The sequence below is a fragment of the Rutidosis leptorrhynchoides genome, chromosome 9, assembly GCF_046630445.1.
Source record: "Rutidosis leptorrhynchoides isolate AG116_Rl617_1_P2 chromosome 9, CSIRO_AGI_Rlap_v1, whole genome shotgun sequence".
NCBI lineage: Eukaryota > Viridiplantae > Streptophyta > Magnoliopsida > Asterales > Asteraceae > Rutidosis > Rutidosis leptorrhynchoides.
The window spans coordinates 328,515,889-328,587,977 of record NC_092341.1 but is presented as its reverse complement, the minus strand read 5'-3'; the positions used below and the strand labels follow the sequence as shown (position 1 = coordinate 328,587,977).

The window sequence follows — 72,089 nt, the reverse complement described above, 5'->3', positions numbered from 1 at the left end:
ATGTCAAATAATATCATGAGACTATAAAATAATTGTATATAATATATATAAATATTTTTTTTTGTTTAGTAATATTGTTGTTATTTCAAATGTTATATAATTTTGTTATATACAGTAATATATTTATTTTATATATTAAATTATCTTAGTGGTTATTACTATGGTAAATATTCTTAAAGATATCTTAATAATTAATTTATAATTGTTACATAATTATAATATATGTCATTTATTTTAACACTTTAGTATTAATAAAATATAACTTATATAATAATGTTTAATTTTATTGTACAATGTATTAAATAACTATATTAATATTTTCAATTTATTTCATATCAATGTTTTACCGTATTCTATAATATAACTTAGATAAATATCTATGTGATATATATATATATAAATTTTAATACTATTATGTATAAATATAATATAAACATATTAAACCGTCATAATATGTGATGTTAATATAATTATAATATTATGTGTAATAAATACATTCTTATATCAATAATACTTATTTAATAACTTTAATAATGTGATAATAATAATAATAATAATAATAATAATAATAATTATTATTATAATAATAATTATAATAATAATAATAATATTAAAAATTTTAATAATAATAATAATTTTAATAATAATAATAATGATAATTATACTTTAAAAAAGAAAACAACTACGCGTTTGTTTGATATGTCTCAAATCAGATCTAGGGTTAGTAGAAAATGCAGAGAGAACCCACACCATCATCGTTCCTTCATTCTTAACAGAATTTCATCATCATCGATCAACCAATCGGTAATCATCATTAACAGATCAATCAAGGAACAATCCTTGATGAACAGCAGATCTTCGATTCGTCATCATCCTTGCTCAAGGTCATCCGTCTTCTTCTTCCTCGTTATTCATCATCCTTAATTAATCGATCAGGAGACGGTTTCAATAATTTGTGAAATAGGTAATTGATCACTGATTTCTTTTTCCTAAAATTCCTTTATTCTTCTAAATATATAATCTGTATTTCATTTATTTATTTATTTATTTATTTATTTATTTATTATTATTATTTTTTTCATTCTGAATCGACATGAACATTAACGATAGAAGGGTTTTAAATGATATTGATGTTGAATCGGGGTAATTTAAAAATAGGTGGTGATGGAGATTGATTGAGAGGTTTGATTGAACGAATACTTTAAATAGAAACTGTAAATGTGTAGCAGCAACATGGAATTTGCAGGTCTAATAATGATTGTTTGCAGGTTGTTGATTGAATCACTATGTTTACAAATTCTCCTTCATAAGCAATAGGTATTGTTCTTATTGATTCGTCTAGAAAGATATCCAAGTCATAAACAGTCAACAGGTATAACTATATTTATGTGATAAACCTTGATTTATCATACCGACATAATTTGGATTGGATTACACTTATCTGTTACAGTCTAGATGATTTTAAGGTTCACTAACAGGTTTTACATGCTAAGAGGTTATGATATTAGTTTGCAGCCTATCTTGTATTGATTTGTTTGTGGTTTCATTATAATGAGAGTAGGGAGATTGTGTTGCTAAAGAACAGACATGGGCAGGTTGGCTAGGAGTGGAAACAAGGTAGTTTGGTTTGTCACTGCAACAACCACATGACCCCGGAACGATTTCTTTTATAGGCAACCCTTGGATCATGGATGAAGGTATTACATCATATATTTGTATCAATTTATTTTTATGTAGTTTAAGTGATATCTTATATATTTATTAATCATACTTTTACTCTTTCCTGTTTATATATATATATTTGTATCTTATCATGTATTTTAACAGAATTCAAGGTTTCTTGGGTGGGTTTTGTTAATTATATCTAATTGTAGCTGCAGAATAGAATAATAAAAGTGACGGGCTTCGGTTATTGTCTTACCAGAATTGCAGCCATAGCATTTGAAGGTACTGGTTATTGTAATGGTAATTGAATTGTAGAAATAGTTCGAGCAGATGGGGTTTTTGTTGGGTGCTTTCTGCTGTAACAGATTGTGAGTATTGGCAGTAGGAAGTGTCGAGCAATGATAGGTGTGCAGGTGATTTAATGATGACTGTTTTTGTGATAATTCTAGAGTGGTAGCAGGTGTTCTTAAGGTGAGTATTTAAGCCTTGGTTGCCAGAACCAAAGAAGAGCAAGGAAGGAGGTGATTGTGGCGAGTTAGTAAAGTTTTTGAAGTATGCAGATATATATATGTCTTGTATATATATAATTAAGACAGATGGATATTGATGATTTAGATAGATAGGAGAATATGTAAAGATTGTCAAGGATAGAAAGTCTTTGATAACGATTGATAACAAAAATTTTAGAAAGTGGATGTACATGGTCGATATTTTCAATTGTGGGGTTAGTTTAAAGGTGATACTTGATTCATGAATTCATCTTTTATGTAATTTGTATACTTCTATCAATATAATATAATAAGGATAGTGGGTATGAAATAATTGAGAAAGGTGGTGTTTGATTTGTTGAGTGGGTTTTGTTTTTAGTGAATTGATATGTAATGAATTAAAAGTGGTAAATAGTTAGTAAGATTGGGTTCTAGTTTAAATTAAAATCTCCGAATGGCAATGAATTAGATTGTTGTGGGGTTTATGAGGGTGATTTCAAATATCAATATATATGCATATTATATGTTTGTAAATTGGAAATCAATTAGAAACACAACAGATACAATAGCATAGCGGTAATTAATTGTTTAGGGATTCAACAGAGTATTGAGTGAAGGAGGAACAAACAAAAGAATAAAGTAGATAATAATTTGAAACAAACTCTTATAAGATGATCTGATTTCATAATTTAAATTTAATTAATATTAATAATTAATATTGTTAATATTATTACTTTTAATATTATTATGAATAATAATATTAATGGAAATAATAATTATTAATGATTAAAATATATTAAATAAAACTGATAATTTTTAGTAATAATAATATTAGTATAACCACTAATTCATTTTTATATTTCAAAGATAGATATATATATATATATATATATATATATATATATATATATATATATATATATATATATATATATATATATATATATATATATATATATATATATATATATATATTTAATTATATACTTACCTATTTACAAATACTTGTTTGTGAATCATCGAGGACAGTCGAAGGGTAATTAAATATATTAAAATAGTTCAAGATTTTTGAGACTTAGTTTAACGGACTTTGCTTATCGTGTCGGAATTCTATAAAGATTAAGTTTAAATTTGATCGGAAATTTTCGGGTCGTCACAAAGAACACCAGTGATACACCTAAAACATGATACGAAACAAAAAGTACTATAATCATCTGTGATTTTTTATAAACGCGCAAAAATATAATTTTAAATTTTTTATTATAATTTTTTTACTAGGCGAAGTACGATTCATAATCAATAATGCATGTTTAAGAATGTTAATATATGTAATTTAATATGTTAACTAGTTTAATACCCGCAAAATTGCGGGTTTTGTTACAGAAATTTTTATTAATATACAACTTTATAACAGTATATGAGACAGATATGAGATGGTACTATAAGAGTGGATAAACTGGTAGTTTTCGAAATCTGCTAACGGATTAACTTCGGCTGGAATTGCAAAATATTACACTCAAATCATATAAAAGAATACATATTCTATACAAAAGTGAGCCTCAAAATCACGTATAAAACACCTTAGTAATGCAACAAAAAGCTTCATTATAATGTGCAATCGGAACCAGTATAGTAGTAGGCAACAACACTTGGCAACCATGACTATTGGAAATTTGTGATAAATGTGGATATGCCTTCTGATCTAACTATGCAATGTTTGTTTACCTTTATGAGTTGTGTGAAAATGGGAATCATCCTTTCAGTTTCTTTATCTCTCCAGCAAGCAACTGATATCTAACAAAGTTAACATCCATATAAAAGGACATCTAGATAGATTCTTTAATGTTAATCAACTTAAATCAAATGGGTTTGGGAGATGGTTTTGTGGATGTGTTATTGCTGTTAGAATTTCTTGTTCGAGTAGGAGATACTTGGAAGAGGTCTCACATATCAGGTGAAATAGATATCTGTAGCTAACTTTTTTCCACATTTGTTATAAACAGTCAGTCATAAAATATGTTAACAAAACCTGAAAAGACTAATCCCAACCCTGGCATGTGCTTACAATTTTATGGAGTAACAATTAACATGACCCTTGATTTTATCTAAAAAGAATGATTCTTTTAGTTTAGACAAGTTTTGAAGATATATAAAGCTTCATTCCAGAACTAGGGTAAATCGTACCATCTTTGATGGATGTAGGACCTTCGGCATAAAGAGCAACCAAATCAAGAGTCATGGGAACATCATGCATTTTGTTCATGTTCACATCAACTTCACATAAATGTCCCCGTCCGGATGAAGTCCTTGGTGGGCACTTCACCAGTTCACCGTGACAGAGTTTTCGGTCCATGTTACTTCCACAACCATTAGTCCAAGATCATTATAAAATTTCACATCACCCTATATTGAAAGAAAAAGAACACACTATAATTGTTTTAGAAGTACTAAAAGTTGGTTAGAGAAGATGTATTTGAGCTTTGATGAGGGGTGGAAAAAAAGACAGGTTGGATAACATAACAAAATTAGTTCAGGTCAAATTGGGTATTTTTTATGTTAAAACCTAAAGGTTAGATCATAGATAAAACCATCAGTATAAATATGACATTATCTATAATTTTGGTGTATAATATATAGAAACTTATTATTTTTACAAATATGTATTTGCCTACACGTTTAACTCATTTTATTTGTTGGAAGCTTTATATAGGTTATCTGTTATGACATATTATCAAAGTTAAACACTAAACGCCGAAGTACAAAGCATGTTTTATGCAAAGCTATCTACACTTCATCAAGATCCCTATTTTAGAAAACAATATTAGCATGTAAACAAAAACATCCACATGTAAAAAATAATAAATGGGTCAAGATTTTCACATGTAGCTCCTTATACACTACAAAATAACATTGATCCTGTCACACCATATAACATGTAAGCACAAAATAACAATTATTGAGCAAAACAAAAATTAAGGAGCTGTAGAACTCATTTTCATAGTCTTTAGATTATGAAAGACTTGTTATTTTTGTACAAATCATTCTCAAACACCTGTTATGTTATGAGTTAGTCATCAAAGACCAATTACAAACCACCTATTGGAGGTGTAAAAGTAGTATATTTTTGTGGATTGCATCTTGATGAAGTACCTTTTCATTTATTAACTTGTTAAAATATAATGAATCATGGTAGTTTGATGTGTCACCAATGACACTAAAATCTTTGTAAAGTCTTGCAAAATTCAGTTGAAGACATTAACAATATCATGATACTCTGCTTCACCATTTTAAAGTGGGAGCAAATTTACCTTTTTAACCAAACCCGTCAATCAATATTTTTTGTTTGTAAAATATGTAAGCACGACACTTGAAATGTCCCGTTCTTATTGATTAAAAACGTTTCATATTAATTGATTTCGTTGCGAGGTTTTGACCTCTATATGAGATGTTTTTCAAAGACTGCATTCATTTTAAAACAAACCATAACCTTTATTTCATAAATAAAGGTTTAAAAAGCTTTACGTAGATTATCAAATAATGATAATCTAAAATATCCTGTTTACACACGACCATTACATAATGGTTTACAATACAAATATGTTACATCGAAATCAGTTTCTTGAATGCAGTTTTTACACAATATCATACAAACATGGACTCCAACTCTTATCCTTATTTTAGTATGCAACAGCGGAAGCTCTTAGTATTCACCTGAGAATAAACATGCTTTAAACGTCAACAAAAATGTTGGTGAGTTATAGGTTTAACCTATATATATCAAATCGTAACAATAGACCACAAGATTTCATATTTCAATACACATCCCATACATAGAGATAAAAATCATTCATATGGTGAACACCTGTAACCGACATTAACAAGATGCATATATAAGAATATCTCCATCATTCTGGGATCCTCCATCGGACATGATATAAATTTCGAAGTACTAAAGCATCCGGTACTTTGGATGGGGTTTGTTAGGCCCAATAGATCTATCTTTAGAATTCGCGTCAATTAGGGTGTCTGTTCCCTAATTCTTAGATTACCAGACTTAATAAAAAGGGGCATATTCGATTTTGATAATTCAACCATAGAATGTAGTTTCACGTACTTGTGTCTATTTTGTAAATCATTTATAAAACCTGCATGTATTCTCATCCCAAAAATATTAGATTTTAAAAGTGGGACTATAACTCACTTTCACATATTTTTACTTCGTCGGGAAGTAAGACTTGGCCACTGGTTGATTCACGAACCTATAACAATATATACATATATATCAAAGTATGTTCAAAATATATTTACAACACTTTTAATATATTTTGATGTTTTAAGTTTATTAAGTCAGCTGTCCTCGTTAGTAACCTACAACTAGTTGTCCACAGTTAGATGTACATAAATAAATCGATAAATATTATCTTGAATCAATCCACGACCCAGTGTATACGTATCTCAGTATTGATCATAACTCAAACTATATATATTTTGGAATCAACCTCAACCCTGTATAGCTAACTCCAACATTCACATATAGAGTGTCTATGGTTGTTCCGAAATATATATAGATGTGTCGACATGATAGGTCGAAACATTGTATACGTGTCTATGGTATCTCAAGATTACATAATATATAATACAAGTTGATTAAGTTATGGTTGGAATAGATTTGTTACCAATTTTCACGTAGCTAAAATGAGAAAAATTATCCAGTCTTGTTTTACCCATAACTTCTTCATTTTAAATCCGTTTTGAGTGAATCAAATTGCTATGGTTTCATATTGAACTCTATTTTATGAATCTAAACAGAAAAATTATAGGTTTATAGTCAAAAAAATAAGTTACAAGTCGTTTTTGTAAAGGTAGTCATTTCAGTCGAAAGAACGACGTCTAGATGACCATTTTAGAAAACATAATTCCACTTTGAGTTTAACCATAATTTTTGGATATAGTTTCATGTTCATAATAAAAATCATTTTCCCAGAATAACAACTTTTAAATCAAAGTTTATCATAGTTTTTAATTAACTAACCCAAAACAGCCCGCGGTGTTACTACGTCGGCGTAAATCCGGTTTTACGGTGTTTTTCGTGTTTCCAGGTTTTAAATCATTAAGTTAGCATATCATATAGATATAGAACATGTGTTTAGTTGATTTTAAAAGTCAAGTTAGAAGGATTAACTTTTATTTGCGAACAAGTTTAGAATTAACTAAACTATGTTCTAGTGATTACAAGTTTAAACCTTCGAATAAGATAGCTTTATATGTATGAATCGAATGATGTTATGAACATCATTACTACCTAAAGTTCCTTGGATAAACCTACTGGAAATGAGAAAAATAGATCTAGCTTCAAAGGATCCTTGGATGGCTTGAAAGTTCTTGAAGCAGAATCATGACACGAAAACAATTTCAAGTAAGATTTCCACTCGAAATAAGATTGTTATAGTTATAGAAATTGAATTAAAGTTTGAATATGATTATTACCTTGTATTAGAAAGATAACCTACTGTAAGTAACAAAGGTTTCTTGATCTTGGATGATTACTTGGATTGGATTTAGAAAACTTGGAAGTAAACTTGCAATCTTGGAAGTATTCTTGATTTTATGAAACTAGAACTTTTGGAATTTATGAAGAACACTTAGAACTTGAAGATAGAACTTGAGAGAGATCAATTAGATGAAGAAAATTGAAGAATTAAAGTGTTTGTAGGTGTTTTTGGTCGTTGGTGTATGTATTAGATATAAAGGATATGTAATTTTGTTTTCATGTAAATAAGTCATGAATGATTACTCATATTTTTGAAATTTTATGAGATATTTCATGCTAGTTGCCAAATGATGGTTCCCACATGTGTTAGGTGACTCACATGGGCTGCTAAGAGCTGATCATTGGAGTGTATATACCAATAGTACATACATCTAAAAGTTGTGTATTGTACGAGTACGAATAAGGGTGCATACGAGTAGAATTGTTGATGAAACTGAACGAGGATGTAATTGTAAGCATTTTTGTTAAGTAGAAGTATTTTGATAAGTGTCTTGAAGTCTTTCAAAAGTTTATGAATACATATTAAAACACTACATGTATATACATTTTAACTGAGTCGTTAAGTCATCGTTAGTCGTTACATGTAAATGTTGTTTTGAAACCTTTAGGTTAACGATCTTGTTGAATGTTGTTAACCCATTGTTTATTATAACAAATGAGATGTTAAATTGTTATATTATCATGATATTATGATATATAATATATCTTAGTATGATGTATATACAGTTAAATGTCGTTACAACGATAATCGTTACATATATGTCTCGTTTCGAAATCATTAAGTTAGTAGTCTTATTTTTACATATGTATTTCATTGTTAATACACTTAATAATTTATTTACTTATCATTTAACATAATTAACCAAGTGTATCAATATCTTAATATGATTCATATGTATCTAGTAAGACGTTGTTATAACGATAATCGTTATATATATCGTTTTCGAGTTTCTTAAATTAATAGTCTCATTTTTATGTATATAACTCATTGTTAAAATACCTAATGAGATACATACTTATAATAAAATCATGTTAACTATATATATAACCATATATATGTCATCGTATAGTTTTTACAAGTTTTAACGTTCGTGAATCACCGGTCAACTTGGGTGGTCAATTGTCTATATGAAACCTATTTCAATTAATCAAGTCTTAACAAGTTTGATTACTTAACATGTTGGAAACACTTAATCATGTAAATAACAATTTCATTTAATATATATATAAACATGGAAAAGTTCGGGTCACTACAGTACCTACCCGTTAAATAAATTTCGTCCCAAAATTTTAAGCAGTTGGAGGTGTTGACGTATCTTCTGGAAATAAATGCGGGTATTTCTTCTTCATCTGATCTTCACGCTCCCAGGTGAACTCGGGTCCTCTACGAGCATTCCATCGAACCTTAACAATCGGTATCTTGTTTTGTTTAAGTCTCTTAACCTCACGATCCATTATTTCGACGGGTTCTTCAATGAATTGAAGTTTTTCATTGATTTGGATTTCGTCCAACGGAATAGTGAGATCTTCTTTAGCAAAACATTTCTTCAAATTTGAGACGTGTAAAGTGTTATGTACAGCCGCGAGTTGTTGAGGTAGCTCCAGTTGGTAAGCTACTGGTCCGACACGATCTATAATCTTGAATGGTCCAATGTACCTTGAATTTAGTTTCCCCCGTTTACCAAATCGAACAACGCCTTTCCAAGGTGAAACCTTAAGCATGACCATTTCTCTAATTTCAAACTCTATATCTTTTCTTTTACTGTCCGCGTAGCTCTTTTGTCGACTCTGGGCGGTTTTCAATCTTTGTTGAATTTGGATGATTTTCTCGGTAGTTTCTTGTATTATCTCCGGACCCGTAATCTGTCTATCCCCCACTTCACTCTAACAAATCAGAGACCTGCACTTTCTACCATAAAGTGCTTCAAACGGCGCCATCTCAATGCTTGAATGGTAGCTGTTGTTGTAGGAAAATTCTGCTAACGGTAGATGTCGATCCCAACTGTTTCCGAAATCAATAACACATGCTCGTAGCATGTCTTCAAGCGTTTGTATCGTCCTTTCGCTCTGCCCATCAGTTTGTGGATGATAGGCAGTACTCATGTCTAGACGAGTTCCTAATGTTTGCTGTAATGTCTGCCAGAATCTTGAAATAAATCTGCCATCCCTATCAGAGATAATAGAGATTGGTATTCCATGTCTGGAGACGACTTCCTTCAAATACAGTCGTGCTAACTTCTCGATCTTGTCATCTTCTCTTATTGGCAGGAAGTGTGCTGATTTGGTGAGACGATCAACTATTACCCAAATAGTATCAAAACCACTTGCAGTCCTTGGCAATTTAGTGATGAAATCCATGGTAATGTTTTCCCATTTTCATTCCGGGATTTTGGGTTGTTGAAGTAGACCTGATGGTTTCTGATGCTCAGCTTTTATCTTAGAACACGTCAAACATTCTCCTACATATTTAGCAACATCGGCTTTCATACCCCGCCACCAAAAATGTTTCTTGAGATCCTTGTACATCTTCCCCGTTCCAGGATGTATTGAGTATCTGGTTTTATGAGCTTCTCTAAGTACCATTTCTCTCATATCTCCAAATTTTGGTACCCAAATCCTTTCAGCCCTAAACCGAGTTCCGTCTTCCCGAATATTAAGATGCTTCTCCGATCCTTTGGGTATTTCATCCTTTAAATTTCCCTCTTTTAAAACTCCTTGTTGCGCCTCCTTTATTTGAGTAGTAAGGTTATTGTGAATCATTATATTCATAGATTTTACTCGAATGGGTTCTCTGTCCTTCCTGCTCAAGGCGTCGGCTACCACATTTGCCTTCCCCGGGTGGTAACGAATCTCAAAGTCGTAATCATTCAACAATTCAATCCACCTACGCTGCCTCATATTCAGTTGTTTCTGATTAAATATGTGTTGAAGACTTTTGTGGTCGGTATATATAATACTTTTGACCTCATATAAGTAGTGCCTCCAAGTCTTTAATGCAAAAACAACCGCGCCTAATTCCAAATCATGCGTCGTATAATTTTGCTCGTGAATCTTCAATTGTCTAGACGCATAAGCAATCACCTTCGTTCGTTGCATTAATACATAACTGAGACCTTGCTTTGATGCGTCACAATAAATCACAAAATCATCATTCCCTTCAGGCAATGACAATATAGGTGCCGTAGTTAGCTTTTTCTTCAATAACTGAAACGCTTTCTCTTGTTCATCCTTCCATTCAAATTTTTTCCCTTTATGCGTTAATGCAGTCAAGGGTTTTGCTATTCTGGAAAAGTCTTGGATGAACCTTCTGTAGTAACCAGCTAGTCCTAAAAACTGGCGTATGTGTTTCGGAGTTTTCGGGGTTTCTCACTTTTCAACAGTTTCTATCTTTGCCGGATCCACCTTAATACCTTTTTTGTTCACTATGTGACCGAGGAATTGAACTTCTTCCAACCAAAATGCACACTTTGAAAATTTAGCGTACAATTCTTCCTTCCTCAATACTTCTAACACCTTTCTCAAATGTTCACCGTGTTCTTGGTCATTCTTTGAGTAAATAAGTATGTCATCAATGAAAACAATGACAAACTTGTCAAGGTATGGTCCACACACTCGGTTCATAAGGTCCATGAACACAGCTGGTGCATTAGTTAAACCAAATGGCATGACCATAAACTCGTAATGACCGTAACGTGTTCTGAAAGCAGTCTTTGGAATATCATCTTCTTTCACCCGCATTTGATGATACCCGGAACGTAAGTCAATCTTTGAATAAATAGACGAGCCTTGTAGTTGATCAAATAAGTCGTCAATTCTCGGTAGTGGGTAGCGGTTCTTGATGGTAAGTTTGTTCAACTCTCGGTAGTCGATACACAACCTGAATGTACCATCTTTCTTCTTGACAAACAAAACAGGAGCTCCCCACGGTGATGTGCTTGGTCGAATGAAACCACGTTCTAAAAGTTCTTGTAATTGGCTTTGCAGTTCTTTCATCTCGCTGGGTGCGAGTCTGTAAGGAGCACGAGCTATTGGTGCAGCTCCTGGTACAAGATCTATTTGAAATTCAACGGATCGATGTGGGGGTAATCCCGGTAATTCTTTCGAAAATACATCGGGAAATTCTTTTGCGACGGGAACATCATTGATGCTCTTTTCTTCAGTTTGTACTTTCTCGACGTGTGCTAGAACAGCATAGCAACCTTTTCTTATTAGTTTTTGTGACTTCAAATTACTAATAAGATGTAGCTTCGTGTTGCCCTTTTCTCCGTACACCATTAAGGGTTTTCCTTTTTTTCGTATAATGCGAATTGCATTTTTGTAACAAACGATCTCTGCTTTCACCTTCTTCAGCCAGTCCATGCCAACTATTACATCAAAACTCCCTAACTCTACTGGTATCAAATCAATCTTAAATATTTCGCTACCCAGTTTAATTTCTCGATTCCGGCATATATTATCTGCTGAAATTAATTTACCGTTTGCTAATTCGAGTAAAAATTTACTATCCAACGGCGTCAATGGACAACTTAATTTAGCACAAAAATCTCTACTCATATAGCTTCTATCCGCACCCGAATCAAATAAAACGTAAGCAGATTTATTGTCAATAAGAAACGTACCCGTAACAAGCTCCGGGTCTTCCTGTGCCTCTGCCGCATTAATATTGAAAACTCTTCCGCGGCCTTGTCCATTCGTGTTCTCCTGGTTCGGGCAATTTCTAATAATGTGGCCCGGTTTTCCACATTTATAACAAACTACATTGGCATAACTTGCTCCGACACTACTTGCTCCGCCATTACTCGTTCCAACACCATTTGTTCCTTTCGTTCTGTTAACCCCTGGTCCGTAGACCTCACACTTCGCCGCGCTATGACCATTTCTTTTACACTTGTTGCAAAATTTGGTGCAGAACCCCGAGTGATACTTTTCACACCTTTGGCATAGCTGCTTCTGATTGTTGTTGTTGTTGCGGTTGTTATTGTTGTTGGGATGATTGTTGTAGTTGCTGTTGTTGTTGTTGTTGTTGTTGTTGTTGTTGTTGGGCCGTTTGTTGTAGTTGCGATTGATGTTGCGATTGTTGGGATAATTGTTGCGATTATTATTGTAATTGTTGTTGTTGTTGTATTGGTGATTCTTATCACCGTTTTCCTCCCACTTTCTATTGACTTGCTTCACATTGGCCTCTTCAGCCTTCTGTTCTTTAATTCTTTCCTCAATCTGGTTCACTAGTTTGTGAGCCATTCTACATGCCTATTGTATGGAGGCGGGCTCGTGTGAACTTATATCTTCTTGGATTCTTTCCGGTAATCCTTTCACAAATGCGTCGATCTTCTCTTCCTCATCTTCGAACGCTCCCGGACACAATAGGCACAATTCTATGAATCGTCTTTCGTACGTGGTAATATCAAATCCTTGGGTTCGTAACCCTCTAAGTTATGTCTTGAGCTTATTGACCTCGGTTCTAGGACGGTACTTCTCGTTCATCAAGTGCTTGAATGCTGACCACGGTAGTGCGTACACATCATCTTGTCCCACTTGCTCTAGATAGGTATTCCACCATGTTAACGCAGAACCTGTGAAGGTATGCGTAGCGTACTTCACTTTGTCCTCTTCAGTACACTTACTTATGGCAAACACCGATTCGACTTTCTCGGTCCACCGTTTCAATCCGATCGTGTAGCGACCCGACCAAATTGTCATTGACGGCGCCGTCTACTTAGGTCCCGTTACGTGGTCATAAGTCTTTAAAACAACGTTTGACCAAAAGATATGTCGCATTCATTTCAAATGTAAAGATTGTTCAAGTTTACAAGAATAGTTCCACCACAAGTTACGATACAAAGTTTTAAGTACAAATGAAACTTATGCGACACAATTTAAAAGTATCCAAAAGACGCTCCATGTATGCATATATACTCGACATCCAATGCAAGTATCAAAATAATGAGCGAAAGCATGAATCATGTATCGTTCAAGGACCTGAGAAAAACATAGAAATCTGTCAACGAAAACGTTGGTGAAATCATAGGTTTAAGTAAGTAAGTACAAGTGAACCACAAGATTTGCCTCAATGAAATAATAGTAATACATTCCAAAAGTTTGTTTCACGAGCACCCAATTATCAATGCTTAACATTCCTTCCATTGAACCCCATCACTTAGTGCTAGAACATACACTGTTTCTCGAAAATATATTTCATTCGTAAACGGTAGCGAACCGTTTGAATGAGGGTTTGTCAAACCCATATGGATCCATACAACATAAGTTCTCACTTACACCCGGCAAGTGTAACTAATGATAATCGAATTGAGGATTTTGTTCTAAACTCGTATGTAGAATGTTTGTTTTCCTGTACTTGTGTTCACTTAGTAAAAGAAATGTTTATGTTTTCTCATCCCAAATGTAAGTTCAAAAAGAGTAAAAGTGGGACTATGATCTCACCTTGAGTGCACGTACGAAAAGTACTTCACAAAATAACGTGTGCGAAGGATAGTGCTAGTCTTGACCTAAACAAATAGGTCGCATCAATAACGGTAAGCACGATAAGTCAAAAATGTTCAATTAGTCCTATGGCTCGTTACGACTCGATTATGTAGCATGTGAAATCAAATTGTCAAGTTTCATGCAAGGTACAAGTATATAAACAAGTTAGGAAGGTTGCATAATCATTTGGTTAAGTTTGACAAAAAGTCAAACTTTGGTCTGTCAAAGTCAACGAAAAAGTCAACACGTTCGGGTTGGGTCCCGAACTATTTTTCTGAGGTTTTTAATCATGTATGAGCATGTTAGGACAAGTTACATGTGAATCGGAGGTGCGTAGCATAGCAAACATTATTCGAAAATTGACAAAGTTGGACAGACCAAAATGGCGCGCCGCGCGGGTATATGGCGCGCCGCGCGGGTATATGGCGCGCCGCGCCATTACCTGTGCAGAGAGTTCTGGCAATTTTTAAGTTTTATGCACGAACCTAACTTCAAACAATCACCATTTATGATCCGCAAACAATCAAGACAAGTATCTTATACCGTTGGGAAGGTAATTTGACGAGGAAAACAACTAAACACATTTCATCAATCAATCTACCTATTACAACAACCAAAACCGCATCTAATGCTTAACATTAACCGCATACAAGTTCATAAATGCAATTCAATGATTCGGGCAACCAATTTACATGAATGATATGCCGTTTCGAAGGTAATCAAGCATACAATCCAACTAAACACTTACCAATAATAATCCATGGCATTCAATGCATCAAAAGTCCATTTCAAGTTCATCAAACCCTAACCCAAATTCACCAAAATCAATAATCAAGTTCATGAAGTTTTCTAAGGCAACCTACACATCAAATTGAAGCTAGTGATACTAGGAACACAATTAGAACATGAACTTTTAACATCTAACAACATATGATCATCCAAAATTCAAGAACAACACACCAAAAGTCAAGTTCATGCTAGTTACACTAAAACAACGAGATCGAGCATATAAATTACACACACGACATCACAACGAGCCATAGACACTAACTAACACCATTTCAAGTCAAAAACACGAATTTAGAGAAATCTAGAGTTTTAGAAATGTTACCCAAACGAGATGAAGTTGGTACCAAAATGAAGAGGATGAAGAGAGGATTACGAATATGTAATTTATTTTGTTGTAAGCCTCCTAGATCGAATTTAGATGATGATTGAATGAATTTGGTAATGGTGTGTGTTCTTGCTAGAGAGAAAGAGAGAGAGATGGAGATGAAAATGAATGGGTGAAAGGGGTTTGACCCTTTGACCTAGTCAAGGGTTTGATCCCTTGTCAAGTTTAGTCCCTCAACTTTCGTTCGGGTGCGTGAATTACCTAAACGAGATAATTTAAAACGCGTATCAACGGGAGATGTTATAAACATATAACGGACTTTATATTAGTATAACGGAAAAGTAAATGGAAAAAGGCGGGATGTTACATTACCTACTCCTTAAAAGAAATTTCGTCCCGAAATTTAAGTAGGCGTAGTAGTCGTTGTTTCTTCCTCGAGATCTTGTGTTTTCGAATTCACGAATAGATGAGGATACTTCCTTTGCATTTGATCTTGTCTTTCCCAAGTAAACTCGGGTCCCCTTTTGGCGTTCCAACGGACTTTAACAATCGGGATTCGGCTTTGTTTCAATGTCTTGACAGAGGTGTCCACAATTTCAACCGGTTCCTCCACAAAATGAAGTTTGTCATCAATAGTAAGTTCCTCGAGAGGGATGATGATATCGGGTTCGGCAAGACACTTTTTCAAGTTAGATACATGGAAGGTAGGATGAACGGAGTTCAATTGAGGCGGAAGATCTAAACGATACGCAACGGTTCCAATACGCTCCAAGATTTTGAAAGGACCAATATACCGTGGATTTAGCTTCCCGTGTTTCCCAAAACGGATTACACCCTTCCAAGGTGCGACTTTTAACATGACGCGGTCACCGACTTGAAATTCAAGGTCGTTGCGTCTTTTGTCGGTATAGCACTTTTGACGACTCCGGGCCGTCCGAAGCCTATCTCGGATTTGAATGATCTTCTCGGTGGTTTCGTGGATGAGTTCGGGTCCAGTGATTTGTACGTCGTCTACTTCGGCCCAACAAAGAGGTGAACGACATTTTCGGCCATATAGCGCTTCAAAAGGTGCGACTTTAATACTCGCGTGATAACTATTGTTGTAAGAGAACTCGGCGAGAGGTAAGTGCTTATCCCAAGCTTTTCCGAAATCAACCACGCAAGCTCGTAACATGTCCTCTAAGGTTTGAATTGTACGTTCGCTTTGTCCATCGGTTTGAGGATGATATGCGGTGCAGTCTAAACGCGTTCCCAATGCTTCTTGCAAGGTACGCCAAAATCTAGAAACGAAACGGCCATCTCGGTCGGAGATAATCGATAAAGGTACACCGTGTCGGGCTACGATCTCCTTAATGTAAAGTTGTGCAAGTTTCTCCATTTTGTCCGTTTCTTTCATGGCCAGGAAGTGTGCGGATTTGGTGAGACGGTCAACAATAACCCAAATGGTATCATAACCGCCCGTCGTTTTTGGTAGTTTGGTGATAAAATCCATCGTTATTCTTTCCCACTTCCATTGCGGGATCTCGGGTTGTTGAAGTAGCCCGGACGGTCTTTGGTGTTCGGCTTTGACTTTGGAACATGTCAAACACTTGGAAACATAAGTAGCTACGTCCCTTTTGATGTTCGGCCACCAATATAGCTGTTTAAGGTCGTGGTACATCTTATTGGCACCGGGGTGAATCGAGTATCGTGACTTATGGGCTTCATCTAAAATAAGGCTTCGTAGGTCCCCATAACTAGGCACCCAAATCCTTCCGGCGTAATATCGGAGTCCGGTCTCCCTAATTTCGAATCGAGAGACGAGAATGTTCAAGAGCTCGTGTGAAAGGTTTTCATCCTTGAGAGCCTCATCTTGGGCTACCCGAATTTGGCTATTAAGGTTTGTGTGGATGGTGATGTTTAAGGCTCGGACACGAAGTGGCACCGCTCTTTCTTTTTGACTTAAGGCATCGGCTACTACATTTGCCTTCCCGGGATGGTAATGAAGCTCACAATCGTAATCGTTTAAGGTTTCAATCCACCTTCGTTGTCTCATGTTTAGTTGCTTTTGATCGAAAATGTGTTGGAGACTTTTGTGGTCGGTAAAGATAGTACTCTTGGTTCCATAAAGATAGTGTCTCCACATTTTAAGTGCAAAGACAACGGCTCCGAGTTCGAGATCATGTGTCGTATAGTTTCGTTCATGAATTTTGAGTTGTCGAGAAGCATAAACAATGACTTTCGTTCGTTGCATCAATACACACCCAAAACCATGTTTCGAGGCATCACAATATACAACAAAGTCATCATTGCCTTCGGGAAGTGACAAGATAGGAGCGGTGGTTAGCTTCGTTTTCAAGATTTGGAATGCGGATTCATGTTCGGTCGCCCAAATGAATTTCTTTCCCTTGTGAGTCAATGCGGTTAGAGGACGTGCAACCAAAGAGAAGTTTTCGATGAATCTACGATAGTACCCGGCGAGACCCAAAAATTGACGAATGTGAGTAGGAGTAGTAGGAGTCTCCCATTTGATAATGGCTTCGATTTTCGTTGGATCGACTTTAATACCTTGGTCACTTACAACATGACCAAGAAATTGAACTTCCTTTAACCAAAATTCACACTTGGAGAATTTGGCATAGAGTTGTTCTTGTCTTAAAAGTTCAAGCACAAGTCGGAGATGTTGTTCGTGCTCTTCTTCATTTTTAGAATAGATCAATATGTCATCGATGAACACAATAACGAATTTATCGAGATACGGTTTGCACACGCGGTTCATAAGATCCATGAACACCGCCGGTGCGTTAGTGAGACCAAATGGCATGACAAGGAATTCATAACTACCATAACGAGTTCGGAAAGCGGTTTTGGAGACATCTTCCCCCTTAACCCTCAATTGATGATAACCCGAGCGGAGATCAATTTTCGAATATACACAAGACCCTTGTAGTTGATCAAAGAGGTCATCGATGCGAGGAAGAGGATATCGGTTCTTAACCGTCAATTTATTTAGTTCACGATAATCAATGCACATTCGTAGGGATCCGTCTTTCTTTTTAACAAACAAAATCGGAGCGCCCCAAGGTGAATGGCTAGGTTGGATAAAACCACGATCAAGTAGTTCTTGGATTTGACTTTGCAATTCTTGCATTTCAGATAGAGCGAGTCTATATGGTGCACGTGCTACGGGTGCGGCTCCCGGAATAAGATCGATTTGGAATTCAACCGGTCGATGAGGCAGAAGACCCGGCAATTCGTCGGGAAATACATCGGAATAGTCACTAACAATTGGCACATCATCGATGTGCTTCTCATCGGACTCGACTTTCTTAACGTGAGCAAGGATCGCAAAACAACCCTTACGGAGTAGTTTTCTAACTTTAATACACGAAACGAGGTTGAGTCCGGTGCAACTCTTATCGCCATAGACGATCAAAGGTTCACCATTCTCGATAGGAATTCGGATTGCGTTAAGATCACAAAGAATGTGAGATTTCGTTTTGACTAACCAATTCATACCAATTATTACATCAAAGCTTCCTAGTTCCATGGGTATCAAGTCAATTTCAAATTCCTTACCCAAAATGTTTATCGTACACCCTCGGTAATATGTGTCGGCACTTAATAGTTTCCCGTTAGCCACTTCAATGGTATAAGTGGTATCTAATGGAAGAGGTGGAGTGCTAAAAGAATGAGTCAAAGTCTTGGATACAAAGCATTTATCGACACCCGAATCGAATAAACAAGAGACATAAGAATTGTTGAGAAGAAACGTACCCGTGACTAGTTCAGTGTCATCCCGGGCTTCCTCGGTGTTGATGTTGAAAGCTCGGCCGCGCGTGTTGGGGTTATCTTTCTTCTTTGGGCATGCATTTCTATAATGACCCGTTTGACCACATTCGTAACAAGTGCCCGTCTTTGGTGCATTGGGCCACTTTCGAGCAACGGGAGTGGCACTTTTACAATCGTTGGCCTTATGACCAACTCCTTGGCACCGGTGGCAAATTAACTTGCCACATTCACCAAAGTGATGTTTGTTGCATTTGTTGCAAAGTGGTAGGTTCCCGGCATAACCCTTCTTGCCGTCGGAGGTGTAAGGCTTCTTAGCAAAGTTGTTGTTGCTTGATTGGGAGGGTTCCCACTTTCTTTTGTTGCCGCCCGATTTATCCTCGGCCTTAGGTGCTGGAACTACGATTTCGTCAACCGTTTCTATCAATTTGCGGGCCATGTTCAAAGCTTCTTGATGATTAGTGGGTTTGGATGACATTACTCCGTGTTTGATGCTTTTTGGAAGACCATCCATGTAAAGTTCAACCCTTAAAGCTTCGGGGTTCACAAGATTTGGGCACATCAAGGCTAGTTCGGAAAATCGTTGATTATAAGCCTTGAGATCATTTCCGATCGCCTTTAAAGTTCTTAGCTCTTGTTCGAGCCTTCGGGTTTCTTCACGAGGGAAATATTCGACAATCATCTTTTCCCTCAAGTCGGCACAAGAGAGGGCGTGAGCTTCATCGGTACCCACCGATTGTACATAAGTATTCCACCATGTAAGAGCGACACCGGCGAAGGTGTGAGTGGAGTATTTGACCTTGTCTTGGTCCCGACAACCGCTTATGCTAAAGACGGCTTCCGTTTGCTCAAACCATCGGGTGAGCACTACCGGTCCCCCGGTTCCATCAAAAGTGTGAGGTTTGCACCCCATGAAAGCTTTATAGGAGCATCCCTCGTTTGAGTTTCCGGCTCCATTGTTGTTGTTGTTGTTGTTGTTGTTGTGGTTGTTATTATTAATGTTGTTGGATGAGTGACCGGCCATGGCCGCATCTACGGCGGTGGCTATCATCCGTTCGAGAGCTTGTTCGGGAGTTTCATTGCGGCGTACACGACGAGGAGCCATTGTTCCTTCAAGACACAAGAATATCATTGATTAGTATTCTCAATAATACTAACCGTGATATAGAATAAAGATAAAGAGAAGTTTTTCCTCGACTCGCCTTAAATTCTTTATGTCATAATGTCGGAACGTTCATATGAGTCACCGTAATATAATCCCGGAAATTATATTACCCTGATTCATATGTGCATTCGACATCATTTCATATAGTCAAGGTGGCGCGTCAATCAAATTAAACAACGTGAGATTAAGATGAACTAAGAGTAGATATGAGTAGAAGCGTTCGAGTATAAATGCACAAGTAGTCAAGTAATTCCTACTTCAAGTCTATATGCCGGTTGTAGTCTAGACTCACCAATGTACCCTATGACTCGAGGTTGACACCAATGAACTCTAAATCCCTACAACCAATGCTCTGATACCATCTGTAGCGACCCGACCAAATCGTCATTGACGGCGCCGTCTACTTAGGTCCCGTTACGTGGTCATAAGTCTTTAAAACAACGTTTGACCAAAAGATATGTCGCATTCATTTCAAATGTAAAGATTGTTCAAGTTTACAAGAATAGTTCCACCACAAGTTACGATACAAAGTTTTAAGTACAAATGAAACTTATGCGACACAATTTAAAAGTATCCAAAAGACGCTCCATGTATGCATATATACTCGACATCCAATGCAAGTATCAAAATAATGAGCGGAAGCATGAATCATGTATCGTTCAAGGACCTGAGAAAAACATAGAAATCTGTCAACGAAAACGTTGGTAAAATCATAGGTTTAAGTAAGTAAGTACAAGTGAACCACAAGATTTGCCTCAATGAAATAATAGTAATACATTCCAAAAGTTTGTTTCACGAGCACCCAATTATCAATGCTTAACATTCCTTCCATTGAACCCCATCACTTAGTGCTAGAACATACACTGTTTCTCGAAAATATATTTCATTCGTAAACGGTAGCGAACCGTTTGAATGAGGGTTTGTCAAACCCATATGGATCCATACAACATAAGTTCTCGCTTACACCCGGCAAGTGTAACTAATGATAATCGAATTGAGGATTTTGTTCTAAACTCGTATGTAGAATGTTTGTTTTCCTGTACTTGTGTTCACTTAGTAAAAGAAATGTTTATGTTTTCTCATCCCAAATGTAAGTTCAAAAAGAGTAAAAGTGGGACTATGATCTCACCTTGAGTGCACGTACGAAAAGTACTTCACAAAATAACGTGTGCGAAGGATAGTGCTAGTCTTGACCTAAACAAATAGGTCGCATCAATAACGGTAAGCACGATAAGTCAAAAATGTTCAATTAGTCCTATGGCTCGTTACGACTCGATTATGTAGCATGTGAAATCAAATTGTCAAGTTTCATGCAAGGTACAAGTATATAAACAAGTTAGGAAGGTTGCATAATCATTTGGTTAAGTTTGACAAAAAGTCAAACTTTGGTCTGTCAAAGTCAACGAAAAAGTCAACACGTTCGGGTTGGGTCCCGAACTATTTTTCTGAGGTTTTTAATCATGTATGAGCATGTTAGGACAAGTTACATATGAATCGGAGGTGCGTAGCATAGCAAACATTATTCGAAAATTGACAAAGTTGGACAGACCAAAATGGCGCGCCGCGCGGGTATATGGCGCGCCGCGCCATTACCTGTGCAGAGAGTTCTGGCAATTTTTAAGTTTTATGCACGAACCTAACTTCAAACAATCACCATTTATGATCCGCAAACAATCAAGACAAGTATCTTATACCGTTGGGAAGGTAATTTGACGAGGAAAACAACTAAACACATTTCATCAATCAATCTACCTATTACAACAACCAAAACCGCATCTAATGCTTAACATTAACCGCATACAAGTTCATAAATGCAATTCAATGATTCGGGAAACCAATTTATATGAATGATATGCCGTTTCGAAGGTAATCAAGCATACAATCCAACTAAACACTTACCAATAATAATCCATGGCATTCAATGCATCAAAAGTCCATTTCAAGTTCATCAAACCCTAACCCAAATTCACCAAAATCAATAATCAAGTTCATGAAGTTTTCTAAGGCAACCTACACGTCAAATTGAAGCTAGTGATACTAGGAACATAATTAGAACATGAACTTTTAACATCTAACAACATATGATCATCCAAAATTCAAGAACAACACACCAAAAGTCAAGTTCATGCTAGTTACACTAAAACAACGAGATCGAGCATATAAATTACACACACGACATCACAATGAGCCATAGACACTAACTAACACCATTTCAAGTCAAAAACACGAATTTAGAGAAATCTAGAGTTTTAGAAATGTTACCCAAACGAGATGAAGTTGGTACCAAAATGAAGAGGATGAAGAGAGGATTACGAATATGTAATTTATTTTGTTGTAAGCCTCCTAGATCGGATTTAGATGATGATTGAATGAATTTGGTAATGGTGTGTGTTCTTGCTAGAGAGAAAGAGAGAGAGATGGAGATGAAAATGAATGGGTGAAAGGGGTTTGACCCTTTGACCTAGTCAAGGGTTTGATCCCTTGTCAAGTTTAGTCCCTCAACTTTCGTTCGGGTGCGTGAATTACCTAAACGAGATAATTTAAAACGCGTATCAACGGGAGATGTTATAAACATATAACGGACTTTATATTAGTATAACGGAAAAGTAAATGGAAAAAGGCGGGATGTTACAGATCGGTCCTTCGGTTCCATCAAATTCCAAAGGTTTGCAGGCAGTGAATTCTTTGTAGGTGCATCCTACACGATTTCCTGTACTGCTAGATCCAAGGTTATTGTTGGTATGTAGCGCAGCCTGTACTGCGGCTATGTTTGAAGCTAGAAAAGTACGGAATTCCTCTTCATTCATATTCACGGTGTGTCGAGTAGTCGGTGCCATTTCCTTCAAAATAGTCAAATGGAACAAGTTAATCATACAGAATATTAAGAGTAGTTAATAGTATTTCGTAGCATAATATGAACTCATTTATAAAAGCTTTTTCTTCATATTAGCGTTTTATAAGTTTAAATTCGGGTAGTACCTACCCGTTAAGTTCATACTTAGTAGCTAATATACAATTCAACTACTACAATTCTATATGAAAAACTGATTATAATAATATTTCGTGTTCAAACTTTTATACAATATTTTACAAACTTACAATACCGCTTATTTTACATAAAGCATGAAATATAGCACACAATAACTTTGATACAAGATAGTTGTGAAGATAATTCTAGCTAGTACACAAGTCGTTCAGCAAAGGCAATAAAGACACGTAATTCATACGTCCAGAAACAAGTCATGCATTCTGGTTTTACTAGGACTACTTCCCATCCTTGGTCTTGTGGAACATAACCGTTATGGCCGTTGATAAGACAGCGTGTTGTAACGTCATCAAAGGGACGAGGGTTACGTAATGACCAACAGTCTCGTAATAACCTAAAAACCTCATTTCTAACCCCAATTACCGACTCCGTCACTTGTGGGAACGTTTTGTTTAATAGTTGTAGCCCGCTGTTCTTTTTCTCACTTTGGTGAGAAGCGAACATTACTAACCCGTAAGCATAGCATGCTTCTTTATGTTGCATGTTAGCCGCTTTTTCTAAATCATGAAGTCCTATATTCGGATACATTGAGTCAAAATAATTTCTTAACCCGTTGCGTAAAATAGCATTTGGGTTCCCCGCAATATATGCGTCAAAGTAAACACATCGTAACTTATGGGTTTCCCAATGTGATATCCCCCATCTTTCAAACAAATGTCTCTTATAAACCAAGACATTCTTGGAACGTTCTTCGAATGTCTTACAAACTGATTTCGTCGTAAATAGTTGTGCCGAAGAATTCTGACCGACTCTAGACAAGATTTCATCAATCATGTCTCCGGGTAGGTCTTTTAAAATATTGGGTTGTCTATCCATTTTGTGTTTTTATACTGTAAAATAGACAAGAGTTAGATTCATAAAAAATACTTATTAATACAAGCAATTTTTACATATATCATAAAGCATAAGCACACTATATTACATATATTACACCACACGAATACAACTATCTTATTCCGACTCGCTCGTTTCTTCTTCTTCGGTTTTGGTTCGTTTTGCCAAGTTTCTAGGGATATATGATGTTCCCCTAATACTAGCTGTCGTTTTCCATAACGGTTTAGAAAAACCTGGTGGTTTAGAGGTTCCCGGGTCATTGTTACAACTTAAGGGCTTCGGGGGTTGACGATACATATAAAGTTCATCGGGGTTGGAATTAGATTTCTCTATTTTTATGCCCTTTCCCTTATTATTTTCTTTTGCCTTTTTAAATTCAGTTGGGGTAATTTCTATAACATCATCGGAATTCTCGTCGGAATCCAATTCATCGGAGAATTGGTAATCCTCCCAATATTTTGCTTCCTTGGCGGAAACACCATTGACCATAATTAACCTTGGTCGGTTGGTTGAGGATTTTCTTTTATTTAACCGTTTTATTATTTCCCCCACCAGTTCTATTTCCTCCTCCGGTTCCTCCTCTTCCGGTTCTGATTCTTCTTCCGGTTTTGATTCTTCTTCCGGTTCTTCTTCGGGAACTTGTGAATCAGTCCAATATATATTCGACTCTTCGTTATTATTAGGTGAGTCAATGGGATTTGTGCTAGAGGTAGACATCTATCACACAATATCAAACATGTTAAGAGATTAATATATCACATAATATATACATGTTAATAATATATAGTTTCCAACAAAAATGTTAAGCAATCATTTTTAAAGAAAACACGGTCGAAGTCCAGACTCACTAATGCATCCTAACAAACTCGATAAGACACACTAATACAAATTTCTGGTTCTCTAAGACCAACGCTCGGATACCAACTGAAATGTCCCGTTCTTATTGATTAAAAACGTTCCATATTAATTGATTTCGTTGTGAGGTTTTGACCTCTATATGAGACGTTTTTCAAAGACTGCATTCATTTTAAAACAAACCTTAACCTTTATTTCATAAATAAAGGTTTAAAAAGCTTTACGTAGATTATCAAATAATGATAATCTAAAATATCCTGTTTACACACGACCATTACATAATGGTTTACAATACAAATATGTTACATCGAAATCAGTTTCTTGAATGCATTTTTTACACAATATCATACAAACATGGACTCCAACTCTTGTCCTTATTTTAGTATGCAACAGTGGAAGCTCTTAGTATTCACCTGAGAATAAACATGCTTTAAACGTCAACAAAAATGTTGGTGAGTTATAGGTTTAACCTATATATATCAAATCGTAACAATAGACCACGAGATTTCATATTTCAATACACATCTCATACATAGAGATAAAAATCATTCATATGGTGAACACCTGTAACCGACATTAACAAGATGCATATATAAGAATATCCCCATCATTCCGGGATCCTCCATCGGACATGATATAAATTTCGAAGTACTAAAGCATCCGGTACTTTGGATGGGGTTTGTTAGGCCCAATAGATCTATCTTTAGAATTCGCGTCAATTAGGGTGTCTGTTCCCTAATTCTTAGATTACCAGACTTAATAAAAAGGGGCATATTCGATTTCGATAATTCAACCATAGAATGTAGTTTCACGTACTTGTGTCTATTTTGTAAATCATTTATAAAACCTGCATGTATTCTCATCCCAAAAATATTAGATTTTAAAAGTGGGACTATAACTCACTTTCACAGATTTTTACTTCGTCGGGAAGAAAGACTTGGCCACTGGTTGATTCACGAACCTATAACAATATATACATATATATCAAAGTATGTTCAAAATATATTTACAACACTTTTAATATATTTTGATGTTTTAAGTTTATTAAGTCAGCTGTCCTCGTTAGTAACCTACAACTAGTTGTCCACAGTTAGATGTACAGAAATAAATCGATAAATATTATCTTGAATCAATCCACGACCCAGTGTATACGTATCTCAGTATTGATCACAACTCAAACTATATATATTTTGGAATCAACCTCAACCCTGTATAGCTAACTCCAACATTCACATATAGAGTGTCTATGGTTGTTCCGAAATATATATAGATGTGTCGACATGATAGGTCGAAACATTGTATACGTGTCTATGGTATCTCAAGATTACATAATATACAATACAAGTTGATTAAGTTATGGTTGGAATAGATTTGTTACCAATTTTCACGTAGCTAAAATGAGAAAAATTATCCAATCTTGTTTTACCCATAACTTCTTCATTTTAAATCCGTTTTGAGTGAATCAAATTGCTATGGTTTCATATTGAACTCTATTTTATGAATCTAAACAGAAAAATTATAGGTTTATAGTCAAAAAAATAAGTTACAAGTCGTTTTTGTAAAGGTAGTCATTTCAGTCGAAAGAACGACGTCTAGATGACCATTTTAGAAAACATACTTCCACTTTGAGTTTAACCATAATTTTTGGATATAGTTTCATGTTCATAATAAAAATCATTTTCCCAGAATAACAACTTTTAAATCAAAGTTTATCATAGTTTTTAATTAACTAACCCAAAACAGCCCGCGGTGTTACTACGACGGCGTAAATCCGGTTTTACGGTGTTTTTCGTGTTTCCAGGTTTTAAATCATTAAGTTAGCATATCATATAGATATAAAACATGTGTTTAGTTGATTTTAAAAGTCAAGTTAGAAGGATTAACTTTTATTTGCGAACAAGTTTAGAATTAACTAAACTATGTTCTAGTGATTACAAGTTTAAACCTTCGAATAAGATAGCTTTATATGTATGAATTGAATGATGTTATGAACATCATTACTACCTCAAGCTCCTTGGATAAACCTACTGGAAATGAGAAAAATAGATCTAGCTTCAAAGGATCCTTGGATGGCTTGAAAGTTCTTGAAGCAGAATCATGACACGAAAACAATTTCAAGTAAGATTTCCACTCGAAATAAGATTGTTATAGTTATAGAAATTGAATTAAAGTTTGAATATGATTATTACCTTATATTAGAAAGATAACCTACTGTAAGTAACAAAGGTTTCTTGATCTTGGATGATTACTTGGAATGGATTTAGAAAACTTGGAAGTAAACTTGCAATCTTGAAAGTATTCTTGATTTTATGAAACTGGAACTTTTGGAATTTATGAAGAACACTTAGAACTTGAAGATATAACTTGAGAGAGATCAATTAGATGAAGAAAATTGAAGAATGAAAGTGTTTGTAGGTGTTTTTGGTCGTTGGTGTATGGATTAGATATAAAGGATATGTAATTTTGTTTTCATGTAAATAAGTCATGAATGATTACTCATATTTTTGAAATTTTATGAGATATTTCATGCTAGTTGCCAAATGATGGTTCCCACATGTGTTAGGTGACTCACATGGGCTGCTAAGAGCTGATCATTGGAGTGTATATACCAATAGTACATACATCTAAAAGCTGTGTATTGTACGAGTACGAATAAGGGTGCATACGAGTAGAATTGTTGATGAAATTGAACGAGGATGTAATTGTAAGCATTTTTGTTAAGTAGAAGTATTTTGATAAGTGTCTTGAAGTCTTTCAAAAGTGTATGAATACATATTAAAATACTACATGTATATACATTTTAACTGAGTCGTTAAGTCATCGTTAGTCGTTACATGTAAATGTTGTTTTGAAACCTTTAGGTTAACGATCTTGTTGAATGTTGTTAACCCATTGTTTATTATAACAAATGAGATGTTAAATTGTTATATTATCATGATATTATGATATATAATATATCTTAGTATGATGTATATACAGTTAAATGTCGTTACAACGATAATCGTTACATATATGTCTCGTTTCGAAATCATTAAGTTAGTAGTCTTATTTTTACATATGTATTTCATTGTTAATACACTTAATAATATATTTACTTATCATTTAATATAATTAACCAAGTGTATCAATATCTTAATATGATTCATATGTACCTAGTAAGACGTTGTTATAACGATAATCGTTATATATATCGTTTTCGAGTTTCTTAAATTAATAGTCTCATTTTTATGTATATATGTAGCGACCCGACCAAATCATGTTTGACGGCGCCGACTACTTAGGTCCCGTTACGTGGTCATAAGTCTTTATCATGACGTTTGACCAAAATATGTCACATTTATTTCATAAGTAAAAGGATGTTTCAAGTTTACAAATGTAGTTCAAAAGACTAGTTACATTACAATGTTTAACGTACGAATGAAACCTATGCGACACAATTTAAAGTAGCCAAAAGGCGCTCCAACTATGCATGTATACTCGACATCCAAGCAAGTATCAAAAGTAATGAGCGGAAGCATGTATCATGTATCGTTCAAGGACCTGAGAAAAACATAGAAATCTGTCAACGAAAACGTTGGTGAAATCATAGGTTTGAGTAAGTAAGTACAAGTGAACCACAAGATTTGCAACAATGAGATAATAGTAATACATTCCAAAAGTTTGTTTCACGAGCACCCAATTATCAATGCTTAACATTTCTTCCATAGAACCCCATCACGTTAGTGCTAGAACATACACTGTTTCTCGAAAGTATATTTCATTCGTAAACGGTAGCGAACCGTTTGAATGAGGGTTTATCAAACCCATATGGATCCATACAACATAAGTTCTCGCTTACACCCGGCAAGTGTAACTAATGATAATCGAATTGAGGATTTTGTTCTAAACTCGTATGTAGAATGTTTGTTTTCCTGTACTTGTGTTCACTTAGTAAAAGAAATGTTTATGTTTTCTCATCCCAAATGTAAGTTCAAAAAGAGTAAAAGTGGGACTATGATCTCACCTTGAGTGCACGAGTAGTAAAGTACTTCAACAAGTAAACGTGTGCAAAGAACAATGCTAGTCTTGACCTAAACAATAGGTTGTATCAATAACGGTAAACACGATAGGTCAAAGATGTTCAATTAGTCCTATGGCTCGTTAAGACTCGATCATAATAGCATGTGAATCAAATTGTCATGTTTCATGCAAGGTACAAGTATAAAAGCATGTTAGAATGATTGCACAAACATTTGGTTAAGTTTGATTAAAAGTCAACTTGGTCGGGTCAAGGTCAACGAAAAAGTCATCACGTTCGGGTCGGGTCCTGAACTATTTCTCTGAGGATTTTTAATCATATATGAGCATGTTAGAACAAGTTACATGTGAATCGGAGGTCCATAGCATAGCAAACATTTTCCGTAAAATGACCAACGAAGACAGTAGCCTGCCAGGGTATCTGGACGGCGTCCAGATTGTCTGGACGGCGTCCAGCTTTGAAGGCCTGGACGGCGTCCAAAAGGCTGGACGGCATCCAAGTTTGAAAGCCTGGACGGCGTCCAAAAGTCTGGACGGCGTCCAGATTATTATCCAGGCCTGTTTACAGCAACTCTCAAGTGCACGAACCAAAACTCAAACAAATACAATTTATGACCCGCAAACAATCAAAACATGTATCCTATATCGTCGGGAAGGTATTTTGACAAAGGATACAACTAACCACATATCATCAATCGAGTTTATCATTTACAATAACCGAATTCTCGTCAAGTGATCATTTAGAGTTCGTTTTCCGAGTTTCAAGTTCGCAAATTCATTTCATGATTCGGTAGTCCAATCTACACATACGATATGCCGTTTCGAAGGTAATTAAACACACATTGTAACCAACCACTTATCAACAACATTTCATAGCATTTGATGCATCAAAAGTTCATATTAAGCCTATCAAACCCTAACCAAAACCCCAAAACCAATAATCATGTTAATGTAAGGTTTTCATGTCAATCAACACACCAAAACGAAGCTAATGAAGTAACTAACACTTTGAACATGCAAACATTAACATCTAAACACATTTCATCATCCAAAATCAAAGATTTAACAAACACTTTTTCAAGTTCATGCTAGTTATGTCAAATCACAAGATCGAGCATACAATTTACATATACGACATCACAATGAGCCATAGACACTAATTAACACACTTTATAAGTTAAAAACATCAAGAACACAAAATCTAGTGATTTTAGAAAGTTATCCAAATGTAATGAAATTGGTATGGAATCGAAGAGGAAGTTGCAAGGATTCCAAAAATGTAATTTGTTTTGCAAAACACCCGCTAGCTCGGATTTGGATGATGATTCTTGTTGGTATTCTTTGAGAGAAAAAGGAAGTAGTAAAAGATGGAGATGTTGAAATGAGAGGAGGAGGTTGAAGGTTTGACTAGTTGACCTAGTTAAATCTTTGGCCTCTTGGCAAGTTTAGTCCCTCTAATTTGAATCGGGTGCGTGAATTACCTAAACGAGATAATTTAAAACGCGTATTAACGAAAGATGTTATAAATATATAACGGACTTTAAAATGAATAAACGGAAAGTAAACGAAAAAAGGCGGGATGTTACATTACCTACTCCTTACAAGAAATTTCTTCCCGAAATTTAAGTAGGCGTAGTAGTCGTTGTTTCTTCCTCGAGATCTTGCGTTTCCGAATTCACGAATAAATGAGGATATTTCCTTTGCATTTGATCTTGCCTTTCCCAAGTAAACTCGGGTCCCCTTTTGGCATTCCAACGGACTTTAACAATCGGAATTCGGCTTTGTTTCAATGTCTTGACGGAGGTGTCCACAATTTCAACCGGTTCCTCCAAAAAATGAAGTTTGTCATCAATAGTAAGTTCCTCGAGAGGGATGACGATATCGGGTTCAGCAAGACACTTTTTCAAGTTAGATACATGGAAGGTAGGATGAACGGAGCTCAATTGAGGCGAAAGATCTAAACGATAAGCAACGGTTCCAATACGCTCCAAGATTTCGAAAGGACCAATATACCGCGGATTTAGCTTCCCGCGTTTCCCAAAACGGATTACACCCTTCCAAGGTGCGACTTTTAACATTACTCGGTCACCGACTTGAAATTCAAGATCGTTGTGTCGTTTGTCGGTATAGCACTTTTGACGACTCCGGGCCGTCCGAAGCCTATCTCGGATTTGAACGATCTTCTCGGTGGTTTCGTGAATGAGTTCCGGTCCGGTGATTTGTACATCGCCTACCTTGGCCCAACAAAGAGGTGAACGACATTTTCGGCCATATAGCGCTTCAAAAGGTGCGGCTTTAATACTCGCGTGATAACTATTGTTGTAAGAGAACTCGGCGAGAGGTAAGTGCTTGTCCCAAGCTTTTCCGAAATCAACCACGCAAGCTCGTAACATGTCCTCTAAGGTTTGAATTGTACGTTCGCTTTGTCCATCGGTTTAAGGATGATATGCGGTGCTCATGTCTAAACGCGTTCCCAACGCTTCTTGCAATGTACGCCAAAATCTAGAAACGAAACGACCATCTCGGTCGGAGATAATCGATAAAGGTACACCGTAACGGGCTACGATCTCCTTAATGTAAAGTTGTGCAAGTTTCTCCATTTTGTCCGTTTCTTTCATGGCAAGGAAGTGTGCGAATTTGGTGAGACGGTCAACAATAACCCAAATGGTATCATAACCGCCCGTCGTTTTTGGTAGCTTGGTGATAAAATCCATCGTTATCCTTTCCCACTTCCATTGCGGGATCTCGGGTTGTTGAAGTAGTCCAGACGGTCTTTGGTGTTCGGCTTTGACTTTGGAACATGTCAAACACTTGGAAACATAAGTAGCTACGTCCCTTTTGATGTTCGGCCACCAATATTGTTCCTTAAGGTCGTGGTACATCTTATTGGCACCGGGGTGAATCGAGTATCGTGACTTATGGGCTTCATCTAAAATAAGGCTTCGTAGGTCCCCATAACTAGGCACCCAAATCCTTCTGGCGTAATATCGGAGTCCGGTCTCCCTAACTTCGAATCGAGAGAGGAGAATGTTCAAGAGCTCGTGTGAAACGTTTTCATCCTTGAGAGCCTCATCTTGGGCTACCCGAATTTGGCTATTAAGGTTGGTGTGAATGGTGATGTTTAAAGCTCGGACACGAAGAGGCACCGCTCTTTCTTTTCGACTTAAGGCATCGGCTACTACATTTGCCTTCCCGGGATGGTAACGAAGCTCGCAATCGTAATCGTTTAAGGTTTCAATCCACCTTCGTTGTCTCATGTTTAGTTGCTTTTGATCGAAAATGTGTTGGAAACTTTTGTGGTCGGTAAAGATAGTACTCTTGGTTCCATAAAGATAGTGTCTCCACATTTTAAGTGCAAAGACAACGGCTCCGAGTTCGAGATCATGCGTCGTGTAGTTTCGTTCATGAATTTTGAGTTGTCGAGAAGCATAAGCAATGACTTTCGTTCGTTGCATCAATACACACCCAAAACCATGTTTCGAGGCATCGCAATATACAACAAAGTCATCATTGCCTTCGGGAAGTGACAAGATAGGAGCGGTGGTTAGCTTCGTTTTCAAGATTTGAAACGCGGATTCATGTTCGGTCGCCCAAATGAATTTATTTCCCTTGTGAGTCAATGCGGTTAGAGGACGTGCAACCAAAGAGAAGTTTTCGATGAATCTACGATAGTACCCGGCGAGACCCAAGAATTGACGAATGTGAGTAGGAGTAGTAGGAGTCTCCCATTTACTAATGGCTTCAATTTTCGTTGGATCGACTTTAATACCTTGGTCACTTACAACATGACCAAGAAATTGAACTTCCTTTAACCAAAATTCACACTTGGAGAATTTGGCATAGAGTTGTTCTTGTCTTAAAAGTTCAAGCACAAGTCGAAGGTGTTCCTCGTGTTCTTCTTCACTTTTTGAATAGACCAATATGTCATCGATGAACACAATAATGAATTTATCGAGATACGGTTTGCACACGCGGTTCATAAGATCCATGAACACCGTCGGTGCGTTAGTGAGACCAAATGGCATGACAAGGAATTCATAACTACCATAACGAGTTCGGAAAGCGGTTTTGGAGACATCTTCCCCCTTAACCCTCAATTGATGATAACCCGAGCGGAGATCGATTTTCGAATATACACAAGACCCTTGTAGTTGATCAAAGAGGTCATCGATGCGAGGAAGAGGATATCGGTTCTTAACCGTCAATTTGTTTAGTTCACGATAGTTAATGCACATTCGTAGGGATCCGTCTTTCTTTTTAACAAACAAAATCGGAGCGCCCCAAGGTGAATGGCTAGGTTGGATAAAACCACGATCAAGTAGTTCTTGGATTTGACTTTGCTATTCTTGCATTTCGGATGGAGCGAGTCTATATGGTGCCCGTGCTACAGGTGCGGCTCCCGGAATAAGATCGATTTGGAATTCAACCGGTCGATGAGGTGGAAGACCCGGCAATTCATCGGGAAATACATCGTAATAGTCACTAACAATTGGCACATCATCGATGTGCTTCTCATCGGACTCGACTTTCTTAACGTGAGCAAGGATCGCAAAATAACCCTTATGGAGTAGTTTTCTAACTTTAAGGCACGAAACGAGGTTGAGTCTGGTGCAACTCTTATCGCCATAAACAATCAAAGGTTCACCATTCTCGATAGGAATTCGGATTGCGTTAAGATCACAAAGGATGTGAGATTTCGTTTTGACTAACCAATTCATACCGATTATTACATCAAAGCTTCCTAGTTCCATGGGTATCAAGTCAATTTCAAACTCATTACCCAAAATGTTTAACGTACACCCCCGGTAATATGTGTCGGCACTCAATAGTTTTCCGTTGGCCACTTCAATGGTATAAGTGGTATCTAGTGGACGTGGTGGAGTATTAAAAGAATGAGTCAAAGTCTTGGATACAAAACTCTTATCGGCACCCGAATCGAATAAACAAGTAACATAAGTGTTGTTGAGAAGAAACGTACCTGTGACCAATTCATTATCATCTCGGGCTTCCTCGGTGTTGATGTTGAAAGCTCGGCCGCGCGTATTGGTGTTATCTTTCCTTTACGGGCATGCATTTCTATAATGGCCCGTTTGACCACATTCATAACAAGTGCCCGTCTTTGGTGCATTGGGCCACTTTCGAGCGACGGGAGTGGCACTTTTACAATCGTTGGCCTTATGACCAACTCCTTGGCACCGGTGGCAAATTAACTTACTACATTCGCCAAAGTGATGTTTGTTGCATTTGTTGCAAAGAGGTAGGTTCCCGGCATAACCCTTCTTGCCGTCGGAGGTGTAAGGCTTCTTAGCAAAGTTGTTATTGTTTGATTGGGAGGGTTCCCACTTTCTTTTGTTGCCGCCCGATTTATCCTCGGCCTTAGGTGCCGGAACTACGATTTCGTCAACCATTTCTATCAATTTGCGGGACATGTTCAAAGCTTCTTGATGATTAGTGGGTTTGGATGACATTACTCCGTGTTTGATACTCTTTGGAAGACCATCCATGTAAAGTTCAACCCTTAAAGCTTCGGGGTTCACAAGATTTGGGCACATCAAGGCTAGTTCGGAAAATCGTTGATTATAAGCCTTGAGATCATTTCCGATCGCCTTTAAAGTTCTTAGCTCTTGTTCGAGCCTTCGGGTTTCTTCACGAGGGAAATATTCGACAATCATCTTTTCCCTCAAGTCGGCCCAAGAGAGGGCGTGAGCTTCATCGGTACCCACCAATTGTACATAATTATTCCACCATGTAAGAGTGACACCGGCGAAGGTGTGAGTGGAGTATTTGACCTTGTCTTGGTCCCGACAACCGCTTATGCTAAAGACGGCTTCCGTTTGCTCAAACCATCGGGTGATCACGACCGGTCCCCCGTTTCCATCAAAAGTGTGAGGTTTGCACCCCATGAAGGATTTGTAGGAGCACCCTTCGTTTGAGTTACCGGCTCCATTGTTGTTGTTGTTGTGGTTGTTGTTATTATTGTTGTTGGAAGAGTGACCGGCCATGGCCGCATCCACGGCGGTAGCTATCATCCGTTCGAGAGCTTGTTCGGGAGTTTCATTGCGGCGTACACGACGAGGAGCCATTGTTCCTTCAAGACACAAGAATATCATTGATTAGTATTTTCAATAATACTAACCGTGATATAGAATAAAGATAAAGAGAAGTTTTTCCTCGACTCGCCTTAAATTCTTTATGTCATAATGTCAGAACGTTCATATGAGTCACCGTAATATAATCCCGGAAATTATATTACCCTGATTCATATGTGCATTCGACATCATTTCATATAGTCAAGGTGGCATGTCAATCAAATTTAAACAACGTGAGATTAAGATGAACTAAGAGTAGATATGAATAGAAGCGTTCGAGTATAAATGCACAAGTAGTCAAGTAATTCCTACTTCAAGTCTATATGCCGGTTGTAGTCTAGACTCACCAATGTACCCTATGACTCGAGGTTGACACCAATGAACTCTAAATCCCTACAACCAACGCTCTGATACCATCTGTAGCGACCCGACCAAATCATGTTTGACGGCGCCGACTACTTAGGTCCCGTTACGTGGTCATAAGTCTTTATCATGATGTTTGACCAAAATATGTCGCATTTATTTCATAAGTAAAAGGATGTTTCAAGTTTACAAATGTAGTTCAAAAGACTAGTTACATTACAATGTTTAACGTACGAATGAAACCTATGCGACACAATTTAAAGTAGCCAAAAGGCGCTCCAACTATGCATGTATACTCGACATCCAGGCAAGTATCAAAAGTAATGAGCAGAAGCATGTATCATGTATCGTTCAAGGACCTGAGAAAAACATAGAAATCTGTCAACGAAAACGTTGGTGAAATCATAGGTTTGAGTAAGTAAGTACAAGTGAACCACAAGATTTGCAACAATGAGATAATAGTAATACATTCCAAAAGTTTGTTTCACGAGCACCCAATTATCAATGCTTAACATTCCTTCCATAGAACCCCATCACGTTAGTGCTAGAACATACACTGTTTCTCGAAAGTATATTTCATTCGTAAACGGTAGCGAACCGTTTGAATGAGGGTTTGTCAAACCCATATGGATCCATACAACATAAGTTCTCGCTTACACCCGGCAAGTGTAACTAATGATAATCGAATTGAGGATTTTGTTCTAAACTCGTATGTAGAATGTTTGTTTTCCTGTACTTGTGTTCACTTAGTAAAAGAAATGTTTATGTTTTCTCATCCCAAATGTAAGTTCAAAAAGAGTAAAAGTGGGACTATGATCTCACCTTGAGTGCACGAGTAGTAAAGTACTTCAACAAGTAAACATGTGCAAAGAACAATGCTAGTCTTGACCTAAACAATAGGTTGTATCAATAACGGTAAACACGATAGGTCAAAGATGTTCAATTAGTCCTATGGCTCGTTAAGACTCGATCATAATAGCATGTGAATCAAATTGTCATGTTTCATGCAAGGTACAAGTATAAAAGCATGTTAGAATGATTGCACAAACATTTGGTTAAGTTTGATTAAAAGTCAACTTGGTCGGGTCAAGGTCAACGAAAAAGTCAACACGTTCGGGTCGGGTCCCGAACTATTTCTCTGAGGATTTTTAATCATATATGAGCATGTTAGAACAAGTTACATGTGAATTAGAGGTCCATAGCATAGCAAACATTTTCCGTAAAATGACCAACGAAGACAGTAGCCTGCCAGGGTATCTGGACGGCGTCCAGATTGTCTGGACGGCGTCCAGCTTTGAAGGCCTGGACGGCGTCCAAAAGGCTGGACGGCGTCCAAGTTTGAAAGCCTGGACGGCGTCCAAAAGTCTGGACGGCGTCCAGATTATTATCCAGGCCTGTTTACAGCAACTCTCAAGTGCACGAACCAAAACTCAAACAAATACAATTTATGACCCGCAAACAATCAAAACATGTATCCTATATCGTCGGGAAGGTATTTTGACAAAGGATACAACTAACCACATATCATCAATCGAGTTTATCATTTACAATAACCGAATTCTTGTCAAGTGATCATTTAGAGTTCGTTTTCCGAGTTTCAAGTTCGCAAATTCATTTCATGATTCGGTAGTCCAATCTACACATACGATATGCCGTTTCGAAGGTAATTAAACACACATTGCAACCAACCACTTATCAACAACATTTCATAGCATTTGATGCATCAAAAGTTCATATTAAGCCTATCAAACCCTAACCAAAATCCCAAAACCAATAATCATGTTAATGTAAGGTTTTCATGTCAATCAACACACCAAAACGAAGCTAATGAAGTAACTAACACTTTGAACATGCAAACATTAACATCTAAACACATTTCATCATCCAAAATCAAAGATTTAACAAACACTTTTTCAAGTTCATGCTAGTTATGTCAAATCACAAGATCGAGCATACAATTTACATATACGACATCACAATGAGCCATAGACACTAATTAACACACTTTATAAGTTAAAAACATCAAGAACACAAAATCTAGTGATTTTAGAAAGTTACCCAAATGTAATGAAATTGGTATGGAATCGAAGAGGAAGTTGCAAGGATTCCAAAAATGTAATTTGTTTTGCAAAACACCCGCTAGCTCGGATTTGGATGATGATTCTTGTTGGTGTTCTTTGAGAGAAAAAGGAAGTAGTAAAAGATGGAGATGTTGAAATGAGAGGAGGAGGTTGAAGGTTTGACTAGTTGACCTAGTTAAATCTTTGGCCTCTTGGCAAGTTTAGTCCCTCTAATTTGAATCGGGTGCGTGAATTACCTAAACGAGATAATTTAAAACGCGTATTAACGAAAGATGTTATAAATATATAACGGACTTTAAAATGAATAAACGGAAAGTAAACGGAAAAAGGTGGGATGTTACAATATAACTCATTGTTAAAATACCTAATGAGATGCATACTTATAATAAAATCATGTTAACTATATATATAACCATATATATGTCATCGTATAGTTTTTACAAGTTTTAACGTTCGTGAATCACCGGTCAACTTGGGTGGTCAATTGTCTATATGAAACCTATTTCAATTAATCAAGTCTTAACAAGTTTGATTGCTTAACATGTTGGAAACACTTAATCATGTAAATAACAATTTCATTTAATATATATATAAACATGGAAAAGTTCGGGTCACTACAACACTAATGAAAATGACCCTTTATGTACCTGCTATTCTGGAAGCTATTTCCAGAACTCATGTACTTGAATTTGTAGCGTCTCCAAATGTCTTGTACTATATATGTGATGACCCGAGAATTTCCAACCAAATTTAAACTTAATCTTTATATGGTTCCGACACGATAAGCAAAGTCTGTTATATTGAGTCTCAAAAACTTTGAAACTATGTTCATAAATTCAATTAACCTTTGACCATTACCGACAATTCACGAACAATTACTGTAAACTAATATGTATGTATATACATATATATGTAAATATAAATAACAGTATGATAATAAAATTGAGATAGTAAACTACAATTAAATCATTAGAACTAACTATGTAAAAATAATATACCAAATAAATAAGTGTAATTAAAATGTATATATATATATATATATATATATATATATATATATATATATATATATATATATAAATGTATATATAACTTATAATTAGTTGTAATATATAGATAAATGTTATCACATAATATAATATTGTATATTATATTAAATGTAATTACAAGTATAATTGTTACATCATTACATTCAATATTAATAATATTATTAAGACTTATTATATGAAAATTGATACATTTAAGTTGTTACAATTACTAATATTATTGTATCATTGTTAACATCATTATTACTATTATAACCAGTAGTAAAGTTGTAATTTTAATTATTATGATTAATATTAGTGATATTACTAGATATAAATATATTATTGAACATTAAAAATAATTAATATTATCATTAATAGGATTATTATTATCACTGTTATAATTATTATTATAGGTTTTATTATTTATTATTAATATAATTATGGTTATTATTATTGATACTATTATTATTATTATTATTATTAATATTAGTATTTTTATTATTAAGTATTCTTAACAAAATTAATAATATTAATGGATTATTATTAATAAAATTGATAACAATAATTTACTTAATACAACACTTATATAAATATAAAAATACTTTGTATATAAATATAAAACAGCTATACTCCATAATATATAGTATTATACATATAAAATCAGTAATATTATTATTATTATTTCTATGATTATTATTAATTGTATTTATAATAATATTATAAATACTATATTTATTAAATTATATTAATTATTTACATAATTATATTAAGTAGGAATCATAATCAGCTACCAGTTGCTTTCTACTGTAATTGAATTCCAAAATTCGTACAACTTGATTCCCAAACAAATTCAGTATCAAACAAAATCTGTTTAGGGTCATTGTCTTCTTAATTTTTTTTATTTAATTATCGGTCCTTGAATATAATCCCTGTCGATCAATTTGGCTTTACAAATGATGCAATTCAGTGCCAGTGATGCCCGAAAAAAACCCACATTATCCTTTAACAACTACAACTATCTTTTACAGAGTCCAAATTGTCGAAATTTTTATCAAATATTGAAGAACACTCATTAAATACTCTGTACGTGTAACTCAAAATCAATTACATCGAAATTGAGTTAAAGTTTAAAATCCTTTATTTCAGCTAGGTTAGAAATCTTCCATTCGAACTTTCTGCAAAGTTTCAAGGCTCAATTCTTTCTAACAAGTTTCAATTTATGAGTCAATGTTATTTTTCAAAAAGTCAACATTTTTGTTTATTGAGAAATTCGAACTCTGTTTGGTGTTTTCAGATCAATTAAAGGTTCAAAAAGTTTCTAAAGGTGATTTAGAGTATACTTCATGTTGTAACTATAATGTAAAACTGCCTTGAATTCGAAATCGAGTGTTGAGTTGGGTTGTTCATCGCGAGCCTGTAACATCAGGTTTATTTTTATGTTTCTTTTTCTGTTTCGATTGTTTGTTGAACAAATACCTTCAATACCAGTCAGTTATAATTAAATTTCAATTTTTATTAAAACCTTAAATCAATATTTTGATAATACATTTGTCCTCTGATCGATCGATGTTGAAGAAGAAGAAAATGGAACTAGTTAATACGGGATATATATATATATATATATATATATATATATATATATATATATATATATATATATATATATATATATATATATATATATATATATATGGATTCAGTAATATTTCAGAAAATGGGCAACAGCCCAACGGTCGATAGTGTTGTTATGTGGGCGAGAGGTCTCGGGTTCGAGCCCGGATTGGGGCATTTCTTTTTAGGAAGGATTTATGAGGCAGTCTTCTTTTTATTTATTATATTATTATTATTATTATTATTATTATTATTATTATTATTATTAATGTTATTGTTATTATAAATTTTATAAGACTATTACTAATATAAGTATTACTATTATTAATATGATTAGGATTAGGATTATTATTATTATTTTTCACTAATAGAAGTAATGATATCATTTTTATAATTTTTAGGTTTACTATTTCTATTATTAACATAAATATCGATTTTAACGAATATCGTTATTATTATTAGTATTATCGATATTAAGAAAGTTATTATTATTAGTAAACCATTAATAACAAGACTATCATTTTTAAACAAATAAATATTTTGTACAATAAAACATAGTTATTACATATACTATAATTATTTTAATATTCCATATAAATATATATAAAACATATTAACATTTCCTATATAAAAACTTATATACAAATGAAGTATTTATAATATAATACTAAATATATATATATATTAATATAACTATATTAATCACTTTATATACATATACAAAATAAATATATATAACATATAATTAAGGTATAAAATTAAGTATATGTTTTTAAATAGAATCTAGTATAAACCTTATATAACAACGAAATATAAATAAATAATATATATAAATAAATAAAATTATGAGATTTCTATTATATGTTTTAATAGAAATACAATTGATATAGGTTCGTGAATCCGAGGCCAACCCTACACTTGTTCATTGTCGTCATATGTATTTTTACTACAAAATGCAGTATGGTGAGTTTCATTTGCTCCCTTTTACTCTTTACGTTTTTGGGCTGAGAATACATGCAAATGCTTTATTAACTGTTTTACAATATTTATATGCGTGAGTTTCATTAATCCCTTTTTAAATGCTTTCGCAATATACTGTATATTTTTGGGACTGAGAATACATGCGCTGCTTTTATAACTGTTTTACGAAATAGACACAAGTACTTAAAACTACATTCTATGGCTGGATTATTAAACCGAATATGCCCCTTTTTATTAAGTCTGGTAATCTAAGAATTAGGGAACAGACACCCTAATTGACGCGAACTCTAAAGATAGATCTATCGGGCCCAACAAGCCCCATCCAAAGTACCGGATGCTTTAGTACTTCGAAATTTATATCATGTCCGAAGGAGGATTCCGGAATGATGGAGATATTCTTATATGTATATTGTGAATGTCGGTTACCAGGTGTTCAATCCATATGAATGATATTTTGTCTCTATGCATGGGACGTATGTTTATGAGAAATGGAAATATGAAATCTTGTGGTCTATTAAAATTATGAAGTGATTATTTATGTTAAACTAATGAACTCACCAACCTTTTGGTTGACACTTGAAAGCATGTTTATTCTCAGGTATGAAAGAAGTCTTCCGCTGTGAAATTGCTCATTTAAAAGATATTACTTGGAGTCATTCATGACATATTTCAAAAGACGTTGCATTCGAGTCGTCGAGTTCATCAAGATTATTATTTAGTCAATTATAGTTGAATATATTATGAAATGATTTACATGTCCTCAATTTTCGATATAAAGCAAGTTTGTCTTTTAAAAACGAATGCAATGTTTGTAAAATGTATCATATAGAGGTCAAGTACCTCGCGATATAACCAACTATTGTGAATCGTTTGTAATCGATATGGACTTTGTCCGGATGAATTAGGACGGGTCTTGACAATATATCTCAGAAAACAACATCCCCATAAGAAACTCGCTTTGCGGTTGTAAAAACAGCCCCGCGATGTGGTAGGTATTGAACCAGAAACAACCCGTTTTTTTCTTGGTGTAACTTTCTTCTTAAGGAGTAAATGCGCGGAATCTGCATAGATAGAAACACCACAATCAAATGGTACCCAAAAATATAAAATCACAATGAGACCTAAACACAAATACTTGGTTAGTGGAATAAACTCATACATGCACCAATACAAAATACATGAAACCTAATAAAAAAAATCATTTCACAACAGCTGAAAAAAAAAAACCTCTTTTTACTCATGATGTAATTCAACCTCAAACTGTGACACCCTAAAGCAATATACATTTAACCCAATTCCTTACATTTCCATGACCAAATACTGGTTCTCTACTCCTTTGTAACCACACAAACCATAATATTGAAATAATGACCCATGTAAATGCTCTCTCAAAATGGGTAGATGCTTGAACTGTTGTAACACAAAAGTAAGATAGATCTGTTATAACATAAAGATAAGATAGATCTTGTAAATACCTACCATCTTGCTAACTCATAATATTGTGTCATAGACCCATCTTGTAGATCTTAGGCATTTTGGTAGAATTGATACTGAAAAACTATGAAAAATTCAATTAGAGTTCACACAGTCGCCACAACCACACAAAGATAGGTAGTATAGCTTAAGATGTTCCAAAAACTACAATTCGTTTAAATTGTTGTTAAAAAAACAATGTAAACAAAAATTCATTAGAGACAAGATAGTTAGTATAGGAACATATTTAAGGTAATGTTTATATGAATTTGGGAACTCCCTTACACTTTGTTAGATGAAAGCAACTCATTCTTGCTCTCTATTCATCTTGTGGGGTTAAACACTTCATATTAGTCTTATGCGAACGGACAACGTATTGAATCTACAAATCCATCAAGTTATGCACTGCATTTTAAGTTTTAACCTATATACATATTCCAAGAAAGCACTAACAAAAATGGTTAATAAGATATTTCAGAAAATACCTCTCCAAAACATATAAGCATCTTGAACATACATTTAAAAGTAAGCATCCTTAACCAATGAATCAAAAAAGCTTTCAAAAAATGCATGACAACTAAAAGTGTCTTGAAACAATGAGATCAAGCTTTTACCAGGTACATCTTAAGATTTTAGCTTGGCAATAAATTACAATATACATAATTGTATCTCAAATGGTTGTTGTAAATGAAAATATACCGGAAACATATAATCAGCGCATTGTGTTGTTGAATGATCAATGAACTAAATAAAACATAAAGAAATTAATGATAAACACAAATCAAATAATGACGTCATGTTTTAATGCCGAGTTAGGGTTAACGGTGGACTTTGAACGATCGGAAAAACAATAATTGTAATATAAAAAATTGACATATTGAAAAGTAAATACCATATGTGTAGCTTCAAAACGCAATTCGCATTCAATCGTTGTTGTCTTTCTGAACGGTACATAGAAACTATACAAATATACCATGGTCAAAATCTTCACAACTCGCCATCCGTTTGTCATACATATTCATCGGATTTGGATGAGACCTAATAGGAATGTCTTAAAACGCAATTCGATATTTGGAGGCCATCCAGTCGATAATCCTTTGAGATAGAAGACAAAGACACATTCTTTGAAGATTTCTGACGACAGTTAAAACTTCCCGACAAAAATTGTGGAAGTGAGTTTGATCGGCGTAGAGGATTTTGGAGGAAAGTTAGGGTTTTTTTCTCAAGTCGTGAATGAAGTTCATGTCTAGAACCCCTAACTTTGATTTTCTATCCCGTGTTTTTTCTAATCTTAAGGGTATTTTAGACTTTTTATTTGATGATTAGCTAATGTAAACTATTTGTTAGCTAATACATCAAATGAATGGCTAAGATTGAATCTTTAAAGAGATCTTATGGTCATAAAGGGGTCTTATTTTGTAAGGAGGAGAGATAATGCTCCTATTTTAATATATTAAAGAGATTATTCTTTTAAAACGCTAAAATATATCACATTTATTTATTTCAGAGTAAAGGAAATGGATTTAATTACTTTTATTTATATTCTATTTTATTAAATAAAAGTAACTAATAGAAACGCACAATGATCGGTAACTTAAACTTTTGTATAATATTAAATGGCAAACGATAATAACCAAACAGGCAAAAATGACTAGCTACATAAAAGATCAAGACTTGGATGTTTTTTAACAATGTGAAGTGAACATGAAGAAATATGGACGTACAAAATTGACTATAGTTGTTATTATACTCTGTCACTCAGCTGGAGTTGTCATATTTCAATACATTAAAAAAGATTGTCGTATTTCAATAATTTAAAAGATATGCGATACTTCTGTTAGCGTTATCTTTCAAAAAGTAAGTTGTTGTCGTAGCTTCTATATGCTTTTTAAGTTATCTTTTCAAAAGTAAGTTGTTGTCTTAGTTTCTATATGCTTTTGGATTGTGTTGATAATTCAAAGCAAATTGGGAAGTTAGCATACTCGTTAGTGTGCTAATGAGAGCCAAACAAACATGAATTAATCTATCTTTAGGTTAAGGCTCCAAATTCTACTATGTTTTCAGGATTTTTAGTTTTAATTTTATGGGTATTTACATTTACATTTACATTTACATTTACATAATGTCAAATTTTTAGATTTTGTCTTTATAAGTGTCTTTCACTCTAGTTTTTATGCTGCAAAACTACTTAGCACCGTTACTAACAAGGGGTGGTTGGGCCTCACTTCACAGGTTTAACATAAAAATTGTGTCTACCAAAATACCCCTAATGAATAGTAACTATGAGTTTTGAAATAATAACTAAATCTGTGGGTCGAGCCATGAAATGGCATCCGAATATCCGATCCACTCCCAGTAGTTCTGTCAAAAAAATCTCTTCATACCTTGTCTTCATGATAAGGATTGAGCATTTGCTATACACTTTCTTATTCACATGCATATGTGAATGAAAATTTACACATTATGAATCCGTCTCCACTAATGGCAAAAAATCTCGCACTGATTATATATAATCTCTTAAACAAAATGATTTGTGCAGATCTTTTCTGCAGTATGTTCTTTTATACAGTGTGTTTAACTCTTATCATGAAACCATAAGCCTTTACATTGGTATATAGTATGTATATTTCTAAAATTTAGGCAAGGAAAACAGGCATATTTCCAGGTAAATAAGTAAATTAGTATATCACTGGTTTATCAGCATAGTCTCGAGCCTTGTCGTTTTTGCAGCATGTTTTAGCTTTTCTAAAGCAACAAGTCCTATCTTCCTAACGCCTTCCCTCGACAACCCTATTCTGGAATATCCGATGAGATATAAACGTTAGTTGCTTTATGGTAGTTTATAGCGACATAAAAGGTAGTTATTGGTGGGATAATTAGTTGGCGAATATAGGGTCAAAAGGGTAATTTTGGTACAGGCCGGGTAGATGGGTCAAAATTGCTATCTCTAGTTAAAGTTGGAAGGGAAGCATTTAGATTTTATAGTACCTCATATTTAGAATTTTTGTTGAGTCATAATAATATGTTTATTATTTAAGTTTGTTAACATGTTGATACAAAACAGTATCAATCGTTGTACCTTTTGCCGATATCTTCCCAAGTAAGGCAATCATTGTCAAGACCATAGTAAAGACGAATAATATATCTCTCACGTTCACCAAGACTCATGTCAATAAGCTTGTTCACTTCATCCTGCAAAATCAGATCAAGTTGGTCATCAAGACACTTTAAAGTTCTCATTTTGATTGCTTAAAGTCAAAGGTAGAAATCAAACTTGACGAGTTGGGCAACAAGTCAAAACGGGTCAGCTTGGGCTGACCCAAAATGATACTGTCTATAAAATTAATGTACTCTATATAACTCTGAAAATCATGTAAGAAAACCTTGAGAGCCGTTTCATCTACTCCATGCCATGGATTGTTTTCCATGCAATTATCTGCAATGTCCTGCAGCAGTTTACATTAACATCAGTCAAAACTAAAGATTGAGTGGAAATTTAGAACATTTTACAACTCTTTATAAATTAAATAACGAATAGAAGCTAATATTGCACTTACTCTATCGAGTGTTTGATGACCATTCACAGGACAATAAGCTCCCCTATCAAGTGAGAACACTTTAGTGATTGCCTACATGGAATGGTATTTCATATCTAAGAATATGAAAAACATTTAAAATAATTACAAAAATACAAGTTTGTAAAGCACTTTAGTACCCGAGTCGCATTTATAACTTTCCTTGTAGATATGTTCAGGCTTTCAGCAATGCTCTAAGGTATCAGATAGAAACGAAAGTATTCAATGCTAAAAGAAAAGAAACAAATAGAAAAAGGAAATCAAAAACATTTTTATAATTTCTCCAAGTAACTGTTGAGTTGTAATCCCTTGAATCCAATAATTTACTTGAAATCCAACGGACCAATCAGAGTACGACATGTGGCGCGACAATCACATGTGATTGAAAAAAAATGAAAAAAAAAAAATTTTAATTTTTTTTTTCGAAAATTTTTTTTATTTAATTTTTTTTTTAAAATTTAGCATTTCAAATCCAATCACATGTGATTATCAAACCCAATCACATGTGATTGTAAAACACAATCACATGTGATTGAAAAGAAAAATTCAAATTTTTTTTTTCAAAAAAAAAATTTCAACAGGAAACAAACTTTAATTCGGTGATTTGATTAAGTTTGTTAGCGTTTCGTGATCATATCTTCAAAATTTCATACTTTAATTCGGTGATTTGATCAAGTTTTGATCAAAAACTTGGTGTTTAAAGGTTTTAGCACAAATTTACTGAAATTCGTCATTTTAATAAATAATTTTTTTTTCAATCACATGTGATTGGATTTGATATGCAGAATCACATGTGATTGGCATGCAGAATCACATGTGATTTACTGCATGTCGTGATTGAAAAAAAATTCGAAAAAACCAAAAAAAAAAAAATTCGGAATTTTTTTTTTAAACACATTTTTTTTTTATTTTTTTTCAATCACATGTGATTATCGCGACACGTGTCGCACTCTGATTGGTCCCTTGAATCTCAACTTAAAAGTTGGTTTCATTTGAATATTTCTCAGTAACTGTTATATATTTTATTAACTTACATCAATTGATGGTGTTATTCCTTGTTCTTCTAGTTTGATCTTGGCATTTCGGATCGCAGTTTGCCTTTCATACAAATGAGTAGGCAATCTTAGGATTCTAGAATTCTCCATTAATGCTCTTGAAACACCCTGCAATTAAAAAGTATGATCATCTTATAAACAAATATATAAAAAGCTTGGTATGAGTGGAATATGAAGACTGTCATATTTCTTAGGGGTGGCATAATGGGCGGGTCTAATAACAGCGTCGAAAACTTGTTTGGATTACTATGGTAATACTTTAAATTTACCTGTCGTATCCACCAATAAACGTAAGTAGAAATCTTGAAACCCTTAGACGAATCATATCTTTCTATTCCTCGAAGTAACCCAATTAGACCTCCCTACAACAAAACAATATGAATGATAATTCTGTGCAGATATAAATATTAGCATTATTTCTTATTTATAGTATATTTATATTTATAGTATATTATATTAAAAGCTAATGAATTTTTAAAAGTAAGCATAGTCACCTGAACAAGGTCAGCCATTTGAGCTCCCATGTTATCATATTTTTGTGCAATCGATATCACTAAACGCACATTGCTCAACGCGAGTTTCTCTCTTGCTAAAGTGCATTCAATCTGTTTTGTTCTTAGCTCGGTTCTCGAAAGCCTCATATAAGTTGCAAGTTGCTCTTCTGAAGGTTCACTTCCTAACTTTTTTTTCAATCTAAAGATCACATATTTTCAGCAATTTTATTAACAAGTTACACATCTTTCAATCTTATATAATCATTCAAATTTCTTCATATTTAATTTAAGATTTTGCTAACGTAGGGCTATCGTTAACGCACTTTTAACATTTGTACATTCATGTAACCACCACCACTAAATTAATAAGTAACCGCTATGTACAACTGTTTAAAGCATGTTAACAGACATAAGGGTTATCATTAGCAAAATCCTTTTATTTATAATAAATGAAAAACAAATTACCTTAATTTATGCTCTTCCAAGCGTAAACCAATTTTAATTTTGTTCGACAAAACAATCACCTCTGATTGAGTTAGCAATACCTCATTTGTCACACCTTTAACATGACTTTTGAATTGATTACGAACAACCTCTTCACCTAGCGTTGACTTTGACTGCTTTACGGCAGACCCTTTGTTATCATCAAAACAAGTATTATACATTTTTTCCCTAGCTTCTAGTCTTCGCGTGCGTGCAGATACGCGTGAACCGGTGACAAGTACTTTTTTGTTGATTTTTTCCTTTGCATTCGTAGTCCTCTCAGTTGAAATGTTCCATTGTTTCTCCAACAGTGACTTTTGGATAAACAATAAAGCCTCAACCGAAAGTTCATCTCTGCTGACATCATCCTCCAAATGGTCAGATAAACGAACCCATTCGTTTGTACAGCTTGCAGTACTTGAACCAGACGTGACATGTTCCTTTGATTTTATGGTACTAATATCCGAATTGGACATAGGACTATGACTATAGTTAGATGATTTTTTTGCAATGATTGCATTTTTATTAGCAACGAATGTGAACCCAGTTTCGCTACCGCATGACAGTTTTTCAGTTGTATTGGAGTAAAAAGATGATGAACCCAAAATACTATTTCCTGCTGTTAATCCAACTGCAGTTGTAGACAACATGTCTATAGCTTTATTCAACGTGTGAGAACATATTTCCTCGTAAACAGAATTGTTGAAAATTGAGCTATAAAAAAGGAGGACAAAATAATAAAGTTAATTGAAAATTGAGTAGCCAACACAAACACTCAAAAACTTAATATATGTAGATAATTAAAAACACAAAATGCTACGGAGTTAGATTATCTCAACATATGTGCATAGAATCCAGTCTCAATATGGCCTTCCACATATTACCCCTTGAGGAGGGCATGTTGACAGGTCATCATTATTCGTTATCCACGTTTTGAGTTCGAATCTTCTAAATTCATCTTCAAATTCATCTTCAAATTCATCTTCAAATTTTAATACAACAAGGCAACACCAACACAAACATCTCATTTTAGGTTGAGTCATCTTACTGTAGGTTGAGAGCTGATTATGCCTTTAATAACGAGAGCTGATTGCTAATTGCGATTAAATTTTGTAAGTATAAGATGCAGGTTGAGTCACAACACAATAAATAAAAATTGAACAATGAGTTAGCATATTGTAATTCACCAAAAAAAATTACACGAAACAACACATGAAGAATCGCGGGAATGAAAACATGTACGGTATAAGTTAAGTTTCAAGTTTGGACATTGATTTACCTTTGGTAACAAGCTGTTGATTGGTCAGTCTCCAATTGTGTTTGTGTTTGTATGTTTGTGTTTGGGAGAGAGAGAAGTGATGATAAACAGGATGAAGTGAGTGAACCTGAATGCAGAGGGGGTATGATTGTATCAACTTCTGTCTTGTTTTCATCTACAAAATTACAAAATCTTTTTTATTTATTTATTTTTATTTATTTATTTATTTATTTATTTTTTGAAGTAGAATGAGTTTGGTAAGTTAAGTTAGCTAAAGTCAACTGAAAAAAAAAGATGAATAAATAAAAGTAAATGACATAAATTTAAATGTGTAAAAAAATTAAAGTTATAAAAAAAAATAAAACAAAATAGTATATTATTATTAACAATTAATAATAAAAACAACAATAATAATTATAGTTGATTTGTGACAAATGAAAAATTATGTGGTTGATTGTAATAAGTTAAAATGTTAAATAATCCGGAGTAATATTTTTGATTAATTAGTAATAAGTAAAACGTTATGTGGTTGACTCGTAAGTGAGAAAGTATTATTAATCATTTTTGTGTTTTAATTTCTGTTTTGTCGAGAGTAATGATTATCCCATCAATAAAGTGAGGTGTATATCAATGATTAGTACAAATTATTTAATAAAAATAAAATATATATAATAATAATAATAATAATAATAATAATAATAATTAGTAGTACAGAGTAGTAGTTATTAATAGGTTTAAATTTATATACTTTAAGTGAAAAAGGTAAATAGTAATAAAGTGAAAAGTTATGTGGTTGATTTATAATAAATGAAAATAACAATAATAATAATAATAATAATAATAATAATAATAATAATAATAATAATATAATAATAATAATAATAATAATAATAATAAGTAGTAGTAGTAGTACTAGTAGTAGCTAATAAACAGTGAAAATTTATGCGTATTTGTAATAAGTGAAAAGTTTTGTATTTGATTTTGTAAAAAAATGAGAAGTTTGATGTTAATTTGTAAAAATGTAAAAAGTTTGGTGGTAATTTGTAAAACGTAAAGAGTTTTGTGTTAATATGTAAACATGACATGACATATAAGTTTAAAATAAGGTTAACTTCTAAAAGCACAATCTCGAACCACCTTATTTATGTTGGTGTTGGTAGTTTTCGTTCGAGATATTAATTAGGAGCGGATCCCTTCTCTGTCTCTTTCTGATTAATCAGCGTGTGTATTACAAACAATTAAAGTGGGGTAGTTTGGTATGTGTTGATCTGTACACCACCAATCTTTATTCGCATACATGTTTTAAATGGAATAATTATGTGCTATAACTACAACTAAGAAACTAACATAAATATTTTAGCAACAAAGGGAACATATCAAATAATGTTAATTGAATAACACTTTATATTATATTTAACGGGTCAAGTAAAAAGAAAGAAAATAATCAATTTAAAATGTAAACTTGATACATATTGCATCATATCATGAATCTTTTCTTGTTTTCAAAAACCAGATTAGCATCGAATAAAATGTGTTTATTTGAAGTAACATATACACGCTAGTAATATACAGTAATTATTTGACTTTACACAACTAACATAAATAGACACCAATTATGTATGAACCCTACCTCGAACAGATATTAAGACATAACATGGTTACATATTTTTCTAAATAATGTTAAGACAAATAAACATCCCGACCCGTTTTCTTTATGCATCTAACAAACCATTAACGATGATGAATACATAGGACTCAGATATTACATTCAGTGACATTCGAACAAGTGATTAAATCAAAACTCCTTTTTGGTCCCCAAATGTCTATTTGCTCCCCAAATGTCTATTTGCTCGCGTAAGTAGACTTTCTTCATCACTATTATCCTCATTAGTTCTTTCTACTTTAAACGTTACCTTTATTTTTATTTTTAAGATTTAGATACTCCTCAGAAAGATAAGAAGACCAATTTAAGCACGTAGAAAAGTGCACATCAATGTTTTTCCTAAATCAGATACATCAATTAAGATAATTAAGATAACACAATAAACAAGAGTAACTTGATTTAAACAAGGCGTTAGATGTTTGAGTTGGCGTTTAAAAAAGTATTATCTAAATCTAAATTATAAATAATAAATGATCCACTGATTTTAAAAGGAAAATGTTAATGACAACCCTTAAGGTTGTCATTAAGAATTTTTTTTATGCAAAAACAGTTGTATATTTATAAGTTAGTGGATAATTTTTTCTATGAAAATAGTTAGTTATTTGAATTGTACAATCAACACATACATTTAAAAGTTCCTTAATGACAACCTTTAGGGTTGTTATTAGCATTTTTCAAAAAAATCGCTGTTTAATTTTTTTTTTTTTTGTAAATAATAAATAAATAAATAAATAATAATTAATTAAAAAGGTAATAATTAAAGGGATAGAAGGAAAATCAAGTCGACAAGAAAACGACATCGTATAATATACTTTACGTAATACATATAGATCTGGTCTCGGATTTCGCGCTTTTTATTTAGAGATCCTCAACCAACTAAAGTATATACTCCATATAAAAACACACACTAATTACACTTTATCTCTCACACACTCACAACTGTGCATGCTCAAATTCACACAATCCTTTCCTTTTACGTCCTCTACTGATTTTATCCCTATTTTTCTCTCTCATGGAAACCGCACTGCTTCAATTTTGCCCTAATTTCGCTCCGGTGAAATTAGGCACTATTGATAAGCAATTCGCATTTCGTCCGATTGCAAGTAGTAAACATAGGAATTGTAATGTGAAATTGAGATCGATTTGTCGGTGCTCATCATCGGATGGATATAGTAATTCTGTTGAAGACGTAAGTACGGATGGAGGAGGTGTGTTATTAGGTGCTGAAAAAGATGAATCTGGCTCAGTTGTTGGATTCCGTTTGGTTCCTCAGTCAGGTATGTGCTGTGTAACTAAGTAGTAAATTATCAACATGAAGTGTGAAAGTGAGTTCAATTTTGGTTTTCAAGCTATTATATTATCAGGCACTGCTGAGTAATATAATTCTCATCCCACATCGGCTAGTCACCTAAATATTGTGGTGCTTATAATAGTTTGAGTTCCCATTCCCTTGAGTTAACTTTTGGGGTTGAATTGGGCTCAAGTCTATTATTTCCGCATGGTATCAGAGCTACGGTTATTGATGTTGGGACCGCGCCCGCAGTAATCTGCGACATCGGCTAGGCACCTAAATATTGTGGTGCTTATAATAGTTTGAGTTCCCCATCCCCGTTAACTTTTGGAATATTGTGGTGCTTATAATAGTTTGAGTTCCCCATCCCTTGAGTTAACTTTTGGGGTTGAATTGAGCTCCAAGTCTATTATTTCCGCAGGCACAGAATGTGTTTGACATCTGATGAATAAACATTGGGGTTGAATTGGGCTCAAGTCTATTATTTCCGCATGGTATCAGAGCTACGGTTATTGATGTTGGGACCGCGCCCGCAGTAATCTGCGACATCGGCTAGGCACCTAAATATTGTGGTGCTTATAATAGTTTGAGTTCCCCATCCCCGTTAACTTTTGGAATATTGTGGTGCTTATAATAGTTTGAGTTCCCCATCCCTTGAGTTAACTTTTGGGGTTGAATTGAGCTCCAAGTCTATTATTTCCGCAGGCACAGAATGTGTTTGACATCTGATGAATAAACAATCCTGCACCGAAGTGTTTTGAAGTCTTCAGACTTTTTTTTTTTTGATAACCGAGGAACCCCTACTACGAACGGGCACATTGGCCCCCGCAGCGGATAAACCTCGGGACATCGGGAACCCAGGTGACACCCTGATGCCAGGAAAAGCACCCTCTAGTCAAGGGTCACTATTAAGTTCGTCCATTTTGCCAGGTTTCGAACCCGTGACCTCTCGCTTCATTGGGGCCCTGGTGGCCTCCAAGCGAAGTCTTCAGACTTGTTAATCTTGATCATTGTTTTCCAATTGGTCATCAGTACAGACTAAAATTTTTGCATGTTAACTGGTAGAATTAGGCATCCAAAACACAACAATAAAGCAATCTGGTACAATAATCCGTTTAATGTTTATTTTGATATGTGTGTTTGTCAACCCTGTGTGTATCGAGAACCACTATGATGAAGGTATCAGTGGCGAAACTAGGATTTTTTTCACCGGGGGCAAATTTTTTTTTAAACTGTAGCAATTTTTTGGACAAAATTTGAAGATTTTGGGGCAAAAGTAGGAGATTTTGGGGCAAAATTTGAAGATTTTGGGGCAAAGGTTGGAGAATTTTGGGCAAAATTTGAAGGTTTTGGGGCAAAAAAAATAATACACCGGGGGCAAAGTCGAAAAACCCAAAATTTTTACACTGAAAAAAAAATCCACTGGGGCAGGCGCCTCCCCTGCCCCCACACAGTTTCGCCCCTGGCAGGTATCCTTTTTGTATGTAGAGTTTAGACCACATGGTTGATAACATTGTAGGATCGGAGAACTCATTTTAGAATATTGTTGATCCAAGGTCTTCTCATATATGATATAAAGTTCTTAATCGAAGGCATTAGTTATTCAAGATAAATGTAAGTGTTGATGACGGAATCTTATACTTGAACTCTCAGGCAACCCTGTAGTCAGCAACTCTCACGATAACATTTCAAATGATGAAGAGGAAGTACTTGTAGCTGACGACTTAGCAGAAAAAGCATCTACGAAATTGACCCACAACATTGTTTTTGTTACTTCCGAGGCAGCGCCCTACTCAAAAACCGGAGGCTTAGGAGATGTTTGTGGTTCTTTGCCCATTGCACTCGCTGCACGTGGACATCGTGTAATGGTTGTTACGCCCAGATATATATCTGGTGGACCTTCAGATAAGAAGTTTTCTAGTGTTGTTGATCTTGATTGTCGAATTAAGGTTGCTTGTTCTGGTGGGGTACAGGAGGTTGCATTTTTCCATGAGTATAGAGCAGGTGTTGATTGGGTATGGGATTTTTTTGTTCTTATTAGCTTTTGTAAAGGACTTTTTGTATATAATGGTAACCATCCTCGGTAATCAAATCAAATTTCTCATATAATAATAACCAACCTCTTTTACCCTCAAGAAAAACATCAAAGTTTAAATCTTTGATTGAATGTAACCTGATCCAGTTACCCTGTCATAATGATGACATGTTGGTAACCTTGATAATGTTGACTTTTTTTTTTTCTCGACACAATACTACAGGGGGACTGGAAAGTGGTTAACTTAAGAATTATCTTAAATCAAATTTTGGAAACTTTCTGGGTTTTCGCAGTAAAAGAACTGGTTAGCTTAAAGGGAATTTTTACCGAAGTTAGTTACCTTGTTATGCTATCTACCTGTTGGTAAGCCCCGATCATCTTATGTCAAACTTCTTTTGCTGTTGTTAGGTATTTGTGGACCACCCTTCTTTCCATCGTCCTGGAAATCCATATGGTGACGCTTATGGGGCATTCGGTGATAATCAGGTACTAATTGAGGAAGTTACAGTGCAGGTGGGAAAAAGGGTTGGTTGCATTATGGGTCAACACGGGTAGTTATTGTGCATTTCCAGAAGGTCTGTTTAGCTCGAAACCGTAGCTGTCCAAGTTTGTGAATTTCTAATAAATATCTACTTTGTCCAACATGACTACAAAGTTGATCGTATTATTTTTGACTGAATTAATGATTAAGGGCGTTTTAAGGCATTGAAAGAACACCGCGAATGTCGTGCATTTAGTTATAAGCTATTTTATTTATCATACCGCATGACACATTAGCGATTAAACATATCCCGAACCTACCAAATTTACAAGTTAAGAAGGTTGAAGTTGCCACTTCTTAGTTAGTTCCAGTGACTATTTACATAAATTCCTTTATTGACGACATTCTTTTGTTTTGGAACAGTTTCGGTTCACCTTGCTTTGTCATGCAGCATGTGAAGCTCCTTTGGTACTTCCGCTGGGTGGGTTTACGTATGGCGAAAAATGTCTGTTCCTTGCCAATGATTGGCATGCGGGTCTTGTGCCAGTGTATGTCACTAACTCACTCAACCCTTATTCTTTTCTCTCATACTTTGGGCATGTTTTTTGCGATCATCAAAAACCAGATTTCCTTGCTCTTTTTGTAATCCCTAAAATTTGGTAGTAGGTAAAGAAGAGGAGTGAATATATAATGATAATAATATATAAGAAAAAAAGATAGAAAAACATATTTGTGCTTCCAAGTTGAAAAGAAAATAAATGAAATTTACACTCTTTTGTGGAGATAAAGTTTGGAGAGAAAAGATGTCCAAACCCTCTTTCCAATTCTCCTCTCTACAAAAGAAAACTCGGGAACACATTTTGATTTTTATTCTTTCCACTTCTTTTTCTTTCTTCCGAAAAAAAAAACTCGGGAGGAGGCCTAAAAGCTGCAAACTGACCTATGTATTATTCTCTAGACTATTGGCAGCAAAGTATCGTCCTTATGGAGTTTACAAAGATGCTAGGAGTATTGTTGTGATACATAATCTTGCACACCAGGTATGATCCTTTTTATAATTTGGTAGGTAAAATGTTGGTAGTCAGTAGTCACTCAACAACTTTCAGCAAGAGTAACCCAAGTATTTCTTGAAAATAGTTTGAGAACGGTAAAATGTTTACCTTTTTTACCTAGTTTGAGAACGTTTCTCAAAACATGCATGTTGACTCACCAAGGGCTTGAAAACAGAAGTTTGTGTAGAAATTACTTAACCATCCCTTAGTATTAAGCAAGTTTTCTGCTTGCATGTTGTGTCATGCCATTCTTGTTCATGAGTAGAATAAATACATCACACACCCAACTAAGGATTCATTGGTTTCCATAATTTCTATTTTGTGGGTTGCCTATTAACTTTTCTTCCGCTACGACTATATGTGGCAATTTCAAATTTTCAACCCTTTAATAAGTCAAATTAAATTATGTTATATCTATAACCGATAAAAGGCAAACACATAATAATATAGCTTCTAGAAAATGTCAAATTCAGCTTAAGTTAGTTTTAATGCATATAACTTTCTAGATTATTATTATAAGTATTATTTTAAGTGTATTTATAATTTTTGTAATCAAATTAACGCACTAGTTTTGTGTAATAATAAATAGATGTTGTATTTTGGGTCAACCATACCCAGCCACCCATTTTACCAGCTCTAAGTAAGACCAATTGTCGGCCATTATGTTACACATTTCTTCTTGCACCTTGTATGGGGACTAAATTGTACCTTACTGGTGCATGTAGTTTCATGGTCAGGCTAAATCCTAATTCAGACAAGTGTCAATCTTTTTGAACGTCTTATTATCTTGTATATTTTATAGGGAGTTGAGCCTGCATCAACTTACAGCAATTTTGGATTACCCCCAGAGTGGTATGGAGCTTTGGGATGGGTATTTCCCACTTGGGCGAGAACACATGCTCTTGACACTGGAGAAGCTGTTAATATTCTGAAAGGAGCAATTGTAACTGCTGACAGGATACTGACAGTTAGCCAGGTAAAAAAAACACAAAAATACCCACTTTTTCAGGTTCTGTGATCAGTCACGTAAGTAATTAAATCAAATGTTAACATAGAGAACTGATTGTGTGTTTGATTGTTATTTTCAGGGCTACTCTTGGGAAATTACAACCCCGGAAGGCGGAAACGGATTAGACGAGCTTCTCACTAGTCGAAAAACTGTTGTGAATGGTATGTAGTTTGCAGTCCATTTGATATGGAACACGTTCCAAATCAATCCATTCGCAAGTAATTGGTTATAATTGACACATTTAGGTTATGGATCACCATTTTAATATGAACTTCACTTCAAAACGGACGAGAGGGTCTTTGATGTACAGTTTTATAATTATAAGTATGCATGGATTTCTTGTTTGAGTTAGGATTAAAGGCGTAGAAAGCGCAATAATGTTGACCCTTTTGTTTGGAATTGCGTGTTTACAGTATCAGCCTGTTATCCCTCTTTTTACATGTATCATATGTGTGAATGATATGTATATATGTCTGTGCAGGGATCACAAATGGAATTGACATAACTGAATGGAATCCATCTGTAGATGAGCACATACCTTCTCATTACTCTCTGGATGACCTTTCAGGGAAGGTTGGTATCCTTTCAGTACCCATATTAAAACCCAAATCGACCCATTCATAAGTAGTAGGTTGACATAGGTACTTCCAGAAATATTAAGAACATACTTGGTTATGGTCATTTCAAAGTTTTTGTCATATGCAGATTGAATGCAAGATTGCCCTTCAGAAAGAGTTGGGTTTACCAGTTCGGCCTGATGTTCCATTGGTAAGATGTATACCTATAAATCTGCCGGGGTTATCCCTTTTACCCAAAAAATATATGAATAACCATTTAAAGTCTTGGTGAAACACAATACACCTCACTAAAGTTAACACGTTTCACAGGTAGGATTCATTGGGAGATTGGACTACCAAAAAGGAATTGATATAATTCTCTCAGGGACTCCAGATTTGTTGCAAGATGATGTTCAATTTGTAAGTCTCTTTTCTTTTGGAAAGCTGGGTTTGGAATCACTGGCGGGGATCGAAAACCACCCCACACGATAATTTTCCACGCACACACGTGTTTTTGGGCAGAAACCCGAACCGCATAATAGGACTCGATCCATCAATCCATACGGGCATGTGGATCGAGCCGAATTCCTGCCTATGGGTCGGTAAAACCTCCCTCACGGACTTTTTACAGAGCCACGGATCGAACCCTTGACCTCTACCGTGCTCAATACTCAAGGTATTGGGGTTGAACCATTGGGCCACGAAGGCAACCTTTATTTCTGAATTGAACGCCATAAGAGTAAAGATTGAACCTGTTTCAGATAATGCTTGGGTCCGGAGAAAAACAATATGAAGATTGGATGAGAGCAACTGAAGCAACCTTCAAAGATAAATTCCGTGGATGGGTTGGATTCAATGTTCCCATCTCTCACCGGATAACTGCAGGGTAATAACACTAGTATATCTTCAAAAAAAATTAATAAACAGAGATGGGAAACAGGGCATTTTGTAAGGAGTATAACATGTAACTTTTGTATATGTCCAAACAGGTTGGGTTGGGTTGACCCATAAACACCTTTTTATTCTTTTTATTATGTTTTAACTGATCACAATGACTATTATATACTTGTAACCAATTTAAAACTTTGAAAAAAGCAATTTGATAGGTAAAATGTATCAAAATGCACATTTCTATATTGTTAGCTAATTTTATTTTACTATATCAAATTGACTTGTTTTTTGTGATATAGTACAACCCAATTGACCCATTCACAAGTAATGGGTCATATTGCCAGATCTCCCGTACCATGTTAGAGTACGAGTCACACATTAGTTTTCACTAAATATGCAGATGCGATATTCTACTAATGCCTTCGAGATTTGAGCCGTGTGGTCTAAATCAGCTGTACGCAATGAGATATGGAACTATACCAGTAGTCCATGGAACCGGAGGACTTGGAGTGAGTAAAAATCATATTTTTGTATTCTGTTTAGTTTTTTTCCTAAAGGCTATAAAGGCCGACTTTATGTTTTTTAGGACACTGTGAAAACTTTCAATCCATTTGCTGATGAAGGCAAAGGTGAAGGGACCGGGTATGTATTTCGTAAACATAACTTTTTACAACTTAAATAAACCGGAAAATTCATATACAATAATATAATCTTGGTGTTGGACTTACAATATTATATCTTCTCTTTACAGATGGGCTTTTAAACCGTTGACCAGAGAAAGCATGTTGGATGTAAGTAACCTTCAACTCCAAACATATAGATAGAGGTGGAACATGTTGACCCATTAAAAATGGGTTGATTCGAGTTATATTTTATTATTATGTCTGTAAGTATCGTATTTTTAGAATGCAATAGTTCTGTTTTAATCTCAACTAGTCAAACATGTATATTAAGAAATGGTATTAGCATATAGTTTTTAACACTACATATCTAAACATCATTTCATCATATAAAAGCTCACACATTGAACAAACAAGAGTCAGAAGTCGATTATTCCGGGTGGGGGGATGTGTATTATTTTCATGAAATTATGAAAAATAATATGTGAAACCTTACTTCCATGAAGCTTAATAAGACATTATAATGTGGATGTTGCAGGCACTACGTGTTGCTATCGATACTTACAGGAATCACAAGCCATCGTGGGGAGGGTTGATGAGGAGAGGGATGGAACGGGATTACTCATGGGATAATGCTGCGGTCCAGTACGAGCAAGTTTTCAAGTGGGCGTTTATTGATCCTCCTTATGTCAGCTGATTATTTTGAATTATGTTACGAAACGGGGTCCACGGTTGAGGTGGTACATATCTGTTGATACGTCAAATACAAACATCTTATCGTTGCTGAGTTCCAAACTTCGGTTGCATCTGGGTCTGGTTGGAAATTGCATTCAACCTTGATAACTGGCTGTTGGACTGCAAGCAGTTCTTAATCATGTAGGTGCTTTTTGTATATCTAGAGTGTATTATATTAAACAGATAGGTTTTAATAACATCATTGTTGCTAATAATAATAATCTTGTTAAATGTTAACAATAGTTTTGAAAGATATACAGATTTTCTTAAATGTTGAATAAGCATGTGATGTTTATGGCAACTGCCAACTGGTCCCATATTAACATGAGAATTAGAGGTGGCTAAATGGACAGATTTGGGTTGTCTTGGTACAGTACCAATTCATCAGCAAACTTTGTATATAGAGTTGATGCGTCAAAATAAACACGAAACTACACAAACCTACAATAGTGATTATCACGGCCGGTACTCTGGTTTTATAGATGCTCCGGACGAGATAAAATTGTATGAACTATAAGTCAACCTACTATTTTTGTAAGTTTAATATCTAATTAAGCTAATATTTCACGTTGAACATTCGATATTGATGTCGCCGTTTAAAAGAAAAGAAGATAATTATATATAATGGGAGATAATTAATTACTTTTTTTTCAAAAATGAACACTCATATTGAAACAGAAACGATATAAAAAAACGTCATCAATGGGAAATACAATGTAAACCGACGAGGTTCGAATCTATAATACTTAATGGGAGATTATTGATTCATAGTATTTGATTGATTTAGCAATATATATCAATACATTTTGTAATTTATGAAGATACATACACACGTGTCACCAAGATATTTGATTTATGGTGATTTTAACTTGATGCCAAAGTAAAAATTGAAACTGAAATAAACAACTTGTATAGTACTATATAAAGATTGAGTAGGTCACATGTAAAATCATGGTAAATAACTAAATGGTAAATAACTAAACTGCTCCTCGATTAATTACAAACTAAACATAGTTTAGAGAGAGTGAAGCCATACATGATGAGCTTGTAATTAACATCATAACAAAAGGACTAAAATACCCCTTACTTTCTAAAAAAAAAAAAAAAAACTAAAGTTCCCCTTGATTAATTACATCTTCTCTTTATGTAAGTAACCTTGAAGCAAGCTTGCCTTAGTTTCTTTGTTCTTTGTGTGTATTGCATCTCAGGTAGTTTCTCCATCATCCTCTTTTGCTCTTCAAGCATCTCAATCTCCTCATTCAATCCCAGATCCTATTATATGCATGTCACATTATCATTTAATCCGTAAATAAACAAATTTTCTATATCTAGGAAAAGAGGTATATAAAGCTATACAGCCTTGTGGGAACAAAGTTATGCATTTGATTAAGGGGTAAAATAAGGTCATGTATATTAAAAACAACTTTAAACAAAAGATGCAAGGCAATCAGAGAAGCAAGTGACTAAAAGGTTAATTTAGTAATTTACCTTTACATTTTGGATGAGAATTTTAAGACTCTTGAGTTTTCTATAAGGCCATCTCTTTATATTAAGCTCTCTGCATCTTTTTTTCAATGCAGTCACTCCTACACCCAACTCCTTTGCTGCCATAACTATTGGCATTTCATAACACTTCTCTATCTCCTCCAACTCTAGCGCTCTCGATCTCCATCGCTTGCGACCACCATAATCGGCACCAACAACCATAGAAGTAGTATTAGTAGTTTTTGCTACATTGTGATCATCATTACTGTTACTAAGTAACGGCAACCCTTGTTCGATTTGCCAACATTCCCAAGAGGTTAAATATTCATCAATGGGATCAAAATATCTAAAGTCATCTAATAAATGAAAATCATTTTGATCATGTGAAAGATGGTTTGTATTATAGGCCAACTCGAACGACAGATTATATGCATTATACTCGTGTTCCAGTGCGACAAACGGGTTAAGTTTGTACTCGAAATGAAATGTGTCATCAAGATTTAAGTAATGAAACCAGTTGAAGCCTTCTATGAAGTTTTGATGATTTGCCATATTTGAGTAATTGGGAAATTATTAAGTGGAATGAAGGTGTTAAGAATGTGATTAGTATTTAATTTTATACTGTATATTTATATTTATATTTATATTTATATATGGAGGATGAGAAAAATTATGAGGCCACGGTTATGGGAGTTACGTGCATTTATCAGCTAAATACTCATCGTATTGAAATCTGTAATTAATAGGGACGCAGCATAACATTTTCCAATTAACACTTTGTCATTTTGTTAATTACCTGACCTTTATGATAAATATATTACTACCCCCGTCCCATCTAAAATGTTCACCTTTTTATTTTGGGTTGTCTCATTTTAAGTGTTCACTTGATGTTTCAACCAATAAGAATAAGTTATTGAGAGAAGATTTATAATTAATGGAAAATGAAGTTAGTAGAATTTTCTAAAACTTTGTGCAAAAAGTAAGTGAACACCTAGTGGGATGGAGAGAGTATATAATAAAATATGACTGACTTTTTTTGGTTTCTGTTTCTTTATATTTTGTGTTTGTATATAAAGACCACAAAAATCAATTTATCCTGAGAGATAGGCATTTTTACTTGTAACAAGATAACTAAATTAAGAAAAAAAATTCATAACATATATACCAAAATTGTTATGTACGGAGTAAATTTTTTACAGCGGCTTCAGAGTTGATTGTGAGCAAAATTCAAAATTTATAAATTACTGTATACTTATAAGTATGTAAGAGTTACGAGTAAAATATTTGGTCTCAATAATCAAACAAAAAATAATCTCTGTATAGTTTATACTATGTAAATCAGATGAATTACACTTGATTAATTGTATTTAAAATACATCGTTGTTCCTAATAAAAATGTAAAAGTGTGAGTAAATGATGATTCATGTGAGAGAAAATAATTAAAGAACCAAAACCTTATATTGTACTTCAAGTGATAGTAGTGATATGACACTCTTTGTTAGAGTTTAGGACTCACGAGTTGAAGTCTCGGGGACTACAACATTGCACACAAGGTTATTCACTAACCTTGAAATTCACACAAGGTTGATTTTCGCACATTGGGTTGCGGGGGCAGCGCGATGAGGGGTTTTACCGGCCATGTCGTCGGATTGGTCCGGGTTTCCTCCGGTGCAGCAGTTGGCGGCAGGGTATGCAACTGCGGGAGATTATCGTGTAGGTGGTTTAGTCCCCTTTCGATGATCTCAAACTGCCGTTGGGACTGCAACCCGAAAGAATAAACCAACGATTATCGTGTAGTTCGTGGTCACCGTGATATGTGGTACTAGCCATAGCTATCGTGGTCACGTACGGCGAAGTGTAACACATCTGTTGCCCTTGGAGATTGTGATGATCCCGATTCCACACATCTGTTATTGAAAAGGTAATTACTCTTCCAATCCCTAAAGGCTAATGATAAATCCAATACTATACTATTATTTGTAGATCCAACATCTTTACATCCGACGACAAACGGCAGTGGTAAATAGATATTTAATCTTATTCGATTGAATCGATTGTGGTTATATTATTATGATGCAAAATATCATCTTTTCTTTCGATATTAATTCAATCTAATACTCCGATTCAATCCGTTTTTCATCCATTTAATCAGCAATTCATGGCCTCTTGGATGGCGTTTAATATTCCAACCTCGCCTTTTACTCCGGCCACTGTTGGCCGTCGTCGTCTTCATCCACCACCTGCGCAATCATCCCGTCAATATAACCATCATAATAATCACAATCCCCCACCGACTTTTCCTAATCCCTCGGCTGATGAGGTTTGGACTTTGGTTGAAAGAAGGCGAAAAGGCAACACAAAACTCACTACTAATCACTCGTTTGCAAGAAACCTGATCCACCGTTTTGGTAATCCAAACACACATCATCCGGTATACAAACAGAAATGGGTGCCATCTTCATCGACTAACCCTAACCCTAACCGTACAGAGAACACTACAAACCCTAATATCACAAACCCTAAACAAGCAACCAAACCTACAAACCCTATATGACAACCCGGAAATTTCCGACAAAATATAAACAAAATCTTTGAGACGATTCATTTAAACTTCAACAGATTTCCGACGATTCACGAACAAATAATTTTAAATACCTAAATATATATACATATATAGTGGACCAATCCATGGATAAGCACTAAATTGGGCACAAACTGGATAAGTAAAATTTCAAAATTTTTTTTTTTTAAAAAGCGATCCTTTAATATGCAAATAGAAGAAAACGAAAAAATTTTAAAAAGTTTTTTAACAAAATCGTTCGAAAATCGATGATGAATGGTAAACATCGATGATGAATGGTAAACATCGATGATGAATGGTAAAATTAACCATTTATCTGGTTAATTATCATTCATTTTTGTTCGCGATGAATGATAAAATTAATCAATGCTAAAAAAAAGCAGATGAATGGTTAATTTAACCATTCATCTGTTTATGATGAATGGTAAAAAAACAGATGAATGGTTAAATTAACCATTCATCTGGTTTTTTTTAGCATTGATTAATTTTATCATTCATCGTAAACAAGATGAATGATAAATTAACCCGATGAATGGTTAATTTTACCATTCATCATCGATTTCTGAAAGATTTTGAACTTTTTTTTTATGAAAAAAATTGATTAGAGGTGCATTTTAATGCAGATTTATGAATGTAAAAAAAAATTCAAAAAAAAAAAAAATTTTATTTTGCTTATCCCGTTTGTACTCCTTTTAAGCTTATCCATGGATCGTGCCCCTATATATATATATATATATATATATATAATAACTTGAAATATAATTCAAAATACGATTTAATTATAATCAAATATGAAATAATATAGTTGTTATTGCTATTATTAATATTAAATATTAATATCAAGTATTAGTTATATTATTAGTTGCAATATAATGAAATGTGATACATTTAAATTGTTATGTTATTATTACTAGTATTATTGTTATTATAATTAGTCATAAAAATTATGATTTCTTTTATTAACATTAATATTATTTATTCATTATCATTACTAAAATAAGATTACTATAAAAATATCATTTATTATTAATGATATCATTAGTATTATTAACATGTTATAAATATCAATATTATTAATTATAAGTAAAATTATCATTTTTTATTATTTATCATTAATAACATTATTATTATTATTAATATAATTATTATTATTAGGATTATTATTATTAATATAATTATTATTGTTAATTGATTTTGAATCAGTAATATAAAAAAAAAAAAAATGAAACACGACAGATACCTAAATTAGGTTTTCAACTTTTAATTTTTTTTTTTATTTTTTTTAAAACCACGATCGGCTTTATTTTTTTTTATTAATTTCCTGTTATTTGATCGTGATAACCAGTCGACCTTCACCATCAATCGAATCATTGAGATTATATTAATCTTACTTGTCCTCTATATAACACTACAAATGTAAATTGAATGAACACTGAAAGATTAATTGATTTATATATAAACTCATTCACCTCTGTATCTGTTTCATTTTTTTTAAAGCCTTGATTTTGAAATCTATTACAAAATCCTTAATTGTAGTTTTGTTAGGAATAAATTACTCAAACTAACTGCAAAGTTTCAAGTTCCAATTCATCGTATCCAAGTTTAATTTTCGAGTCAAACTTTAAATTTCAAAAAGTCAACTAAGTGTTCATCATAAAATTCGAAATTGTTTTTATGTTTCAGTTGAAATTGAAGATTCACAGAGTTTATAGGAGTAATTTAAAACCTTTTTCGTGTTATAATCTTGGGCTAAAACGTTCTCCAATTGCGAAATCAAATTTTTTTTTTAAACCCGACGAGTAGCAGCTATAGCTGTTTCTGTTTTATTTTTTTTATTATTTTTTATTTTTTTTACTTATAACCCAACTAAAAATCGTTTATGTTTCAATTTAAAAGTCAAAAATGAAAATCAATTCGTGTTATGGTTACTTGTAATAGTTTTGGCCGATTAATTACGAAGAAGAAGAAGATAGAACATATTAATACGGGTTATATTTATATAAATATAGAGTTAATCAGAAAAACAGAAGGCAGTAGAGTGGTGTAGGTTGTTAGCGGATTTCGAGAGGTCACGTGTTCGAGCCCTGTCTTGGGCATATTATTTTTAGAGAAACTCCTAAGGTAGTTTTCAACTCTATTCTTTTATTTATTATTAATCATTATTATTATTATTAATATTATTATTATTATTACTAAAAATATTATTACTTTTAAATCTATCCTTGGTATTATCATTTAAATTAACATTTTTTAATAAAAATATCATTTTGTTATTATTATCTTTATTAAAATTATCATCATTAATTATTATCATTAATATAAGTATTATTATTAATGTTGTCATTATTATCACCAATATGATTAACCTTATTATTAAAAGTGTTATTTTTATTAAAACTACATTTCTATCTTAACAATAATATTAAAACTTTTACTTTATTATAATTACTATCATTATTATTATTATTGTTATTATTTACTATTATTATTATTTTACTAAATAAGTATTAAGTCATATGTATTATACTTATTATATATCAATTATCAATAAATCCGTTAATTAAAATAGTTTAATAAAACATATAATTTATTGAAACAACAATAACAATTTCACCATTAATAAAATAATTGTTCAATTACAATTATAGATTTTAATATATAAACTTGATATAGGTTCGTGAATCCGAGGACATCTCTGTACTTGTTCAAGTGTTATCATACGCATATCATACAAAATATCGCATCGTGAGTTTTCATAGCTCCCTTTTTATCTATATTTTTGGGCTGAGAATACATGCGCAACTTTTATAAATGTTTTATACGTTAGACACAAGTACCAACTATTAAACTGTGATATGTTGGGCTATGACCAGCAAGTCCCCAACCGACAAGTATAAACGATAACTTGTACGGGGTAAACTTGAAAGTCTAGTCTAAATATCAGTACCAACTGTTAAACTATGCTATACCCGGCTATGTCCGATGTGACGATCGCTCCAAATCCATATGGACGAACACGTCATTCATCGATTTCATTGCGAGGTATTTGACCTCTATATGATACGTTTTGTAAACATTGCATTCTTTTAAAAAGGCACACCATAAATGAATATTTAAATCAAAGGTTTTCGACATCTGATTATTTCTACATATAGACAATCACCATAAATAATAGTTTACAACAGTACTTCCGTTGACAATGCAGTCAAAATAAGATACATGGTGATGATTTGGTGAATGCAACGTTTCCTTGAAAAATATGCCATGTAAAACTCCATGCACATAGCTTATCTAACATATAAGCAAACAGCGGAAGACTTCTAGGGAACCTGAGAATAAACATGCTAACAAGTGTCAACACAAAGGTTGGTGAGTTCATAGTTTTAGTGTTTCGCATAATCTGTATATAAAAGTGGATCACAAGATTTCAGTTGTTTCATCCAGAAACGTTTATCAATAGATTCTACATAACAGAGCACCCTGGTAACTAAGCTTTAACGTTATAATGATAAATACCCCATTCGTTTTAATACACGCAAACCAACGTGTCCTAAACTCAAATAACACACGTCCGTTAAAAGGCTAGCGCTCTAGCTCGGACGGGGATGTCAAGCCCTATGGATCCATATACTGTTATTCGCGCCCACCAGTCCACATCCTATGTACTGGCAGTTACTAGTTACCAAAGCTAAGGGATTTTCGGTTTAAACTCAGTGTAGAATTAAGTATGTACTTGTATCCATTGCGTTTAAAATAAATTGCATGTATTCTCAGCCCAAAAATATATATTGCAAAAGCAATTAAAAAGGGAGCAATGAAACTCACCCATATAAATATTGTATATCGGTTAATAAAGCATTTGCATGTATTCCCAGCCCAAAAATGTAGAGAGTAAAAGGGATCATATGAAACTCACGCATATAAATATTGTATATCGGTTAATAAAGCATTTGCATGTATTCTCAGCCCAAAAATGTAGAGAGTAAAAGGGATCTTATGAAACTCACCTTAGCAGCATATAAAGTTGTTCACCAAAATGTGACCGAAACTCGGTATATTAAATAATCGTAGATCTCAACCTAGAGAACATATGTTGGTCAATAAATGTCTATCAAGCTAGGTCATGTCATAGTGTATCACAATCCTAATGCTTGAGATCGACACACAAAAGTTATCCAAAGTCGTTTCAAAAAGTTAATTTTGACAGTTGTTTAACCAAACGAGACGTGTTTTATATAAGGATTTATTTACTCAGCTGGTAATATTCAAAAATCCATTTTATCAATCTCGTAAACAAGTTGTTTAAATTCTAATTGCAGATTCAAAAGCAATTTCAATTAACGTCAATTATAATTCAGTTGACCATATCTTTTGATTCGTTCTTCGAAACTATCCGATATCTAAATGAAAAGTTATTGATTTTTCGCCAGCTTTCCGAAAACATGTATATCATATACCTTTTACCAGTAATATATGTATTTAATTCGTGATTCATTATAAATTGTTTAACGACGAAATTTAGTATACAAGCATGTATAAATATATACACTCGAGCACTAGTATGTATACACTATTAATTTATAAAATATAAAATATAAATGCTTACGTATTAATATTGAGATTCAATATTGTAGAAAAGTATGTAGACGTAACGAAGATGATAAACACTAGGTTTGATTCATAAATATACCCCCGAACATTACCCATAACCTCCTTGGCAATAACCCACAATTTCCTTAGCTTTAGCTTGCTCGTAAACTCGTTTTAAAAGTGACACGCTCATAACCTCGTCGTAGTATTTTATGTATTAATATTAATAATAATAATAATAATAATAATAATAATAATAATAATAATAATAATAATAATAATAATAATAATAATAATAAGATTAATATTAATAATCTTAATATTAATAATAATAATAATAATAATAATAATAATAATAATAATAATAATAATATAAATTATAAATATAATACAGTGTAATATAGATGGATATGTGTGTGTGCATTATGCCAGAACTCGATCGAATTTATAAACTTTTCCTGAAATCTGACCCCATGCGATCGCATGGGTTTTATGCCTATTTTCCATGCGATCGCATGGCCCCAAAATCCAGCTCACATTTTTTTGTATTTTTGTTTGTCGACATAATAATTAATAATATATATAATATATTTAATTTATACAATTAATTATATATTATATTAAATTCACATGCATAGTTAACTTGTAATTTTTGTTCCGATAAGTCGTACGTTGTTACGCGACTTATGTCCCGGTTCCGGTTTTTCGAGTGTCCCTTCGTACGCTGAGAAAACTTGTAATTTTCATTCTGGGACACGTACCTTTGTCAAAATATAGCCTTAAATTATCCCTAAATTATACCACCCAAAGTATATCTTAAACTTTAGAGTATTTTGGTCATTTACTTCTATAAATCATTGTCTCGTTATTTATTAATATAATAGTATTTATCAAACGTTTCATAACCAAGTTAATATCTATTCTCAATATTTATAAACACGTTTTAAATATACGTCGCAAGTTATTCATACAATTAATATTCCAACTTATCATATATATTCAAATAAATATTTAAACCAATAAGTTTAATGTACGGTATTAAACAGTTAATACATTGTTATGTTTTCAAGTTATAGTATATATATATATATATATATATATATATATATATATATATATATATATATATATATATATATATGTATCTATATACATATAGTTGTTCGCGAATCGTCGAGAACAACCGAAAGGTATTTGAATAGTTCAAAAAATTTTGAGATTCAGTTTTACAGACTTTGCTTATCGTGTCGGAAATGTAAATCATACAAAGATTAAGTTTAAATTTGGTCAGAAATTTTCGGGTCATCACAGTACCTACCCGTTAAAGAAATTTCGTCCCGAAATTTGAGTGAGGTCGTCATGACTAACAATAAAAATGTTTTCATGTCGTATATGTGTTGATAAATAGAGTTTTATCACCGTTAAATAATATGGATAAAACAATCCGATTTTTCGAAGCGTATGAGAGAAGTTATCGTAAAAGAGTGAAATGAAGAATAGAGATTCGTCTTAGCTTTTGACGTAGTTACGATTGATTTCCGGAATTTAAGGAATAGAAAATCTTCATAATTTAAATAAGATTTGATTCTTCGGAATTTAAGGAAATTAGGATTTCCTTTGATTAAATGCGTAATCTGCCTCGATTGCTATGTCTGATATTTTGCTATAAATTGACCTCTTCCCTTTCATTTATTTTCACCACTCCTATAATCTTCTTTCTTATTTCATACTTCTTAATAGATTGTGAAAATGCTTAATCCTGTTCTGATTCTTGATATTTTCTTGGCTATCGTATCCTTCATTCTTCTTTTTCATCTACCACCAGAGGAGGTTATTTTCTTCTACTATTACCTTGGGGTTATAGTGTTTTTCATTATTCCTTGTCTTTATATTGCTATACGCATCGATATACACGGTTTGTAATTTCGGGGTTGTTTTTGGGCTTTATATTTTCCATTATATTTCGGAGCTTCATGATTTCGTTTTCTCTTCCCGACTTTAAGTCAAGCGAATAATAGTCCAAAATTCGTAGGTATGGATTTTGAAATGAACATAGTTAATGTTCTAAGAAAGAAATGGTAATGGCATAATCTGACTTGTCAAATTACCAGAATATCCGAAAAAAACCGAATCATCAAGAAAAATATTTTCTTGATACGTTTGGAGGTTAAATAAAATGAAAGAGTTATGTAACATGGTTCATGACGAGGGTGGGATCTGTGAACCTTTATCACGTTCCATTAGAAACTCAGCATGACTTACTGTAATATAATCACGTTGATCAAGTGTCATTATATTATACTAACTCATGCTTCAATTCCCAATACTACTTCAAAAATATTCATATTTTAAACTCGAAGGTTTTAGAATTTAGAAACTAAAATAGTTTCTTTTATGATGTAACACAGATATCATAAGGAGAAAATTGATTTCCGATAAGAATGATTATGGAATTATCTCCAGAAATATGGAGGATATTTATAATGAAAGATATGATGATATCTTAGAATTTCTAATATTTAAGATAAGATCATGATGAAGAATATTGTCCGCAAAGGTTTTAGAGTAAGGAGCAAGGTATTCGCTAATGATTTCAGCAGACTATGAATCATTTAGATTCTTTGAAGGTAGATTTAGTCTTTGTGATTTTTCCACAGCCTCCTTCATGGTCTGCTCAATCTGTTTTTCAATTCCAAACCTTCTCTTTTTCTCAGCTTTACCACCATACTATTCTTTATCATCAAACTTTTGACTGTTAAGGTCGTTTATAGTTTTTGCTGCTTCATCAACATTTTTCCAAAATTCGGAGAACTAGTTTCGTAGTTTGGGGTGTTTTTCGAAAACTTCACATTCGAAGTATGTAAGTCCAGGAGGTAGACGTTATATGTACACATATAATTGTTGGCGTAGACGTGCTACAAGATTTCAAAATACTGATTTCTAATTCCCGATAGTTGGTATGGCAATTGCCGTTACAAGATGTGGATGAGTACATGATACAGTTTCAATGAGTATAAGGATTTTTCGGAAGGTCAAAGATCAATGAAGTTGTTGGTAAATTTACTGCTAATGTGGTGGAACATGAAAGGTTCCCCAGTAACGAAAACGTATATGCTAAAATTACAAGTCTGAAAGGTTGTCGTTGATTAGTTGAATGGTTGATAATACTGGATACTTTGAAAAGGAATTGCAAGGTTATTTTTGGTAATAAATAATGCTAAAGGATCTTGCATAGTTTTGAAGTCAAAGTATAGCTTTGAAAGATATAGAGATCTAAGAATGATGTCACCGGTTCAGAGTTATGGCTTGGATTCTGATCCGTCGATATCAGAATATGTGATTGAATTTGTATGAAATGATCGTGTATCATTGTGAAGATAGTGAGTATAGTTAATGATTTTTGAATCAAAATTGAAGAATGTACAGTGTAACATATTAATTGTGAACTTAAATATTTCTCGAGTAGTACCTACCCGTTAAAGATTTCACAATTAATAATTTGTACAAAAGAATTTTTATTACCGTCTTTATGAAAATATATGTATGTATATTTTTTTTTCAAATCTAATACAGATTTAATGAGTTAATATCATATTAAGCTCATTTGATTTTCGACTTGACT

The 72,089-nt window shown here is 33.9% G+C and overlaps 2 protein-coding genes across 2 annotated transcripts; one reads left to right on the top strand and one right to left on the bottom strand.

Moving 5' to 3' along the window:
* Window positions 1-45,086: 45,086 nt before the first annotated feature.
* LOC139865833 (RNA polymerase sigma factor sigA-like) lies at window positions 45,087-49,630 on the bottom strand. Its single transcript, XM_071853941.1, has 10 exons — window positions 49,499-49,630; window positions 48,202-48,933; window positions 47,737-47,935; window positions 47,512-47,604; window positions 47,222-47,350; window positions 46,328-46,381; window positions 46,170-46,241; window positions 45,996-46,058; window positions 45,692-45,804; window positions 45,087-45,407 (listed from the first exon to the last, which is right to left on the bottom strand). Exons 2-10 carry the CDS (start codon window positions 48,867-48,869, stop codon window positions 45,299-45,301), a joined length of 1,500 nt encoding a protein of 499 aa, XP_071710042.1. The 5' UTR covers window positions 48,870-48,933; window positions 49,499-49,630; the 3' UTR covers window positions 45,087-45,298.
* Window positions 49,631-52,040: 2,410 nt separating this feature from the next.
* On the top strand, window positions 52,041-60,099 carry LOC139866092 (soluble starch synthase 1, chloroplastic/amyloplastic). Its single transcript, XM_071854227.1, has 15 exons — window positions 52,041-52,417; window positions 54,085-54,446; window positions 54,875-54,952; window positions 55,371-55,495; window positions 55,906-55,987; window positions 56,802-56,975; window positions 57,088-57,169; window positions 57,490-57,581; window positions 57,714-57,776; window positions 57,896-57,985; window positions 58,327-58,451; window positions 58,857-58,965; window positions 59,043-59,098; window positions 59,208-59,247; window positions 59,615-60,099. The coding sequence occupies exons 1-15, from the start codon at window positions 52,153-52,155 to the stop codon at window positions 59,771-59,773; spliced, it is 1,902 nt and encodes a 633-aa protein (XP_071710328.1). The 5' UTR covers window positions 52,041-52,152; the 3' UTR covers window positions 59,774-60,099.
* Window positions 60,100-72,089: the final 11,990 nt, after the last annotated feature.

Bases quoted from the DNA above. Each gene is read 5' to 3' on its own strand.
- LOC139865833 (XM_071853941.1), bottom strand. From the start codon at position 48,869: ATGTTGTCTACAACTGCAGTTGGATTAACAGCAGGAAATAGTATTTTG. The intron at 47,936-48,201 runs GTAATTTGTTTT...TGTGATCTTTAG, and splicing joins TTGGAAGAGCATAAATTAAG to ATTGAAAAAAAAGTTAGGAA. The intron at 46,242-46,327 runs GTACTAAAGTGC...CATTCCATGTAG, and splicing joins AAGTTATAAATGCGACTCGG to GCAATCACTAAAGTGTTCTC.
- LOC139866092 (XM_071854227.1), top strand. From the start codon at position 52,153: ATGGAAACCGCACTGCTTCAATTTTGCCCTAATTTCGCTCCGGTGAAA. The intron at 54,953-55,370 runs GTACTAATTGAG...GTTTTGGAACAG, and splicing joins GGGCATTCGGTGATAATCAG to TTTCGGTTCACCTTGCTTTG. The intron at 57,777-57,895 runs GTAAGATGTATA...CACGTTTCACAG, and splicing joins TTCGGCCTGATGTTCCATTG to GTAGGATTCATTGGGAGATT.